General features: G+C 42.2%; 3 protein-coding genes across 3 annotated transcripts; 1 reads left to right on the top strand and 2 right to left on the bottom strand.

Annotated features, from left to right (window-relative positions):
• Positions 1 to 642: 642 nt before the first annotated feature.
• Positions 643 to 5,136, top strand: ucmab (upper zone of growth plate and cartilage matrix associated b; the record flags this gene model as incomplete). Its single annotated transcript, XM_080737108.1, has 5 exons — positions 643 to 691; positions 993 to 1,061; positions 1,160 to 1,255; positions 4,097 to 4,195; positions 5,063 to 5,136. The coding sequence occupies 5 exons, from the start codon at positions 643 to 645 to the stop codon at positions 5,134 to 5,136; spliced, it is 387 nt and encodes a 128-aa protein (XP_080593234.1).
• Positions 5,137 to 9,386: 4,250 nt separating this feature from the next.
• On the bottom strand, positions 9,387 to 28,608 carry camk1db (calcium/calmodulin-dependent protein kinase 1Db; the record flags this gene model as incomplete). The annotated part of the gene is made up of 11 exons (XM_080737107.1): positions 9,387 to 9,505; positions 10,418 to 10,568; positions 10,865 to 10,952; positions 12,185 to 12,263; positions 12,526 to 12,638; positions 13,757 to 13,832; positions 14,364 to 14,490; positions 14,741 to 14,879; positions 15,168 to 15,242; positions 16,839 to 16,970; positions 28,511 to 28,608. The coding sequence occupies 11 exons, from the start codon at positions 28,606 to 28,608 to the stop codon at positions 9,387 to 9,389; spliced, it is 1,197 nt and encodes a 398-aa protein (XP_080593233.1).
• Positions 28,609 to 30,132: 1,524 nt separating this feature from the next.
• Positions 30,133 to 50,693, bottom strand: dhtkd1 (dehydrogenase E1 and transketolase domain containing 1). The gene is made up of 17 exons (XM_080737606.1): positions 50,450 to 50,693; positions 48,556 to 48,708; positions 48,046 to 48,257; positions 47,411 to 47,605; positions 46,125 to 46,394; positions 45,655 to 45,826; positions 43,678 to 43,876; positions 42,518 to 42,830; positions 41,195 to 41,279; positions 40,888 to 41,027; positions 39,888 to 40,038; positions 39,317 to 39,423; positions 38,633 to 38,797; positions 38,396 to 38,478; positions 34,936 to 35,102; positions 34,508 to 34,593; positions 30,133 to 32,396 (listed from the first exon to the last, which is right to left on the bottom strand). The coding sequence occupies exons 1-17, from the start codon at positions 50,622 to 50,624 to the stop codon at positions 32,295 to 32,297; spliced, it is 2,775 nt and encodes a 924-aa protein (XP_080593732.1). The 5' UTR covers positions 50,625 to 50,693; the 3' UTR covers positions 30,133 to 32,294.
• Between the last annotated feature and the right edge of the window lie 5,925 nt (positions 50,694 to 56,618).

Below are 56,618 nucleotides of genomic sequence, written 5' to 3'. Positions count from 1 at the left end.
AGAAATGCTGGTCCCTGATTGGGCTACAGGCTTAAACAAAGAAGGACATCGACATACATACGCAGCCGAACGCAGTACTTGCGCGTTCTGCTGGCGCATGTAATGAAACAACCTCTAAATCTGAGTCCTTCCAAATTCACAAATCCAATTCAAACCACAAGTCACAGGTTACTGTGATTGAAGTCATGCTCTGAGTCCAAGTTGAGTGCTTCAAACTTGGTCAATGCAATCTGAAGAGGGGTGAATGCTATATTTCCATATTACCTTATGGAGTTGGAGACCACCTAAGTAGCATCAGGTATTATTCAGCCATATGGAATGCAGCCAGAAACTGACTGAGGAAACACAAGGAAATCCAATAAAACAATCTTCATCATGGAAACAGGCTACAGTCTTTCCCTTTAATGAGGTACAATCCCTTCACTTTCACGCGGTACTCATTTATTCTTGTTTGTGTGGCCAGTCTCCACCTTATCAGGTCTGTAGGCACCTCCCTCTTTTGGCCAATAATCCAGCTGATGCCCTTCCTCCAAGCCCCCCGCCCCCCTGGGACACGTTCTTACAGGCATCTCAGTCACCTTTTGCTCTACCCCCATCTCATTTGCCTCAACAGCTCAACAGAGAACAGAGACAGAACCAAACATGTCCTGGACGCATGCAGCCTTCCTCGCTGTCCTCCTCGCACTGTACTGTAAGTCTAATGCAAGGGACTGTGGGATTTGGGGGCAATTCTCCTTTCAGGAGTGTGGAGGAATATTATGTTTGTTGCGTGTGTGTGTGTGTGTGTGTGTGTGTGTGTGTGTGTGTGTGTGTGTGTGTGTGTGTGTGTGTGTGTGTGTGTGTGTGTGTGTGTGTGAGAGAGAGAGAGAGAGAGAGAGATAGGGAAATGATACAGGCAGATGCTTTGTGTGTTGTGTTGCAAGTTTTAAGTGTGTTTGAGAACAAAGCAATAGAGTGCATTTTATTCCACACTGACTTCTCCTCTGACGCAGTGTCTCAAGAGGCAGATGCTGCAGCTGTCCCTGATGGTAAGGACACAGCCAAGGCTACGGACTCCAGAGGTGAGAATAAAGTTCCATTCCCATCCCTACAACTGTAGTAAAAACATCCAGTCTCTCCATCATCTCTTGAGCTCAACCTCCCTCTGTTTCCATCACAGGCTCGCTGAACGGGATCTTCATGCAGGAGGCTGATGCCTCGGACTTCTTCAGACGACGCACCAGAAGGGGTGCAAAGTCTCAGGATGAGATTGATGGTGAGGTTTTTGTGGTTGTTTGGACTGGGGTTCGGTCAGCTAAGATGTTGAGTGTGTGTGTATGTGGTAATGACTTCATCAGCACTTTGTCAATCTGATGGGTAGTTTATTTAGAGTTTAATCTCTAGTTTTTACTGCTGTGCTATCATTCTGTTTTTATCAGAACTGGAAGTGACTCAAATAGCTAGTGCTTGACTGAATGGACAGTAATAAGGGAGCTTTTTATGGCTGTCTGGAGCTTGTATTGACTGTGATGCCAGGCAGCTGCCAGAAGCTGTTATTTGTGGCCTCGACACCTCCAGGTACTGGTAGTGGTGTTCCTTGCCAGGCCTCCCCCGAGCAAATGGAGTCAATACAGCATACTGGCTAGTTTGCTGGAATTTGGATCAGGAGCCTCAGGCCAGCATGGAGCACACACACATAGCCACATCTACTACATCTCGGTTTAGTTGTGGTGGAAAGAGTTTCTTTGTTTTCCTTTATTTATTTATATATATATATGTATAGGCTACTGGAACATGTTGGGAAAATTCACATATTGCCTGATGTTTGCAGTTCCCATAGAAGTGCAATGCAACGTAACTGACTGTTCTGTTGACAGCAAGGTGAGACAGGATGCCAAGAGAGCTGTTTTGAATTGCAGTTATGTAACACTGTACTGTGGGCCTTTGTGTAAAAGATGCTGAGGGCTGCTAAAGGTACGAGTAAGTAATACAAAATAAAAATAAAAATAATAGAGAATCGAGAACAGACAAAAAGATGGAAGACAGCGATGGAGTAGGCTGGGTGGTTAGGAGCCGAATGTGGAATGTGCCATCACACAGGCATACAGAGCAGGGAGGGGGATCAGAGATAAACAAGGGGAAAGTGGTTTAACAAGTGGCTTACCTTTAAAGGCAACTCCAGTTATATTGGCACACTGCATGAACATCAACCTCAACCTCACAAGTATGATAACTTTGCACAAGAAGTGATGTGTAGGCCTACTCTATTAAAGATAATTCATTTTTGACAGTTTAATGTTTAAAAAATATATATTATATTCTATCTATCTATCTATTCAATTGTATTCTGGGCATACAAAGCTACTAAAACCCACAACAAGAGTTACTGGAACGGCCGTCTCCAAACCTACACAGCCCCAGTTTTTTCGCTCGTCACCAGATTCCTTATTCCATAGGGAATAATGGTTAGGCATAGTTTTACTGAGAATAAGGTTAGGAATAAGGTTAGGTTTAGGCATAGTTTTACTGAGGTTAAGGTTAGGAATAGGAATACTTGGTGCTGACCATTCCAAGGCAGCCGGATTTGACTGGGGCAGGTTTGTGGGTACTGTTCTTGTAGGCCTATTCGTCACGTCACAAGGCATCAGCAAACAAAGCTGTAAATGTCAAATTTCAGCACTTGTTAATTTACAACTGGGCGACTCAAATTCCCCAAAGTTAACTCTGGGGCAGTGTAGCTCATAACATGTGCAGGCCTGTGTTGTCTCTCAGAGTAGCTAGGGGTCAGAGGTCATGACCTGACTTGGGCCATTCCAAACATTGTGAGGCCTTGTGTTATTACTGCTGCATACAGTATACCTCCATGATTGAGATGATTTCATATGATATATAACCAGGGGTGTCACAAGAGGGGGGGGAGTGGGACTGAGTTACAAGGGCCCAAGGTGGAGGGGCCCTAATTATTTTATACTTTAGCTATTTTGAAAAGTCGTGAAAATGTGTGCAAATCTTTGAATATATTTATTTTTTAAGCGAACATTTGTAACTCAAATTTAGCTTCTGGGGTATCCCTGGAACTAAATGCTTTTGGGGTCCTTTACATGAAAACGTTTGAGCACCACTGACATAGAAACATAGGTTTTTCAAAAAACCTTAGAAGAATTTGAAATATTCAAAGACTGTTTGAGCTTGTATGTCTGCTATTTTTCAATAGTTAAGCACAAAATAATGCCTAATAATGCGTTCCCAGTCTAAATGGGTTAAACCCCCTCCCCCTATGAAGAACATTCATGGGGGGCCTGCAGTGAATCCTTGTACACAGGGCCCAGAATTTGGTGCGACACCCCTGTGTATAACTACAGGTCCTTTTGGTTCCATTTATAGTGTACATTCTAAGAGTGGGTGGCCTTGGCTGAGTGGGTAGAGAGGCTGTCTGGGCATGGGAATGTCTGTGGGCCAGTCTATGTCAAAATGTCGATGATTAAGACTCTTTCTGCCTCCTTGCGTTTTCACTTTTTGCTATTACTTCAATAGATGCAGATGTTGTCCAACATGCACGCAAATCAGTACACATTATCTCGGGAGTAATTTGATCATGTAATTGCCAATGATTGTATGCCTGAGGGGCCTGTTTTACAAAAAAGAAAAAAAGAAATGTCACAAATAATCATCAACACAGTGATTTACCACAAATTTCAATCATACATTGAGAAACACCTAAACGCAGGGCCAAAACAAATTTACTTCCACCCAAATGTAGCTGTGCACATTTTTCCGTTTTACAAACACTTTATTTGAGTTTTACGTTTAGCAGAACAAATAATTAAACACATATATACAAATAAGCATGTAATACAAAATAATATTCAAAGAAAATCAAAGTCAGAAAAAGGAGCACACTTTTCTAGTTTTACAGCTTCTTTATCCACTTAAACCCCAGCATTGGTAGCTGCGTCGCATTGTGAGCTTTTCGATCAGCTATTGTCAGTGGAAGCTTTCCTCACAATAACAGAAAACAGAAAAGACACTAGCATTGAGCCCTGAGGGACTCCAGATACCCATATGGGTTCATGTGGTTATGTCACTATATAATTATGTATTTTCCTCTCTCCTCTAGCCGAGCAGAGGCAGGTTCTGCTCGCAGATAAGCGGAAGAGGGAATACCACGAGGAGAAGAGGAACGAGTTTGAGAACTATGCTGAGGAGGAAAATGACGGTAGGTCACTCACAACTAGTTCTCGACGCGGGGTCTGGGGACCCCAGGGGGTCCTCATATTTGTAAATGTGAGTATACAAATGGAACCAAATAGACCCGTAACGGTTCATTTGTTTCCATTTCAATCTCAGAGTTAAAATTAAATTCGGAGGTTTTTACAGTATAGATTGGGTCCCAGAGATAAAAATAAAAATCATATTTAATTGGGGGCCATGACCACGTTTCATTATTTATTTATTTAAAACCGCAAATCAATTCAAATCAAATAGTGATGAAAGAATGCATATAAAATAAATGGCTATATCGATTTGTGAATATACATACAGAGGCTACCAAACGTTCCAATGAAGCAATGCTGCAAGATAGGAGGGGAATCCTTTTTAAATAGCTTTGTAAAGACGTTCATTTAATAATGAAAATGCTGATCCCTCCTCACTGATAGACCAGGCAGGACAGTTTTTTGGTCCAGTAGCTAGGCATTCATTGGTGTGTTTTTCTTACACCCTGTGAATGATGAAGAGTAACTTTCCTCTTCTACCCGGATTTGAACCTGGTTTCCTGCACAAGTGCTGTCTTTTTGTTTTACCATTGATCTACTAGAGCCTCTCTGCTTGCTCAGGGGATGAATTGAATCTTGACCATCAGGTCAAAAGTTGTGTCAGATCCAGTGTCTAGGTGAGCCATGACCATTGACACAATCTAAATGTCTTGATAGAAGATCAGGGAAACAAAATACGACCACTCCAATTGTATAAGTGATATTGTATAAACAGCGGGTAACCAGCCACAACGGGTGCAGAAACCAGAATGAGGTAATTGATATTTTAACCTTGTGTATCGTCACACCACTGAACTCTACCCATACAGAGCAAGACGAGAGGACCAGAGAGAGCTCCGAACAGTGGAGGCAGTGGCATTATGACGGAAGAGACCAGCCCTGAGGTTTGATGCCTCCCCACGAGAGACGTCACGCCATGAACAACAGAGGATGAGAATGACTTGCTTTGCAACTGGTTTCGCACTGGAACCTACACTGTACAATGCCATGTGTTAATTTAACTCAGAGGGTGTACAAATCGAACCAAATGGAACACATTTGTACACTCTAAGAGTTGAATGAGTACTTTAGTGTGTGAATTCTTTGTTGATTGTGAAATCAGAACCACGAGAATATGAGAAAGTCCAACATTTTTGTTACATCTTATAGCTACATTTTCAGCCCAGGTAGTCCAGTAATTAAATGGCAGAGCATGGATAAAATTGTTTTATTTAGTTTTTCAACTGATTCTGACAGGAAATTAGGTCTACTAGCCAGGATAAAAAATCTACCCTAATCTGCTCATGGCAAATACCCACAGCGGCCAAATCAAGTTGGGCTCCCATCGACTTTCTATACAGGAGGAAAATACCCTGAAAAGAATTTGCTTTAAGTAGGATGTGAGGGGTCTAACTATGGGTTTGTCATGATGCTGAATCCATTGCAAACATTTGTTTTGCACAAAAAAACATTCCATGGCCACAGAAAACTGTGAAAAAGTGATGACTCATCACTAAACCATCGTTTTCAGGGGCAATCTTTAGCCCAAGGAATGTTTTTTGTGCAAAATAAATGCTTGCAATGGATTCAGCATCATGACAAACCCCTAGTTAGACCCCTCACATCCTCCTTAAAGCAGATGTTTTTCAGGGTATTTTCCTCCTGTATAGAAAGTCGATGGGAGCCCAACTTGATTTGGCCGCTGTGGGTATTTGCCCATGAGCGGATTAGGGTAGATTCTTTATCCTGGCTAGTAGACCTAATTTCCTGTCAGAATCAGTTGAAAAACAAAATAAAACTATTTTGTCCAACCTGAGTGGATTTTTTTACTTTAATTACCGGACTAAGGCCACCTCTCGTTGTGAAACAGTGCCTTAAACTAAAGGATTTACCTCTACTTGTAATACATATGTAATATTATGTAATGCCTGCATTGCCAAATAGTATTTCGTAGCAGTTTAGCAGTTTGAGCGTGACAATGTATTTTATATACTAACATTTTGTACATTTCATTAATACGTTAGTCACTATAATATCTATTTCACCACTTAAACGCGTTGCGTTGTGAGCTTACGATCGGCTACTTTCAGTGAAAGCTTTCCCCAAAATAACGGAAAACCAAAAATACGCTAAGCCGAGCCCTGAGGGACTCTGCTCAACCATATGGGGTTTAAGTGGTTAAATCTATACGTAGACCTTTCTACACTATATTCTCTATAAACATACTATACAACAAACTGCTTGATATCAACAAATGTTTTGATAATAGCTCAGATCAAGACAATAATATATTTGATTAACAAAAATAATAATAAAATACATTTAACCAATGTAGAGAAGTTTTCACTGGAATTGTGTTGCTATAGGCAACAGCTCGGGCCAATGTTTTGAGTGGTGCAAACCGCTCCCACGTTTCACTGTGTGTGTATTAGCCACTTTGTGTGTATTAGTGCTCATACACATAAAGTAACTGACGTCACAGACAGAATTTTTCCTTCTTGTTTTAATAAGGTTTTTGAAGCTTATGAAAATCCTGGTAGCTTTTGGCACCCTGCCTTTCTCTAAAAAAACTGCCCTCTCTGCAAAAGCCTCTTGCCATAGTGATACAGGTGTGTGAGGGAGATGTGTTGTTTAGGTTTAGATTTGGGTTTGTTGTTGGCATTTTCTTTAGTGAGGGAGGGGTGGAGGGCCGTGGGGGGTTTCTGCATGTTGATTCCAGGGGCGTGGCAAGTTAGCATATTTATGAGGGTTGTTTCTAGTGGCATACTTGCATTATGCAAGGGTCCTGGAATTCTAAATGACAGCAAAAGACAGAGCAAAGTGAGGTGCTATAAAACTCCTTTAATATGGACATTTGTGTGAGAATAATACTTGACATGGACATATTGATCAAACAATTATGTTTCTGATCAAGTTTGGACGGGTGAACTGCAACTTGAAATGTTTTTTAGACATTAAGAACAACTTCAATACTTTGCAAACTTGACCTTTGGCCTGGTACTTTTTCTGCTCTTTTTTTTCCCTGTGCACCAAGCCACCAAAGCTCTTTTCCGAAAGCAGCCCATCTACAAGCTCACAACCCGTCACAGTCGCGTTGAGCTTGTAGATCTATTTTTGGCGAATGTTCCCCCCTGAATAGGGACGCGAGGCCGGCGAGGGTTCAAGTGTTTAATGTAAAACCGCCCATGCAATATCTGAGGACCCACATAATGGTCCCAGACCCACTGTTGAAGACCCCCGGTTTAATGGTTAAGCATAATAATGTCCATTGTTTTGCTGTGTGTTTATGAAGGAGAGAAAAATGTATACACCAATAAAGACTCTGACCTAAGCAAAGGTAATTCATCAGATTTATATGTACAATACACAGAGGTGTCATTCTCCACAAATAAGTCTATATTCAAATCACAAGCTTTACCTTTCAATGTGTCAATGCCCTCCATAGAGAAAGTTCTAGTGTTATACTCTTTTGTTTTCGTCCATGTTGGATAATGGAGCATTACATAGAGGTATCACACTCATATGGTTCAAAGACCGATTCATTCTGCCCTGGTCTCCCATGTGGCCAGTTGAAAGCCTTGGGAGAGACAGAGGAAGGCAGCATCTTGCTGCTAAATTCAAAGAGCTGGTATGAAACCACAGGGACCAAACACTGAGATTGTGTGTGAGCAGTTTTCAAGACAGCCACTTTTATTCTATTCAGTTGTACACAAAATCCTCAGTGTTAATTTAACTCACAAATGGATTCTATTTGATTTGTACAGTGCCGATTTTACTACTTGAGAGGAACAGATATCAAGATACATTATGGTTTGTCAAGGCCAATCAATTTTCATTACACAAAGTCCCACGAGAGTAAAGCGAGATATATTATTTCAATGAAATATAAATACATTAAGGATTTTAAGCAGAAACCTTCCACTCAGTATAAGATAATATCAGCCTCACAATGACAAGCATAATTGAGTAAAAACCTAAACACAAAACAAAAATGGAGCACATTTGACAAATTCTCCCAATGGCACATTAAATAGTCAGTCACCACCCCCAAACATTCTTCTAACAGGGGTTTGGTTCCATTATAGTCTGAAAGCATAATCCCTGAGAACTGGTCACAAAGCTAGGACTCATGGGCGCCCTCCTGTGGCTATGGAGGATTTCACACCAATAATGTAGCCTAAAAAGTATACAGCAAATAAAACAGCTAACAAAGGAACAACTATTACATACAGTATCTTTTGTCAAATAACGTTTTTCCTTGACTGTATTTGTATTTTTTTTTGTATATAATTTACATTTACACATGTGATCATCTTTCAAAAATCACAACCGACTGTAAGAAAATAAATAATTCAATGCATTTCAATTAGGTCATTTAGTACAGTGCAATGACCATCAAAACTGCTCACCGCAATGGTCCCCCACACGCACGCACACACACGCACGTAAAGCACATGGTTCTGCTGACATATTTCAGGTCCAAAAACCACAAAGCAAAAAATTATAATCACACCTGTCATACTGTTGGAAGTTATGACACTGTGAAACACTGTAACAATCACCATGGAATTAAGGAAAGCCATCATTACAACTATAGATAGAGATACAGAGGGCGGATAGCGGTGTCACTATTATTTACTCGTAGCGTGAAGCTCATATTTCAATTGGGCAACATGACTCCACTCACTTGCTCCAGGCGGACACAAGGCATTCAGTGGAGCATCCCGTGTCAAGTCGTGTCACAGCAGCCTCAGTCAAAGACATAGCAACAGAGGCTTCATAAGAGCTTGACACCTCCCAGACTGGCTCCTTCCTTTACTGGAACCACGAATCCAGAGAACATGGCCTCAATGGTGTGGAAACACACTTATGACCTCCCCCAGCCTCTCTGTCTCTCTCTCTCTCTCTCTCTCCACATCCAGATCTGTAATGTGTGTTACAGCAGATGCGGTGCAGCGGTGCTGATCCGTGGTCAAAATGGGAGCTAAGCCAATGCTCCTCAAGTTCCTCCCAGGGGAGCAGCAGTTGGCACCAGGGAAAGGTGGCAGGATGGGCAAACCGGGGCGACAACAGCGTTAAAATTCTGCAAGGCGGAATGGCATTCCCACCTCACAGTTCTGTAGTCTCCCAGCTGACCTCCCGCGGAACCTGGCGTCATTTAGTCCCTGTGTGAATGACGGTGACCGTGGAGGGGGGCCGGGGCCAGTGTGGCTCGGCCACAACAGGGGCTTCGTCAGATGCAGCGGAGGGGAGGGGAGGGTCCTCACTACAGGCTGGAGGAGCAGAGGGCACACTGGCGTTTGGAGGACCTGTTGGAAAACCATGCGGTGAATATGAATCACTGCAGCCAGGCAGGACTACAGCTAACAGTTATTTTCATGAGTCAAGTAATGTGCCCATAATGTATCCATCTACGCCAGTTAGAAACTTGTTTAATTTCAAGGACTCCCGCATGTTTAATTAATTTCTTAAACGACTATGAAACAACAGTAACAACACACTCTCCCAGCCTTTACTAGCACCATACTACTGTGTTGATCGAGAGACGAAGCACCCGCTTTTAGCGCCGTCTATGTCTGTAAGGGTCCATTTAGAACCCTGAGGGTACCTGGACGCCACTGATCTATGCAATTGTCTTAGAAGTCATCTGAAGCCAGGAGTAGTTCACCCCCAAAATGACTTTTTTCTATTGATTACTCACGCCATGGAGACTTTAGTTCAATATCTTTTTTGTTTTTTGTTGCATTCCTACAACAAAAATTTGATTGCAAGAAATGTACCCCCATTGATTCCGCATGGGGACCCAAATCCATTCGGGTCCCCATCCGTAATCAATGGGGGTAAATGTACTGTCACATTTTTGTCTTAGGAATGCAACAAAAAAAAAAGAAAAAAAAAAAACATTATTGAACTCAAGTCTCCATGGCATGAGTAATCAATAGAAGAAAAGTCATTTTGGGGGTGAACTACTCCTTTAATTTTTACCCAGCCGTAAAAAAACTAACATAATAAACAAAGACGTGCATTAAGCAGACTAATCGATCAACATCAAATTAATCAAATAAACAAGCACAACACATTTTCACCAAAGCATACAGTACATTAAGCTTAAAGCACTGAGAGGGGAGACAAAATGAACAGAGCTTAAGGTCTGGTACTGGTCGGCAGACTGAGGAATCACTCACAGTCCTTGCAGGAGACAGGGGTACAGTCCACAGATTGGCTCTTGGTTGGTATCCGGCTCTGGCTATTGGCTAAGGAATGTGCACTTTCCATGCTGGTGCCCAGCTGTAGGCGGCGCATGTGGCGGACCACAGCTGTGGCATTAAAGGCTTGCTGTGACCAGGAAAAGGGGAGAAGGAGAGAGAGAATTATGAGAGTTACGTGATGGGATCCAGTCCAAAAATGGTACAGTGCCTATTTTGGGGGGGTATTTTACACGGTGGTCATTATTCAAGTTAAAAAAAATGCTACCATTTTGTTAGCACATTTGTATTATAATATTTCTTAACAGTCTATAGAAATGTTTACACGACTTGTTTTATCAGGCACTCATTTAACATACAGACTGTACTTGAAAGCAAAGTGTTCACGTAATACTGTCTGCACAAGGCCACAAATGATGTGCTCACCCTCCATTTGCTTTTGGCAAAGTTTTTCCGTATCTGTCGACTAACAGATTCATGGATGTTCTTGCAGAGGGCAGTGTCCCCAGCAATCCTTGGGGAATAAAAAAAAGTCATATTACATTCCACAAGCACAGTTCAAACTCTAGATTTATTTGAATCACAATCCTCAAACAATTTTCAAGCTCGTAATTTCTTATTGGCCCAGATCACGGTATGTTCTGTCTATTAAAACATGTATTTATTTGGTGACATCTGGTTGAGGGTACAGTCACACATGCGTGACTGAATGGGAGTGGCCAATTCATGGCCAGCTGGAGGAGTAGGACAGAGACATTAGGCTATTTAAGCTTTGCAACGGCAACCGGAAATGATCAGCGCTCGATAGATCAACCTGGCGCCGTCACGGCCGTCTCTACTACGGCAGAGTCTACCTTTCCACGTAGCGTCTACAACGCCTGCTGCGTGGTCGCGTCGCCATAGAAACCAAAGCGTTCAGCGAAAGGGGTGGGACCCCGTCGCCGACGGCTGGTTGCTTAACGTTTTTGACCACTACAGCGATTACGTCATAACAGCCGTAGTCCCGCCTCACGTCACCGTAGTAAAAACGCGCGCCTTAAATTTCCTACTACATCCTCCTGGTGAGGACTTCTCACAACAGTAGTGGCAACACAGAAATGTGTGGGGAGGAATCAATTTGCATAACGACTAAATTAGGGAAAATTGTTTGATTAAAAAAATTGGCTTGAAGAAAGAAATAAAGGTTTAATAAAGCACAATGTGACAATGCTACAAGTGACAGGACGCGACCGTTTCAGGTGCGCTGTTACTTTCACAATTAAAGCTGTTTCTGATGATTGTGACACCTGTTACCAGTGTCACCAAACTGTGTACTTTGCATGAAGTAGACCACCTGCCCAGGATACGGGAGTCCCATTACTGGCTAACAGAGCTATTCGTATTAGCCACCTCGGCCGGAGACAGCTGCCCACACGCGCCCCTTCTCGTTATCTGAGACTCAGGCCTGGCAAGACATTCTAATTGTTCATTAGAGACTCGGCATTCTTCAAAGATCCTTCAGGATGTCAGCTACTAATTGGTGGCCATTTATTCAACAGATCTCTCTCTCAGGGCTGACAGTGCCGGGCAGAGCAGGGTTCGGAGCTTGGAGCCATGGAGACGGATGACAGTGGGAGGAAATGCTCTCGGCCAACGACCGCGTCAGCCGCCTGGCATGCGTCACACTACTGTTTAGTTACATTGAGATGTGTGGTGCCCTATGATTGTCTGGTAGGGGCTTCATTGTGTCAGTGGTTAGATTCTCACCAGGGGTGCTCAAGAGCCTGGTCACATGTGAACCTCTTCTCTGGGTCCTTTTCCATCAGGGAGCTGATGAAGTCTTTGGCTGAAGAGGGAATGAAAACGGAAATCTCCAGATTGAGATGATCGTTGAGTTTGATCCAAGATTGGTTCACACAAATTAACAGTATACAGCAGTAGCAGCATTCGAATGCACTCGAGTAAATGTGTACGCAGTCATCTGAAAACATGCACACTCAAACAGGCACACATATCTAAAGCTACATTTATACTCCAAGAACATCAGTTCTTTTCGCCTAGCAACACCACCATGCGATGGAGTATGAATTAATCTTAACACAGCTCACCAGAGTCTGATATGTCATCCCAGTATGGTGCGTCAAACTCGTAGTCAGCCTTGAGAATCTGCTCAAAGAGCTTCGAGTCGTTCTCATCATAGAATGGAGGGTAACCGCACAGCCTGGGGTAACAGACAAAGATGACACAACGGTGTGAGAGCTATCATCCAACACATGTTTGAAACTAGCCAGAATATAAAAAGGATTTGGCAAAGACTAATCTAAAAGGCAGTTTGTCTTTCATATTGCATACCAGCCATCGGCTCAGAGGGATTAAAGTGAAAAATATGTTTTTCACACTTTTGGCTGTCTCTTTCTGCCTGCGGCCTGCAGGCATGTGAGGCTACAAACAATAATCTTGCATTTTAACTGCAGACGACAGTTGGCCGTATTTTCCTGAAGTGCATTATTTGTCAATAGGACCCGGCAATTACTGGCGATAACAGGCGATGAGGTGATAGTGGAAAACGTCGCCCAAAAACATGAAAATTATTTAACTTTTCGCCAGAGTCGCTTGAAGGGCTGGGACCTTCTGAATGGTTCAGAAACACACAGGCTTCCGTTTCAGACTGATACTTCAAAATAAAATGACCATAATAGCCATTTCAGTCGGACTACAGGGATATACAGGAAAAGAAGTACACAATGTCAGTTTTCATCTGATTTGGAGGAACACAGAGCATGTGTGGTGCACCAATGAATCAGTGCATATTTTTAAAGAAGCACACAGCTGTGGATATGTACAGTATTATGATTTTAATTGTATTATTATGTGTTCTCTTCACAGAATTCTCATTTGCGAAGGCATTAGCCAGTCTTCCAACTGATTACCTAGTAGCCAGTCTTCTAACCTAACGAATGGATAACAAGGCAAAATATGTTCTCCTCATAACGAGTAGCAGCACTTTACTTAATTAGTTTGGCAGGCGTAACTCATGGGACCTTGACAGAACCCCTTTGGATAGCTGCAAAATAAGACCCTTTACCATTACGGCTAACCAACCCCCACACTCATATGAAGCGTCAATAGGGCATTCAGCTTAGAATCAACTGAAAACATTAAAGAAGGCTTCATTAATGATTTTGTGCATTCATTTGTAAATATGCCATTTCCTTTTTGTTTTTTTATTCTCTTTTCCCCTTGCTCCCCTTCTTTGTTTCCCTCTCCCTTTTTCTGGAAACAAACTAATATCACCTACTGACTCGCTAACGGAATGTTAGCGATAAATGACACACTCACAGAATGTAAGCGATGACACCAATAGACCAGCAGTCCACAGCTTTGCTGTAGGGCTTCTGTGCTAAAACCTCTGGAGCTATGAAGACAGGAAGACAAACGGTTATTAATTCACAAAGACTGATACATAGGATGACAAAACTGGGCGTGTAAACTTAATATGAAAGGATATCGGATAGGGAAGACACATAAAGGCTCCATTTTCATCTGAAAGGAGCTTCCCTAATTACGTAAGTGCTGCAGCCATATGATCAAGAGTCAGCGGACACCTTTTCTAATTACTGCTTCAAATTAGTGCCTTTACTCAGTGTCTGACCTCATTAGTGGTCTTGTGGCTAGCATCCAATCAGGTGAGACTCCTAAAGGCCTGTTCACACTTTGACAGGCCAAAAGGTCTGTTTCGACTACAAAATGATGTCACTCACGACTTCTGAAAAGCATTAGACCGAATTAGAGTTCGGAAATTTGCACGTCGGAGATTTGCACATCCAACTCACCGAACATTTCGGAGAAAGCATGGACAGGGCTTAAGGTTAGCCAATGTCTAATAGCAGATTAGATATGGTGCAACTTGTGTGAGCCATTTTCAGTCAAACTCAGAGAGACTCACCCACATATCCCGGAGTGCCACAGGCAGTGGCCATCACGTCACCTGTACCCTCCATCTTGGACAAGCCAAAGTCACTAATCATGATCTTCGACTCATCATGAGGGTTGAAGTACAGCAGGTTCTCTGGCTGGACAAGACAGAAAACAGTATGGGTGTCCAAGCTGGTGTGTGTGTGTGTGTGTGTGTGTGTGGGGGGGGGGGGGGGGGGGGGGGGGGTGTTATTACTATTGTGCTGACATGATTTTATCCACTGATTTTACTTTGCTGCTGCTGTTTTACCTTGTTCTGCAAAGCACTTTGTAACCTTGTTTGATAAGCGCTATTAAAAAGTACATGGGTTATTATCTGTAGTCTGTGTGAATGCAGGACTGCAGTACCTTGAGGTCTCTGTGGACTATACCCATGGCATGGAGATAGTTGACCGCATCCAAGACCTGCTTGATGAGTCTGCTGGCATCCATCTCTGTGTAGAAACCCTTCTCTACAATGCGGTCGAAAAGTTCACCTCCAGACACCCTATAAAGCACATACAGAAAATACAATGAAAGGTTAATAGTGTTCCATTTGTACACTTTAAGTTAACAATACACCAGTAATTTTACTCAGTACAGTGAGGTGCTATAGCTCTAGTCTAAAACATGTCATCTTGACCTTTCATGGATGCCGGTACAGTAGCATGGACAGTTCCAATGTTTCTCTTTCCGTGGATAATGGGAACTCAAAACATTATCCATGCTCATTCAAGAAAAAACACACAATACATTATGAGCATGACGAGTGGTGTGGTTGGGTTGTTGTACTCACAGCTGCATAATGAGGTACAGGTGATTTGAGCTCTCATAGATGTCCTCCAGAGCCACTATATTCTCATGTTGTATTCTGGGAGAGGGACAACAGGAAACTCTGTTCACTTTTCGTCAATCTATGATTCAGCACAGTCCAAAATCACAGTTAAATTACCCCGATTCTGTCATTGAAATGAAGCCCTGCCATGTAAAATTGGCTGTGGTGTGTGCGTGTACACGTGTGTGTGTTTGTTTGTTCCACACAAGCACACACAATGGCAGCAGTACATGGTAAAGAAACTTTTTGTGCTCAACAGAGACAGAGGATTCTTATAGCGTGCCACTGAGTCACGAAGTGGCTGGCTGCCCCCATCAGCAGGAGCACCTATAGAATAGAATATAGAATCAATACTGTGCTAGAAGACAGTGTCCAGGCAACCATGCAACAGGGTGTGGGTGCAAAAGAAGAAAAAAAAAAAAAACATATCTCTCCAAGGAGACATGTTAGTGACACAGCTTATTCAGAGGGACAGGTGGGTGAGGTCGTGGGGTTTCCCCCACAACTTCCTCCCTCGGTAACTATCGTTTGGGCAGCTCCAACTAAAACAGGGTTCCGATTTCAGGGTCGCTAAATACAGAAATGAGGTAGCGCGAGTGTGGGGAGGAGGGGGAGAGAGGAGATGAGAGATTGAGAGAAACCGGAGTCAAAGCATAGCAACCGTAACCAGGCAACCACGCCCCAACAACTGGCACGCTCTCGTCAAGAGTGAATGATAACTAACCCTCTCAGGAGAATGACCCATCAGGCTTGGAGGTAAATAGTGTCACCTGGCGTCAACACAATCCTGAATGGCCCTTGTGTGTTTGCAAGTGAACTCAACTCTTCTGTTGAGAGTGGATTGGTCACTTCGGCTGATAATGACCATTAAATAAATGGTGCTGCGTTGGCATCCTAACTCCAAGGCAGCAGTCTCTGTAGATTCTGTAGAGTACAGAGTACCAGACCCAGAAGAGAGATACAGGTCTCTCTTTTTGGGCATGCCGTAATAGGTGAATATTTGGCAAAAGATTGCCGACTACAAATCACGTGTCACAATGAAGCGCATTGTGAGCGTCTAGATTGGCTACTTTCACGTGAAGATTTGGCATGTAGGGAAAAAGAAGGGGGCCAAGTATAGACCTGGGATACAACGGTCAATGAACTATATAGGGTTAAAAAATAAATGGTTAACCAACACACCCTAAAAACCTTTTGTTTTAATAAGTGGTGTGCTTTGTCAGCAAAATCCTTGCTGGTTGGACTGCCTGGACTGGTCATGTGTTAGTAGGGCTGTTACGATTACAAATTTAAGTTGATGATTAATTGTCACACAAATAATTGTGATTAACGATTTAATTGGGTTTTTGGCATTGAACATTGGAACATATGAACACAAATTACATGTCTTTGTTTTCTTCATAATCACAAATTGCAGATATAACAAATGACTCAAATTTAAAGAAATTATTGACAATAATAAACTTTCAAGAAAATGTTTTTTTGAAAATCTTCGAAAATGTATCGTTCATCTTTCATTCAACATGGAAACGATTATGATGATTATGCAAAAATGATTGTTGATTATGCAAAAACAAAAAAAAGTGATAAACCGATTATGTAACAATTGTGACAGGCCTACGTGTTACCTACTTCCTAAGCACAGCAATTTCATTTTCGATGCTCGTCTCCTTCCCCTTCAGTGCCTTTTTAGGAATGCACTTTATTGCAACCATCTTCCCCGAGACCTTCTCCCGAGCCATCACCACTTCAGAAAACGCACCACTGTGGAAGGGAGACACAGCAGGAGAGAGAAAAGGAGCTCACTATTGGTCAGCTTTACATAAGCACAGAGATTATTGACACAGAAAACGTATGCTCGGTGAACAGAGGGCACTCAGTGGCAGACACGGCAGAGTACACAAACAGCATATTGTGAATATTTACAGAGAACCAACTAAGCCCCTCAATGTGAGGAGCAGCCTCCTGTGTTGGCTCACGGCACGGTGTGTGCACTTCTGTGCTGGCAATAGCACGGGCAAACACTTTTAAAACCTTTAAAAAAAAAGCATTTAGGTCTGTGGATGGCGTGTCTTCCATGGCCATCTGGCTCTATGAACGCCTTAAAAAGCAAATATGGAATTAAGGGAATATTTGCCCAAGCAATCTGTATCTGTTGCTATGCTACCACATTCACTCCAACTTAATACATCTGACCCCCCCACCCCCACACACTCATCTCATTTGTCCTCCACACCTCTCTGGGCAGTTTTTCTCCTGATCCATCCCTGTCAGTGGCTCCTACAGTATACTGTATGTACCGTATCAGAAATCTCATAGACAGTTCATATACATCGTTGTTTTCTTTACCATCTCCAGTTTGAGATTCCCCCCCATTCTTACTCTGAATTTTAAATCTCAGAGTCAGTGGGATTAAGTGACCTGTTGAATTTCACCGGCATTGTCACTTATTAGACAACAGATACACATATTAAAATTGAGATGCACCTCTTTGCCACCTAAAAAAAAGAAAAGAAAGTATGAGGGCTCATGAGGGGTCCATTATATACTCTGCATGTAATCAGTTCCTCCCAGCGGGGTCTAAAGTCAGCGCTGCATGGTCCACTAAGCCCTCCTGTGGACATCAAATCCACGCTAATCCCTCTCCCTGCACTCCAAAGGAGGGGTGGGGGTAGTAGGGACAGGGCAGGGCTACAGGATGAATACATGATGCTGAGGATAATAAATAAAACAACACTGGCCAACCAGCCAGGTGGTCCCAGTTATGATGTTAAGAGGTGGAACCCATTTTCACTGCTGACGCGTGCGTGCGTACGTGCTTGCGTGCGTGCGTGAGACAACATTCCCAGACATAATGTGGGCAATATGGAAATTCAAGGGTCTCTGTGGCTGAGAGAGTTGAGTCATCATGATTAGCTCCTATCACAACAGCCTGTTGCGACACTTCTCTTTTGATTGCAGTTGATGCTGTGAGCATCATTTCAATTCAGTGCGTGTCACCACTGCTATGGCTGCTGCATTCCTGTAAGAAGCACAATATTTCTCCACCAAAAAAACCCTGTGGCTCTGAAAAGATAAAGGCTAAATCTTGCAAGTTATTTTTAACCAAGCATGCTTTCTGCTAAGGAAAACTGACTGCTAAAAAGAAAAGAACATCACAAGAAACACAGGAAGCCTCTAAAGTTGGTTAATGTTGTACACCCCGACTCACAAGATGCATGAGACATACTGTAGCAATATCACTTCCTCTCCTCCCTTTGACAAAGTAAATCAAAACCATTCGAGATTTGAAGGTGCTGTTAAGAAACTATAGGAAGAAGGGAAGTCCACACACTGTTCAGCAGCTCCAGCGACAATTTTATTTAAAGAGAAACAACGTTTCGAACCATACGGGTCCTCTTCAGACCTGGAGATGTGCGTGCTTCCCTCTCCTTGCTGTTAAGAAACTAATCAGAAACACCCACACTTTTGAGGGCATCAACTTAGCCAACAGCCTTGTGTATTTATGACAATTACTAAGTGATATTATCGTTTATCGTGATAAAAAACACTCACGATAATCGTATCGTGGATATTTACTTTATCGTGAAATTGTCCTCCGTCATGCACTGGGATCAATTCACCTTTTATTTGCTGAGCTACATATCCGGTACCATCCCTCTATTGGTAAAACGTACTTATAACATACGTACTACTTGATAGTCTTTTTTTACTATCTACCAAATCTCTGCCAAAAAATAGACGATCTACAAGCTCACAACGCGTCGCAATATGAGCTTGTAGATCTGCTATTTCTTTGGGCAAATGTTTCGGCCCAGGATAATGGATGTTGGGGATATTTTTATTATCGCGATATCATAAATCGTGATTTCTTTGGTCACAATAATCGTGATATGAAAATGTCATATCGCCCCGTCCCTAATTACAGCACTCTATGCAAAGATGAGCTTTTTCCCTTTCTCTGTGTCTCTTTCTCGAGGTTAGAGGCAGCTTACTGACTACTGTGTGGACAGTGCAGCAGTCGTGCTGAGTAATCACACTGAATCATCTTGTGTAAGATGCATTAGCACAGCCCGTTATGTAATGGACACATAGGGAAAGTTGGAGCTTGATAATCCAGGTGGAGCCTCCATCAATGTAGTACAAGACTCTGCTGATACTGTACATTACCACAGTACAGTCGGAACATTAACCAGAAATGTAAACATGTTGGTTAAGGGTGCAGGGGACGCATTGTAATGTATACATTGTTCACAAGAAACAAGAAATGCAAGAAGACATCTTTTGTATTCAACAACAACACTAACCTCTTGCATAAAACAAACAATTCTCTACAGGCCTTGAAAGCGAGGCCAATGCACAACTTTTCTTATCATTGTAAAACCATATTTTCAGTGAGGGGATCAGTGTATGCACCAAGTCTGCTATATATATTCTTAATAATCCTTAACCCACCAGCATCTCATTATACAAGGCTATTCTGCAGTTTCTCCATCTGTTTCGTTGTTGGGGTATTTGTCCATTAGTACATACTTGAAATTCAACATCTTGAGTGAGTTGGTCTGATGGAGGCCAAGAACAGCAGCTGTGCGATTTTATCAAAACTGGTCACTGTACATGCATTTGACAGTCATTCTAATGCAATGTGTAAACAGCAATTTGTCTTGGTTCTGACTGGATCTCTAAAGACATCTGGAAACAAAGAACCTGGTCTAGATACAACGTGAGCCAATGTTCTGGTAGCCATGTGTTCACACAGACCTGATTAAAAAGAGGGACTAATCACTGGGATCTTTCCTAGAGGGCTGACTGCTAGCTACCTGATAAGAGCTAATGCCATTCATAATCAACTTGGCCAATACACTGCCACACACTTCAGATAGGTCGGTCTGGCTAATACGTGTCTAAAGAATAGGCTAACCAAAAGACGGAGAATGCTGACTGTTTAGATACGGGTCATTATTGACTGCTCAAAAGATATGGCCGTAGACAAGTACCTACTACTAGTACCAGCCATTTCAGACAATTCAATTCAATCTTTATTTCAGACCCAAGGGAGATCCAGATCACAATAAAAACACAATACAATAAAGAACTAGACTGCACTATGTCGAGGTGCCAACTTGTTCCTTGTGCACTCATAGTCACTTTCCAAATACAAAGTGTGACCAGCAAAGCACGCAAGTAGGGTGATGAGTGCTGTCTGTATGTATGTGGGTGGGCAAGTTGGCACTCTGTCGAGGTGCCAACTTGCACTTTGTTATTTATATCGGTCCACACTTGTTAGTGGTGAAGTCACAGAGAACGCTGCTCCCTCATTGGCTAAAGGCCCTGCCTTTGTACTATCGGCCGGAAACAGATGGCACCAAAAGTAGTACTTGTGCACTCTGATGGAGCAAGTAATGAAAATAAGACAAATACAGATACATTTAATGTATCTCTGAGAAGAAACAGAAACAACACTCCTAATACAAGTCTGGATCAAAGAACCCAACTCTCCAGAGAGGTGCAGCAGAGAAGTATTTGTTATGGGTGGTTGTGTTCTTTTTATTTTTGAGCGGTAATACAGTACGTGGCTTTGTGTTTTTCATCATGTGTTTTTCCAAATGTTTTCCCAATGGATGACTGACGTATGTTTGACATAGGTTTTCCAAGGGTTTTCCCATGGGGTTATAACTACACATGACATGATGTCACAGGATATCAGTATAGGCTATAGTGTGAAATATGCACCACTCATTTCACACTTCTTTTTGGAGTGAGGTATTTTGTGCTGAAACAATCTCAGACTAGGATATCATCCCATGAGCAATGTTTCTTCAGCCTCTCCTTTAGGTCACTCTAGGGCCACACTAGGGCTTTCCTAAAAGGGATTTCCCAGAGCGGTTACTTCATTTGCTCCCTCAGAATACCAGTGGCTTAAAGGTTCTGAAATTAGACTTGTCAAGTGACAGTCATGTAGGTACATTGGCTAGATCTCATTATCGGCAACCGCACTGTAACAGGAGGAAGAGAAAAGACCATTACAGACACAGCTGCGGGCTTCCCGACGCACACAATCTTATTGACTGGTGAAACCCAATCAGGCATGATATTCTCACAAAGATCGATCACCAGTGGAAGGCACAATCAAATTTGTCCTTGCACTGTGCTTTTAGTCGTATGTGTAAAATAGACTGACTTAGTGAGGAATCCAAATATAATTTTAGCAATGAGTCAGTGCTGGGCACCGACTGAGGAAAAACGACGGGGGGAATTAGGAAGAGGAAGGAATGAGAAATACAGGAGGGTCCTTCATCTGAACTGTCCAGATTTCAGACCAAGATTATCATCAAACCTATAAGTCAGACTCAGAATAAGGTTTACAGTAAGGCTGGGCAATATATCAAAAATGTATCGATATCGAGGCATCAACATGCAAGGTATATATATCGACGAAGACAGATTGAAATTAGGTATTGGTGTATGTGTCAAATTAATTAACAGACACACTAATACACTATACATGCACGTACGTAGCACATGCAAAAAAAGCAGTCCATCTGTAACCAGGTGTGGTTATTTCAATAAAACCTGCCTGACCCTTCTATGTGTACTGTGCAATGTGCATGCATGGATTCATTATCTGAGTTAGGCAGGCAGTGGACCTAAAGCAGAAAAACATTAAAAACTATAAAATGCAATTGTTTTTACTGATATCTTGAGTAATATCGATATCAAGGTATTCAACAATGTTATCGAATATCGAAGGTTTTCCTAATATCGTCCAGCCTCTGCAGCATCACGAGGTCTTCTGATTTCCCATTTTGAGTAGGTAGTTCAACATGCTCACGGCATGGCATTGGTGGCTGCTGGCCATTATGTACAGGCTGGCCTGATCTAGCTTAAAGTTGAAGTGCACTAATCATTTACCAGCTAGGGTAAGCAAAACTACCACACTTTTTATTAAACTAGAGGTTCGGGCCGCTATGCCCATATATGGAAATCTCTGTATGTGTCAATTCTTACCCTTTTATGCCCATATATGGAGATCTCTGTATCTGTCAATCCTTGTCCCTTTTATGCCCATATATGGAGATCTCTGTATCTGTCAGTCCTTGTCCATTTTATGCCCATACAGTACAGAACGGAGTGCAGTGCCCGGCCTCGACCCGACCTGATACGCAGTTTTCCGGAAACGGCGCGAAAGGTTCAGAATCTCTGTATGCGGAGATGATTGTTGACATCAGGCTGTTCCGGAGGATCCGGCACAAGCGCTGACTCATTGTGACATCACTTCTGCTGACTCAGAGATCTCCATATATGAGCCGACATCAGGGTTTTCCGGAACCGGCATAAAAAGCTCTGACATCACGTACGCCACATGAGTCAACACAGAATTCGGCACACGCGTTCCCTGCCACAGCAGGTAGTGCAGTGCCTGGCCTCGACCCGACCCGATACGTGGTTTTCCGGAACCGGCGTGAAAGGTTCGGAATCTCTGTAAGAAGAGCTGATGTCTGACATCAGGGTTTTCCGGAACCGGCACTGTGTTCACAGAGATCTCCATATATGGGACGCAGACAGACAGATATGTCCATATATGGTCATAAATGTACACAGGTAAACACAGATGGTCAAACAGGTCCTATGACAACAGGTATCTTGGGGTTTGCATTACACAGACTTCGGCACACGCGTTCCCCGCTGCAGTAGGGAGTGCAGTGCCCAGCCTCGACCCGACCCCATGCACGTTTTTCCGGAACCGTGTGAAAGGTTCGGAATCTCCGCATGCGGAGCTGATGTCTGGCTTCAGGGTTTTCCGCAACCGGCACTGTGTTCAGAAATCTCCATATATGGGACGCAGACAGACAGATACAGATATCTCCATACATTCTCCATATATGGGCATAAATGGACACAGGCAAACAAATGGTCAAAATGGGTCCTATGACAACAGGCATCATGGGGTTTGAATTACACAGACTTCGGCACGTGCGTTGCCCGCCTATGCAGGGAGTGCAGTGCCCAGCCTCGACCCGACCCAATACGCGGTTTCCGGAACCGGCGCTAAAGGTTCGGAATCTCCATATGCGGAGCTGATGTCTGACATCAGAGTTTTCCGGAACCGGCACTGTGTCTGCAGAGATCTCCATATATGGGCATAAATGGACACAGGCAAACAGATGGTCAAAACGGGTCCTATGACAACAGGTATAATGGGGTTTGCATTAAAGGGCGGGGCATTCATTCCCTATTTACATCGCTCCCGAGCTGGCCGGCCACCGACTAAGTATATATAAATACAGAGCGGCAGGTATTATATCAAACCGGCCGAATCGGTGACCGGCAGGTCACTGACATAAAACCGGTTTTATGCCAATTGTGTCTATGGCACTGCACAGCATGATGCTCTGGTCCTGTGACTAAAGTAAACATTAGCAAGTAGCAGCCAGTCTACTTAGTGGCAGCCTACAGAATACAGATGGTGCTGATTACTGCAATGTAAGGATATATTCCATAATCCTGTGTCAATATCGTCTCCAAAAAGAAGGAGAAAAAAAAACCAGACGGTCATATTAGAGTGGATATTGTCTGTCATTTTGAATATTGTACTATTGTGATTGATTTGGCATTAGTGTTCTTCTAGCTTATTGGTACTCAAATTGAAGTATGTCTTGTAGGCCTACTTGGCCTGAAAAAAGGGTATTTGAGCAACCCTATTTTCTAGTTCTTAGCTAAAGAAATCGGTATCGGAAAAATCGGTTTTGGCAGGTCAGACCTTCATAAAACCGGAGGATCGGTATCGGCCAAGAATTTTGCAATCGGTCCATCTCTATAGCCTACTTTAATATACTTCATCAGTGAGTCAAAAGTGCTACCACTGGAAACCTTCTGTTTTTCAATACCCGGATACGCTTGTCTCTCATACATCTCGTATATTAGGCTATTTATTTTGGGAGATTATCACATCTGGCTTCTTCATAGTTGAAAATGTCGGGATCTTCAAAGTCGGTGCTCGTAAATACATACAGTAGAAGAAAAGACAGTGATGTCACTGAAAAGCGACAGGTTCTCTGTCTGCCCTCTGCTCTGCATTACATAACATTATGGGTAACGCATTCACGTGTCAAGAAAAGAAATAGAAAACAAGATGATATGTTGACAAAGACAGTCCATACATTTGGAGACATATTTTTTTTAAATCAATATAGTCTTCAGTTCATGTAGGATTGTTTTAAAGGTAGGCTAGCTACAGCTGAATAGCAGTGACTTATGGGCTGGCTTGCAGTATATCATTCACCTTACCCAAAGTGGTGTCGCTGTCTCAATTAGCCAGTAGCTATGCCCCTCCCCTAAAAGCTTTTGTCCAATGCTAGCTTAGCAACCGGCAGCTTGCCAAGGCTGTTGCCAAGGCAAACCTTGGCAAGCAGGAAGTTATTCTAATCTAGCATTGGACAAAAGCTTTTTGGGAGGGGCATAGCTACTGGCTAATTGTGGGCGTGAATTAGATGGTTGCTGTAGCACCACTATCAGGTCTATCCCACAATGCCAGTTCAGGAAGTTTGGCATAGGACAGAACCTACAGTAAGTGCTAAGTGATGGAAAGCAGATTTCCTCATAGTAAGGTGGTAAATATTGGCCTCCAACCATGACAACCATGGCCATTGGTTTGCGAATGCCTCCCACAATAAGTGCATCACAGTCAAAAGTCCTGCCAGTCTCATGGACATATAATGGAGAAGTGCTTGTTTGCATGGTTATTACTTTTCTAATAAGATAAAAATAAATATAACTATGAAATTACGGTGAGCTGGTGATGGAATGGTTGGATTGGTTTGGTTGTCAAGGGATGATTGGATGAACCCATCTGAACACCGTCAGGAGGAAACCTAAGCACGTGCGTGGGGGGAAGGGGGGGGGGGGGTTACTGGTGTACTGGTTAGAGGTAGGGATAATCCTCGTCTCTTCCTCTGGCCGAGACTCAGTCTATTCTTAATCCCCAGGCAAAGCTGTGGTGAGGACAGGACTACAGCGCTGGTAGATTTTTGGCCTGAGTGACCCACTGTGATCCCCCTTCCCCTCCCCAATCTGAGCAGCACTCACTGCCCACGCAACAAGGCACTCCCTTGATTTAAACCGGCTATAGGAGCCTCAGCCATGGACTCTGACGTTCAAAATAGTTTATCATGTTGCAGTCCTTAAACTTAATAAGGAGGAGCGTACACACAGCAAGTCATAAAAGATGGAGGTGGGTGGTTAGATAACTGGTCTGTGAGCACTCTTGGTACTAGTGGATGAGATCATCATCTCCTCCTACCTACCTGGACACTGTGTAGACAGAAAGTCGTGATCATTCACTGACAGTATTCACTATTCAGAGGCTCTGCGCAGGACAAAGAAAACCCAGGGGAAACCATTGCTGCCTATACAGTTAGTAATCGTCTGATTGCTGAGTGCAACAGCAAACATGCCAAGAGTGTGTCTGTTATGCACTACAAATCCATTAAACCATTATGATGTGTGGTTGCTCCTGGGCTCACGTTCACAATATATAAGCTTTGTCCTGCTTAAGAGCTTCACAGGAACAAGGAGATCTGTCAGGACAGACTCCCAGGGAACAGACATTGTGCCCTGGGGGCAGAATCAAGGAGGTAATGACGCACAAAATTGATGTAGCTAGATTTAAATCTACATGTTCCATCAACAGAGAGATTATACAGCACTTTGAAAGAATAATGTCAATCTCACCTTATGTTTAGGACTGTAAATATAACACTATGCTATTGTTTTGACTATTACCGTACATTTGATGACGAAGTGCTCCTCAGCCGAGGTAATGTTTCATGAGGCACACACTAACACGCTCCTTCAATGTCTCATTAGTCTGCTCATAATAACAATGTGTAAAGAGGGAGGGTGTCATTGAAAGGCAAAGCACACATCTAAGAAGTACAGCCAGCCATCTCATCTAACCTGTGTTTACACTTATGAATGGGGACTGACCAGAATCACAGCTGAAGAACACCATGGCCCCTGGCCAAATCATTTCCCCACCAAGCTTGACACCATTTTCCCAGGCCAGAAAAAAACAAACATATTTCCCCAGGGAGACCCAGTCCTCAACACAGACCCCTCCCCACATCTGCACATCAAATTCCAGTCAGCTTTGGAGAAGGGGGAGCTGGGGTATAGGTCTTGTTTCTGGGAAAACACGTCCGAAAATGTAATATATTCTTACAAATGTTTTGACACATTTCTACCCATAAACGGAAATCAAATTTATCACTGGTTAAATATGTCCCAAGTTGTATACCATCATCCAAACATTAAGAGCCCTTGACTAAAACCCCCTCTAGTGCTTGCTTAGTCTTCCATTTGGGGATATATTTTTTTTGCCCTTCAAAGTGCATCACTTTACATTCCCTCTCTACAACGTAACTCATCCTGCAAAAAAGACATTAAGTCAAGCAGCACTAACCATGGACTAAAATAAACTGTGGAATTTGCCTGCTCTGTGGTCCAAACACCAGAGAGTAAGTTGTGAAACCAAAGAGCTGAGCCATTTCCCTCTGCTATATGGACAAGCAGAGTTAATTAGTTTACTACCATTTACTACCAAAACCTCCACCGGCTGTCTGTCTGTCAGTCAGTCAGTCAGTCAGTCCGTCGTGTCACACTTTTCCCCAACTCATATCTCCGCCACCGTTGCCCCAATCCATGCCAAACTTTGCATACACACTCCTTGCCTGCCAATCCACAACCTCCACCCCACCAGGGACCCCCGGAGCTCCAGGGACCCCCAGGGACCCCCTTCTGCCACCACCAAAAAGTGCAAAAATGACCAAATGACCACCCAAACGGGGCTGTTCACGGGGAATTCCCAGGGACCACCGACTCCTGGTGCTCCAGCATGGATGCCCCTAGTGGAGGACCCCCGCCACTGCAGGGCACATAAAATGCTGTAACTTGGACTAGGAGCGACCGGGAGAGCCGGGGCCGGTACCCACGCGTCCGCCTCGGCGGCGCCAAGAGAGCCGTCAACATGAATCTGTCCCATATAGCGCCACCATCAGGCCCATTTTTTCAAACACATTTTTGGACACTGCTCCTACAAATTTTGCCCTAAAATCACGCAAATCGGTACACAGTATGTCTACACTCATGTCATCAACATGGATCTGTCCCATATAGCGCCACCATCTGGCCAATTTTTTCAAAGACATTTTTGGACACTGATCCTACACATTTTGCCCTAAAATCACGCTGCGACCTGACGGTCGCTTATCTCCCGATTAGGGAGTCTTACTGGTGCTATATGTTTACTGCATGTGTGAACTTATAGTAGGCCTACCGAACCTACTATATGAATAGCCTACAAATAAACGGTAGTCAGCTGAAAATAAGATCACTTGTTTGATGAGTGGCTGTTTATAATGAGTTTATTTTGATGCTGTGTGTACTGTGTAGTATAGCCCACTGTGCTGCTTATGTAGGGTCAGGATGTACTGACTGTCTGTAGGCAGGCAGGGAATCTCTTGGGTTTTATCATGACGTGGGTACACCGTACACGTCATGGATTGATTCATACACTTTGCATGTTAGTTTAAAAGGCCCAGAGGTGCACCTTATAATATGTATGTGTTGATGGACCCTTAAAAAAATACTCATGGTTTGTCTAGCCTAACATAGCCTACACTAATCTACAGATAGGCTAACAGTAATTTCTGGAATGAAATAGGTGGCATTATACAATCACACTTGTTTCTGAATTTGATAATTATTATGTCAAGCACGAATCGATGCACGCACGTAACGTTATCTCATAATGCGGATTGCGGACGTTCTTCAATTCGGTCACGATCACTTGCTTCGTTCACTAATTGTGTAACAAATGATAGGCGGCTTAATTACAGCTCACTCACAACTAATTAGGCCGAATGTATCTTTTGCCAAGCGATTGAAGCGAAACACGACTTTGCGGTCGCAGCTGTCGACAGATTCTTTGAGTTGATTTGTCTGAGACATATTCAACAGATGTCATCGTGTCAAAATTAGAGGCTATATAAAGTGTGCTTTGATTTCCGTGTTATCCACACAATGTGGCATTGTCGTCTGCACGCTCAATGCACCCTGCCTCATCGCACGACGGGATTGCCCACAACAACAGATCTTCTGTTGTTGTGGGCAATATATGACATTATGTCGTGGGACGAGCAGTAGGCTGTTAAATGAATGAGGCAAGACGCTGCCATGCGGGCTGATGCAGCCATACAGTAGCAAACTGGACACAAAAGTTTCCACCCAGAGCTGCTGCTACTCACGTCCCGAGGACTTCTTTGAACTCAAAGATCTTCTTGATGTCATCGACGTGTTTCTTCCAAGAAGAGCCGTCGCTGGTCTCTCCGTTCTCTCTCGCCATGTCGCACCGGGGCGCGTCGCGTGCGTGTGGGGGCGACAAAAGTAATGGTCCACTTCAGCAGATAGTTCCTATGTTAATTTAGGCAACAATTTGCTTTCTTCTCGGTCCATCCGTGCAGTCAGTCACAGCCCCAGACAAGGTGCGCCTTTCCTTCCCGACCAGAGGGTTTACTTTAATCTGTCCGACGTTACGTAGCGGATTCGGGGCTTCCTCCTCACTGTTGTCTCCTTGGACAATGGATCGCAATTTCGTCACAGAACGGTGCACGGTGAGGTCAGACTGTCATAGGTTGAAGGATGACGTTGACACTCCTCAGTCAAGTCAGTCGCATCCGAACTGATGTGCCATCATTGAGTCACAGAGACCGACCGCCCTGTGGTTGTTATAGCAATAGAAGCAGTGGGAGGTCGCTCCTCCTGAACGCTGAACAGTGAACGGTTTAGAGATGAGTGTTCGCATTGCACCAAATCACCACCGACCCACTGGAAACTCTTGTGGATTTACAATGCTGCCTCGTGTCCTCGATTGAGAATAACATTTTACAGTAGGCCTATGCACTATGCACATTCACATTTATACATAGGTATATTATTTATTTCAGAATTAGATTAGACTGTGAACTGGAAACCAAAGAGGCTACAATTACTGAAGTTATAAGTAGCCTGTACAATTTTGAGGGACTTTTGCTTGAATTTCAATGTTGATAGGCTATACTTATTCTATTCTACATTTATTTAATGTATTCGTTTTTGTAATAGGGATTATACACTCATCTCAACTTCAAGCATATTTGTACCAGGGGCTCTGTCCACAGAAAGCATTGGTGTCACTCTCTGAGCATTAATTAAAAAAATAAAATCCTAATGTGATTTGAGAGTTTTTAGGGTGCTCTGTAACTAGTAGACCTACAGATTGAAAACATGTTACACACCTCTATTCAGAAACACCTCTATTCAGAAGATTGACTTCCATTATTCTAAATAGAGGTGTCACCTAACCCTAACCTAAAACCCTAACCTCAGTGGGGGGATTTCTGAATAGGGGTGTTTCTAAGTAGGGATGTTTCTGAATAGAGGGCTGCCCCCGGCAGGGTGGAGGTTCTCTATTGAGTTTGAATGGGATCTCACATCGCATGTAGGATACCTTAAAAATAACAGTCTTTTGTCAAAGATATTCTTTGTGACCCCAACTGACTCCTTGATGAACACTACTCTCCATGACTAGGTTAATGTTATGGAGGAAAGCGTTACACGTTGACACACCCAGAACGAGCTCTTGACTTAATCTAATTCCAGTGGTACAAGAAGTAGAGATGCTCTGTAACGAGTAAAAGTCCCAAGTACAATAGCATTTGCATCAAAATATAGGACGTACAGTATCAAACATAAAAGTAGTCATTATGTAGAATGACCCACACAACTATTAGACTAGCAATTAATTATATTGTGCAAACAAATCTGACTGGTGATTTGCATGAAAAGTAGGCCTATGTGTAATACGGAAGGCAAACATCACACAAAAGGGTTAAAATTGTAGATTTATTCAAAAATATTATTTCCATGTGACAATCCATCTTTGACATGTGCCAGTAGCCCTTTATTGTCACTATTTTGACCTACAGTTTCCTGATGAAGTAATTAACATGAAAGATCAAATACTGCTCACTAGCAAATTTGTACTTATGTTTGTATACATAACATAGCCAAATCACAACTGTATATATCCCAATTAAAAGGCAGGTATGATTTGAAATGTTTAATAGCTATGGTGTAGATTCATTAAAAAATGAAGTTCAGAAACATTGTTCATTTTTCTCAATCTATGACATTGATGCTGCCAGTCTCTCACAACACTTTAAAGCTAAACCTTTAGGGCAGGGACATGCTGGGACCCTGATTCAGCGCAGGAAAAAGAGTTGGAGAGGCCCTCATTGCACGCAATAGAGAGAGATCTCTCTCTATAGCGCTGCTGCTACTCAAAGATTTGCCATTTCAGATCATGACAAGTGACAAGCCAGTGGGCCAATTACTGTATATGAGTTATATTTCGTCATGTCCAAAACTGTTTGTTTTGTATTTATCATTTTAAAAATGATTTACACTAGTGAAAACAGCCGATCTACAAGCACACAACAACTCGCACCGCGAGGCGTTGTGTGCTTGTAGATCTGCTGCTTTCACTACTTCTGTGCGACGGCCTTGTATGATGAAGCAGGGCTTTGCTTTGCCAAGAAATGTATAAATTTGAAACTTGGAGATACGAGGTTTGTGACGCCCAGCCCCCAAAATGGAACGAAGGCCGACATTTTATTTGAATTTTTTTCCTAATGGCCGGCCTGGACCGGCCGGGAATGAACTGGCCGTTCGGGAGTTGTCCTGCTTTTCCCAATGGCCAGCACGTCCCTGCTTTAGGGGTTACAAATATATCAAACTGGTGATTGATGCTTATACAGCAGTACAAAAATGAATGCAATGAAGAAAGCTTGAGACGGCCATGTCCTTCTGGAACAACAAACCGAGAAATATTGCCTATGATACATAAGCAAGTTGTAGACATTATTACTTGTCATGTGTTCACCCTGTGTTCACAATCATGATGTGATGATCAGCTCAAAGTGCTTTTGTTCAGTCTTATTGTAAACTTGACCTCAGAGGTCTTGATTAAAACCAACTGTATTGTTGCTTTTCCAATGCATGATACTACTGGCTCAACTTGACACAAGCGAATTAGAATTTTTGAATCCAGTTATTAAAATGTTGTTGCTATTAAATTAACCTTTATTTGTTTTAGTTTTTTATGTACATGATTGTAATCAATTATAATATTTTAAATTATACATTCTTAGATTTAAGAAGTTCAGAATAGCTATTACAACACAAACGCATCACTATGTGACTCAAGTCATGTAGACATCCCAGTCTAGTCTTTGTTCATTTGTCCAAATTAACAAAGACTAAAAAGGTCAGTTTCTGTGTATTTTAATGTTTGTACACAAATTGTTTCAGTTTTTTTCTTCTCAAGTCTAATTTTAATTACAGTTAACTAGTCACTTCTTCGTCTTCACTTAATTGTATTAATGCATCTAACCTTCCTCAGGCATCATGACTACTTTCATTCAGTAACGGCTTCTCTCCAACACACCTGCCCACATTGCCCAGAGAAAGTAGAAAAAGACAATGGCTTCAGTTAACTATGTATTTTCTCCACGCCTAATTATAGTTAACTTATAACAAGTCAAGTCAAGTTGAGCCGTTACTGTAGAATGCAGTGGGGAAAGCGCCATTACACTGCTGTTCAGTATTTAGCTCGCAGTACCTTACTGAATACAATCATGCTGAATGAGAAGACCTTTTCAGAAAATAAACCATTGTCAATGAGCCGACTGGAGTCTTGACCACTCTTTGAAACACAGCTACCACAATAACAAAAACAATCAAAGCAAACATTTGACCGCTTTAGAGTAAAAATAAACTATAAACATTATCCACTTTCACAGTATATATCTTACACAGTGAAATTACAGATTCAGTATGACGTATTCCAAGCAAACCAAACACCAGATAGATCCTTCATACAGCAGCTCTCCATTTCAGCACTGATATAGTAGTAGAGTAAGAACACTACCGATATGCCATGTAGTATTGATCCGTATGGACCCACTGGGCAAGCACCACCAGACGGTGTTCCTAGGAGAAGGTAGCAGAGAGGATGGCCTCTTGTTGCTGCTGATGGATGATTCCAATACCCACAGCAGGGGCAGGTAGAGCAGGTCGACTCACTAAACGCAACTGAGGAGGAAGATAGTGAAGAAGGTGTTGGGGTGCATTGTGAAAATAACATAATGTAATGTAACATAACATAAAATAACATTACCTCACCCAAGTCAATAGTCGCACTGTATAAATGTACATTAGGTTTACACATAATGAAGTGCCTGCTCCGAATCAAAACTGCTTAAAGGTTTTACAAATTATCAAAGTGATTTTGTCCACAAACACTGCTGTTTTGACTAATCACACCAATCTGTTTGTAAACCAGATAACAACTTTGTAGGGCTGCCCCCAAATAATCATAGCACAGCAATTGGCTGCTTGTGGGCATTTTGGTTAGTGTTGTGAGGGAGTGACTGTCTGGGTATGTTGTCCCCTTTGGATAAATTACCATAGAGATCTTTATAAATGTTTCACCTCTAAACAAAACTGTTTTATACTGTAGATCATCAACAATACAAGCATAATTGTTGCTGTCCAGCTGACTCAATTTTTTTCTCCATATATCAGTGCTATTGAACACCCTTTATGTCTGTGTGTTGGTTAAAAAAATATTGAAAAGTAGTAAAAAGCGCTTTGCCAAAACCTCCTAACTCTACTTGATTTGATTTTGAGTTGGCTGGTTTTGGCCAAACTGCAGAGATATGTAAGTTTCACATTCTCAAAGACTTTCATTTTCACTTCCTTGTAGAGACAAGAACTCATTGCAGTCTAGTTGATAATAAAGTATGTTTGTAAAAAAAAATGCAATCTATCACAACAACATTGTTTGTCTGAAGCCTTTTTTATAGATTAATTTAGGTAATGCAATGCCGTGGTCAGTTTACATTAGGCTTGTCTCTAAACAGATATATCGATCTTAGGAATCTTCCCCAATAAGAACAAAACTATTTCACAAGGACAATGTTGAGATTTGCAGTATAGATTAACTCATATGCTGCCATTTAACAATACCTTCGTACTCTTTAACTGCCATTCGTCTCCATAGACTTCCATGTAATTCATAGTGCACGGATCATGCACACCCATGCCTAGATAATGCACCACGTGTGTCCACATTGCTCACAGCTTTCAAACAAAAAAATCCGAATGGAAATCCGTTCAGGCATTCATGAGATAGCAGCCATTATGTTTTACACTGTTGTGAGCTTGGAGGTCTGCTACCTGAGTTGTATGGGGGTTGTATGGGGGTTAAACAAGCAATTTCGCGATCGCTATCATGCCTACTAACGTTTTTGGGGTCCCAAAACATTTTTTGAAAAAAAAAATTTTTTTTCCCCCAAAATGGCGGAAATTCTCGGGTTCCTCGGGCGTGGCAGGGAGGGACATCGCGAAATTCTCGGGTTCCTCGGGTTTGGCAGGGTATGAGTTAACAACAACTATTTCAAGAGTTGGCATTTACTGGTTTTACAAGGCTTAGGCAGCGGCATTCATTGCCGTTGTGGGAATGGGAAGGTGTAGCAGGTTAGTAGTACCAGTTTGGTACCTTGCCTGGTTGCCTGGTTGCCATCAGTGTCAATGGGTGAATGTAAACAGTTAAGTGCTTTGGATAAAGGCGCTATAGAAATGTCCATTTACACAATAAATACACAGAAAAGATGCCAGTGCAGCTTTGTGTATTATTAATGCTAGTGGCTCTCGAGACACAACTTACCTTATATACCCTCTGTGGAGCCAACAATCTCACTGCCAAAAGGCAACATTTCATTTATTGCCTAATTCATTTCAAATTTGTATTTGGTTAATCGCTTGGAACATGTGCAGAATACCCGAACCTTGAATAAAGATATTCACAACAACCCTAGTAGTTTGCAGGGAGGCTGTTGTTTCCGAGATACTGAAACTAACATGTCCGTTGTCCGTCACCGACGATCACATTCTATCCAATTCTAATGTTTCTCAGAACAAAATCTTCACCCTCTTTGCTTGCTTTGTATACAGAGCTGCAGCTACACTATGAGCAGCTTGAAGGAGCAGGCTGTTAAGGGTTGGTGTGCAGGTGCACCTATAAATTGCATTTTATATTTTAGACTAAGCTGAGCTGAGAGGGAAATAGTGGAAGGGCCCAAGAAAGTGATAGACAATTGCATAGATGTAAAGTTAACATCAACAACTCCATGATGGCTCACCTTGCAGGCCAGCTGCTTCTCAAACCTGGGAGCTACAAAGGACCAGGGACCCATGTTCTGTGGTTCTTCCTGACTCCAGATGAACTCTGCAGAAAAGTCAGTTCATCACAATCAAACATTGACCTTGCTCACCCTCTTCAGGGCTGCAATATTCTGTGCTGACAGTACTGGAAGGTGCTCTGTGAAGTGAAGAGCAGTAGGGCTACAACATGTTAATCAAACTAATCGATTTAATCAATTATTTAAGGAAAACCAATCAATCAATCAACAAGTGGTTAATCAATTTGTTGTAGTACATACATTTATTTTGTAATATTTATTATGTGCATCTCCATAATTCAATGAATGGAAAAGGTAATCAATAGAATAATCGCTAAAAGATTAATCAATAGTTGCAGCCCAAAAGAGCAGCCAGGTCACGTTAGTACCTTTGGCATTGGTGTATTTCTGCAGCTCTTGCTGTAGAGCCTCCAGAGGGAAGGGGCACAGTTCCTCCAAGCGGATGAGTGCAGTATTCTGGTTGGCTGCTGCTGTCTCCCTCTGCTTCAGCAAGGCATAGTAGTGCTTACCAGAGCATAGCACCACCCTCTGGACGCTGTTAGGAATTGCAATAAATGTGAGTGAGTGAAAGCCAATTTGTAACTCTTCTCCCTTATTTGTTGTCCTGGCATTTCTCTCTTGATTACCACGATTCCTTTTTTGGAGCTGTGTGAAACACAGGCTCCCTATACGTGGCCGTGTGGGTCTGTGTGTGTGTGTGTGTGTGTGTCTGTCTGTCTGTCTGTCTGTCTGTGTGTATGTAGCCTGAACTTCCTAAACTTCGGCACGCCACTAGTCCCACAGTTTTGCCACCACACACTCGCGCCATATGTCAAATCGACCGGCTTACTCAGGAAACGTGGGCTATTACTTTTCTAAGAGAAAGGTTCTATAGTTTAATTGATATTAATTTATTAGTGAATTAATTTTCCCCATTGACTTATAATGGGAATTGCAAAAACTCACATTCAATTATTTGTCTCTCGCAAACCATAGGGGCTAGAGTTTCAAGACTTGGAGAGGAGGTTCATAATGATTTCAAGGATTAAATAAAAAATAATTGTGTCATTTGGCCGCATGGTGGCGCCATAACACCCCACTTTACGTTTTGGCCTGTAACTCTTGAACCGTAGGTCGGAAAATTAAAAATATTTTTTCCCTGGATTCCTTGGGTCATGACGCATCTCCCCATATAGGCCACGCCCATTTGCGCCATGATAGATTCTCCGCCATCTTGAATTTTCTCCAAAACACACTTTTTGCTCCTTTTCCTACATATTTTCTTCAAATGTCACAAAAATCGGTACACATGATCCACACACACACACACACACACACACACACACACACACACACACACACACACACACACACACACACACACACACACACACACACACACACACACACACACACACACACAGCTCCACTTCACACGGGTGTGATTTTTTGTCTTTTGGGGCCAAGCATGCAGTGCATAGGCACCCTGTATGTGTTGGTTTTCTTCTGTTTCTGCTGCTCCTGGTGTGCAGTCGCTTTTTAGGAAACTAGGTATGTGTTTGACCTACAGCCATGAAACTTAATTACACATATGGCTCTCCTCATGAGGAACAATCTTGCCACTGTGACCTATGACCACTGACCCTTAGATCTTCCACCATTTTGAATTTATTGAAAAATCAAACCAATTTTGAAGTGAGCGGTGGATGTGAGCAGTTCATTTCATCAAGCTATACCCTGTGTGTGTGCTGTGTGTGTGTGTAGCTCATGCTACAGACAAAGTTACAAATATACACACGCAGTCATGCATAGGAGACGGTGTAACCACCGCTCAAAAACGGTTCAATCCTAACTCCTCCAGGGATTTTATAGAAATCTTTACAAAACTTTCTACACACCATGCATTTATGGTTTCAATGGCTTATTGCGCTTATTGGTTTTGGTTAATTGTCTTCACCAGGCCGAAGGCATGGGGGGAGGCATGGGGAGTTTTCGCCCCTGTCTGTCCCTCTGTGTGTGCGTGCGTCCGTCCGTCTTTTACCAGCTAATCTCCGGCGATGTTGGCCTGGTCGCTGCCAAACTGTGCACAAGCTCTCCCTGGATGCCAATTCAGAACCTCTGCCCCACATTTTTCACATGGGCCTGTTCTAGCGCCACCAGGAGGCCGATTTTTGCTAACCTAACTTTTGGCCAGTAATCCAACAGATTTAGTCCAAAAATCACACAAATCGGTAGACAGTATCTCTACAGTCATGTGATCAACATGGATCTGTCCATTTTCCATATTCCATCCTGACTGGCTAAGATTGGCTTCCAAAGTTTGCATGATTGTCAATATTAAAGCAAGGTTTGAGTAAAATGCCTCAAATCATGAATGCAGCGGGCGATTTTGGTTAAATTGTGCATGCACATTTCCAATAGGCCGAGGAAGAAATGCCACTTTAAGCCTCATGGTGGTGCTATAACAGGCCGTGTTTTAACCTATAACTCTACTGATCAGTGTAAAACTTGTATGCACACTCCTTAGAAGCCAAGGAAAAACTTTTGCCCTGCATTTTTCATATCTGCGTTTTATAGTGCCACCAGGAGGCCAACTTATGTAAAACTATTTTTTTCCAGTTATTCCTTCAGATTTGATCCAAAAATCACGCAAATCAGTACACAGTAACTATAGTCATGTGATCAAGACAGATCTGTCTGATATTTCATATTCCATCCTAATTGGCAAATATTGCTTCCAAAGTTTGCAGGATTGGTCCATTTTGAACAAAATGACTTAAATCATGAACACAGCTTGTGATTACAGAGAAATTATGCACGCTCATTCCCACAAGGTCAAGGAACAAATGCCACTCTTTTCACATTGGCCTGTTATAGCGCCACCAGGAGGCCGCAATAACATACCTGACCTGGTGGAGACCTGTCTTTTTTTTTTTTAGGAGATTAAAAAATAATAATTCCAATGTGACTATAGCAGCCCCTTTTCCACTACGAGGTGAAACCAGAACTTTCCAGAACCTGAACCAAATTTTTTGGTTCTGGTTTTGTTTCCATAGCGCACGGCCCAGTTTCAGACAAGGTTTTGGGAACTTTTTTAAGTCCTGCTCTTGATGTAGTACTAAACTTGAGTTCTGGGAACCTATGGACGAGGCAAGCAGCGCTGCTGCTCTTTTTTGGGACCTTCCCGGCTAGGTCTGGTTATATGGAAACTTAACTCATTTTGTGCTCCAGACATGAACGGGTTAAAATGTCCAGCGTGCCTCTCGCAGGCTCCGTCCGCGGCCATTCTCTTATTTTGAAGGCCAGAAATCGATTGCGCAAACATTTCCTGTTTGACGTCATGACATCATTCACCGGAAGTGGTCATCTCCCCATGCGGTTGGATTAATGGCGATCGTTCCCTTTGTTATTATGTTATTGTAGCGAGAATCTAATGCCATCCTTGGCTTCAAAAGTGTTTTTTGGGATGTTAAGGGATTACTATTTTGTGCACGTGGATCCGCGATGATGATGAATCGGCGAGGCCGATCGTGCCAGGACTTTCCAACGGACCGTAGGGTAAGATTGCCAGCGTTACTCTATATACAGTATATTACGCGAGTATACTCGGGATCGGCACTCCGAGTACTCGAGTATTTTTCACGAGTATTCTCGGGATCGGCTACAAATGGGTTAAGCAGAACTTAGTCCCGGAACTTTACAGGTTCTTCAAAGTTCTTGGTTCTGGAAAGTTCTGGTTCGGCCCTGTAGTGGAAAAGGGGCTAAGGACTGGACCAGGTCCAATATAACCCCCCCCCCACCCACCCACCCACCATTATGAACACTATGAGTAGAATCTGCATTCCATACCTTTCTGCTGATACTGTAGTATCACCTAACACCGGTCTGAAAGATGTTCCTGGTGCCAACTCAGCTAGACTGGATGCAGCCCCCTGGGTAAAGAAAAGTTAATACAGTATTATCAATTCCTTGTGTATCCTTGAAAATGTCACAAACATCTCAGTGAAAGTACCAACATTTCCAAGTTATAATACATATAATAATAACAACCAACTAGCTAGTTTCTTTACCCGTACGACTACGTACAGAGAATCTCAGCAGCGTCTTGGGTCCAGCCACAATGAGGGGCTTGCGGAAGTTGCGGATCATCTGTCTCCTCAGCAGGTGGAAGTACTGAGCTGATGTTGTGGGGTTGACCACACCCATGTTGACGTTATCACCGTCCACCCCCTCTTCTTTACTGTCACACATCTGAACACAGCACAGATCAGTGACGTGCAGAGGATGTTAGAGAGGCAGGGGCTGAAATTTCTGAAAGGGCCTTTTGGTGAAAATGTCAAAAATAGCAGACCTCCAAGTTCACACGAGGTCGACTATTTTCGGTGTGTTATACCACACTGAACTAAGCATAATCTAGATACTGGATATGTGGCGTACGGCATGGATTTCCACACAGAAAGGGCAATTCTTTCAACATAAGATGCTGCATTCAAGTTCAGGAGAGTTTGGACAAGGCAATTCTCTTGAATGCTGCCTTCAGCTATGGCATGGAAAGAGAGCATTTGCATTTCTTTCACTACTTTAAACTTCGATTTAAACATCAGTAAGGGATTCATTTTAAACCTGCAGTAGAGGTGGATTAAATGCAAACATGCCACTGACATGAATGAGGGTCGCCCTCCTGTGAGAAGTCTCCCTCCTTTCCCCAGCTGGCAGGGTACAGCTAATTCTAGTACTATATTTGTAAATTGTAATTAATGTCTAGCACACCTGTAGAAAGCGCTCCATACGGCAGGAGGAGTGTTCAGGCCCTGCTCCATCGTAGCCATGGGGCAACAGGATCACTATTCCACTCTGCAGCAGCCACTTGGCTTCACCTGGGAAAACGGGAATTGTAGGTTTGTGTGTGTAAATATGTGTAAAAACCAGCCTGCTACGCGGCGTTCTGTGGATTGGTTTTGTCACTTCCTTCCTCAGTCTGGCCAGGCTCCTATCTCCAAGGGAGGCGGGACATAGAAAAAACTAGTGAAAACCACTCACGGCTTCTGATTGGTCTGTGGTGCGGGGCAGGACAAATACACCAGTGTATATTGGTTGGCTGATTGATGTAGCTACCCTACTCTGATTCGTTAGAACAACATCCAATCAGCAATGACGTGGCCTACTTAACAGGTGCTGTTCGGAAATACGAATGGAGGCTTGCCAGACTGAGAAGCGAAGTGACAAAACCAATCCACTGAACGTAGCGTAGAAGGCTGGTACCTAGGCTAGTACAAATGCATCATTTATAAACATTCCCAGTGTTTTGACATTAGAACAGGGAGATTGACCATTTCATTACCTCCAGATATGAAGGTGTCAAAGATGATCTGTGCTCCATTGAAGAAATCCCCAAACTGAGCCTCCCAGATGGGCAGGAGCTTGGGCTGAGCGATGCTCATGCCATATTCAAACGCCAGCACCGCCTCTTCAGACAGCGGACTGTTACACACCTGTTGGAATGCACACAGATTAGAGTTCTCAAGTTCTGCCCGAGCCCGACCCTACCCGATGTTATCAGGCAGAGCTGGGCCCCAAAATTATGATAATTAGTCGGGCCGGGCCAAGCCTCGGGCTCTGTCACTCAAGCAACAGAGAACAGGCTCATATTCTGTCTGCCTGTCTGCACCGCAGCACTGAAGCCTGCCTAAGTTCCTAACCAATGTACCAAGGATAATCGGTGAAGCATACGGAAGTATAGTCTACTAGCGGTCTGGTTGTTGAGATGACCTCACAAACAAAACCTTTGGATATTCTGCCTCAGCGTTAACTCCGTGTGGAGCGGCTACGATGAAGGTTTTGAGCTGCATGTTAATTTGAAAGGCAGCAGGCAGTTTCACAAGTTTGTAATAAGTTATACATCCAAGAAAAGTACATTCAAAGCGGACCAACCTGGATATTTTGGACTTAAGGAGGATTGTATTACAACAACATCAACCTAAAAGTACCATACGTTGACAACCTTACCTTATAGAGACAATCATCTCGTCTGGTAAGATATTATTAATTCCATATGCTTTCTGGTTAATGAAGTGTCCCTTGAGGTGAACATTTTCAGACATTTTGAGATGCATTGTGAGCTTGTAGACTGTCTATTTTTGAAAATGTCTGAATATGGCTTAGGTGGTTAAATACAATAAAGTTCAGTTTCTGTTCATTTTTCATCTGTCAAAAAGGTATTTGTGTTTAACGTTATTTATTTGCTCATGTTAAATGTTAGTTTTTCAAATTGATTAGAAAAACCATCACTTTTTTTCATTCCCTTGTTACAAAATACTCTACCCAAAAACTCTAAATGTTACCTCCAGGAAACCTTTCTGTTGAGGGTCAATGTGGTTGAGAGGGATGTACATGTCGTTGGTGTCCTGACATACCACCATGGCATGGCGCTGACTGAAAGTGCCTCTGCCAACATCTTGACCACTGATACGGATGTTGAAACCTGGAGGGAAATTCCGGGAAATAGTAAAACACACACGGACAGAGTCATATAAAAAGTGCATTTGGTAAAGCTCATTAACATTCATGTTTAAGTATTTTCTCTTCTGTTCAATGGCAAGATACTCCTATTAATAATATACTGTATATTGGTCATAACTGCACACAAACCCTGGCAGAGAAGAGAGCCAAACGCCACGGCTTCTGCTGTGGACCAGTCCAGTTTGGTGCCCTCCTCCAGCTTCTGAAGCCGAGCCTGTCAATCACACCAAATGTCCATCATGTCCCCTAGACACGTCTACATACAGACACATGAACAGCTCTAGGGGTATTTGGGTTAGTGTTTATTTTGTCGACTAAAACTATGACAAAAAAAAATTTGTCAACTACCTTTTTTCACTGACGAAAACTAAATAAAAACGAAGCTATGATGACTAAAACTAAGAGTAAATATATTGACAATTTCATAGACAAATAAAAACTAGACTAAAATGTTAGGAAGGGGAATAGTGGAGAATAGATCCAGTAGAACTAAAAGACAAGTCATATTATGAGTGGTTGCGTTCCAATGTTGCGGTCTGAAAATAGCAGATCTAAAAACTCACAACGTGTCGCAAAACAATTTAGGAACGTGGCAGTGAGGAACTTGGGGGCCATTTTGAAAAGGCAATGAATGAGTTAAGATATTTAGTCAACTAAAACTAGACAAAAACTAAAAGAATTCAGACGACTAAACATGACTAAACTAAATGGAATTTTATTAAAAAGACTATGACTAAAACTAAATAAAAGATTCGTCGTCAAAATCAACACTAGTTCGGGTGTCCTCCACTGTGGAGACTGGGGTTCGATTCCGGCGCAGTGCCTCCAGCATGGCCGGGCGCTCCAACGAACTGTTGCTGCCCTAGTAGTCTTGCATAGCCAGACAACTATTCCACAATCTCCGAATGCTAAATAGAGTCTGGAAGGACAGCTCCTGAACGGCGAGTAATGGAAGCTGGCATTTACGTTCATGAAAATATATTTTAAAATGTCATTTCTGCTAAGCAGCAAGCTAAATATCCTTAGATGATTTTTATTTATATTAGGATAAATGTGCGCGATGTTAAAAACGAAACGGAAGTGGGGAGGAGGCTCCACTTCCGCTTTATCCCATACTCATCAGAAGACTTCCATAGCCCCGGACTGTATGACGGGAGCATTAGCAAATTGCGGGAGTCAACAGTCTGGCCACGCGAGACTACTGCTCTAGGGACTCATACAGGATCGTCGGGACACCTGTACAGGAACTGGGAGGGATAGCGTATTCCTCCACAGACAGTATGTAAGACATTCTAGTGAAACGCCTCACTGTCAGGCGAAAAGAAGTGGCCGAACCATTCCAAAGACCTAGTAGGAGTTGGTGGTGACATGGGCAAGGGGGGAAATTTGCAATGACTATCGGGAGACATTTTAAATAAAAACAAAGAGTTGATCATACATAAACTGCTCTACCTGTACATGGGTCTTCATGAGGTGGCTGTGCAGTTGGACCTCCTCGGAGATGTCTACAGACTTTGCCCCCACAAACTGCAACAGGTCGATGGGGACTCCCGTGTCCCACCTGGTGACCTGGGCCTGGGGCTCAGATAGGTCACCCCAGCGACCCTGCAGGTTTGTAGGAGGTGGGATGTACAGGGTCATGTTGGCCAGCTTGTCGTTGAGCATGGCATAGTGCTGAGTCTTAATGTCGCCGCATTCTGCGTCCGTCATGAGGCCTTCTGAGATCAGCTGGTCGGCGTAGGAGTCAGGTATGCTCTTCCTGGAACTGTGATGGTGGCTGTGTCAATACTGTGCAACAGTTTTTTCACAATGTTTGTTAATAGTACTGTTTAGGGAATCACAGGACAGATAGGAGACAGAAGGGACATGGTTGTGCAGCATACACATGGATGCATACACAATTACACATCAGTCTGCATTTCTCCATACAATACCATCAGATGTATATATTCGAATTTCGAATCTACAAGCTCACAATGCGTCACATTGTGAGCTTGTAGATCAGCAGTGGCATTGTTACACATTGATGCATATTAATTGTTTTGTTTTCCTTTCTTTTTTTAGAAATGTATGAAATGTATTTTTTATAATGATTTGCATCAGCAGGGGGGAAACTGCATTGCACCAGAGAGATTTATTTATTTTATGCAAATATAATGGGCAATAAATGAGAAACCTCATATCTGATCTTGAGCAGAATACACCAATTTTAAATGGACAAAGGTTAATGAAATTCTACAGCGCTCATAACAGAGTATTAAAATTGGTCCTGCATAATCTCTCCTTGCATCTCTTCCCCTAAAACACACTGCATGAAAATCTGCATTCACCACCTGTAAACTATGTGGAGAGGTAAGCACCTTCTCTGGTTAACTTTATTTTTCATTCGGTTGCATGGATTTTTGTTCAGCATAATTTGTATACATACACACTCTTGATACATATGGCCCCAGAACTGGATTAAAAATAATTGTATATGTGCCAATTGTGATACCAAGACACAAAGAGTAAAGGTATGCAAAGTATTTCCAAACTTACGGTAAAAATGCTCACTTTTGATGTGTTAGTAATGGTAGAGGAGTGCTGCAAAAGGAATGTAAACGCATACTAACCGGATAACCTTGTACATGGCAGGGTTTGTGAAGAAAGGCTCATCCAACTCATTGTGGCCCCACTGACGGTAGCACAGCAGGTCAAGGATAACATCTTTCCTGAAACGTCTCTGGTACTCTACTGCCAGCTGTGTGGCCCTCAGCACTTCTTCTGCATTATCCCCATTCACGTGGATCACAGCACAGTCCACCATCTTGCCTGGTATACAAGTTAAGTATACACATTATCCTGACTATTGCATGAGCTAGGCTTGTACTGCAACAAGGCAAGCATCACATTGTGCTTTTCTGCAATTGCTGGAAACGGTATCAAATTCCAATATGTTTGAATCTAGCAGTTGCAGGTGTGAAAATAACAACGACAACATGTTCTATTTCATGACTAAAATATATAAATCGTTTACGGTCAAGCTGTCAAAGATGCACACTGAAAGTGTGTTTCCCTCCTCCTAGGGATGACAGAGGAGGACTTCCCGCTCGGTAAAACGGGACTAATTAGAATGTGGTGTGTAGACTCAGGGCTTTGTATAATTTCAGATTATTATATATATTATAATATAATAAATAATTGTATTATTTGCATAGAAAATGATGCACATACTGTACATACCAGTAAGACTCCCTAATCGGGAGATAAGCGACCGTTGGTCGCTTATCTCCATAAATAGAGCAAAAATGTGTTTTTCCAAAATCTTCCTGATCCATGTTGTTGACATGAGTGTAGACATACTGTGTAGTGATTTTCGTGATTTTAGGGCAAAATCTGAATCGGCCTCATGGTGGCGCTAGAGGGCCATGTGAGAAATGAGGGGTGGGGTCTCCTCGCCGCCAAGGCGGACGAATAGGTACCGGCCCCGGCTCTCCCGGTCGCTCCTAGCCCGAGTTACGGCATTTTATGTGAGCTGCAGTGGCAGGGGGTCCTCCACTGGGGGCGCCACCACTTTTGCATCCGTTCTGGAGCACCAGGAGTGGGTGGTCCCCGGGAATGCCCCGTGAGCAGCCCCGTTGGGGTGGTCATTTGGTCATTTTTGCACATTTGGTAATTTTTTACACCTGGGGGTCCCCCAGGGACCTGGGGGTCCCCGAAACTCCGGGGGTCCTTGGAGGTTGTAGTTTGGCAGGCAAGGAGTGTGTGTGCAAAATCTGGCATGGATCGGGGCAACGGTTGCAGAGATATGAGCAGGGCAAAAGTGTGACGTGTGACGTGTGACAGAGGGAGTGACGGAGGGAGTGACGGAGGGAGTGACGGAGGGACAGCCGGTGGAGGTTTGGATAGTGTGCAAGTAACTGCGACCTACGGTCGCAACTACTACATTAGTGGTCAATATTGTTATAGCCACCAGAGGGTGCTAATTGATTATCAAGAGCAAGCTTACAAAAGGTAAGGTAAATATATATGGCTGCCTATCTGTCCAAAGTTAATCGTTGCAATAGTCTATTTGTCCACCAAAATCCCTTAAGCTGGATTGGACGGATACAAATAATTACTTTACTTGAATTGCAGGGAACGTGTCTTGGTCATGTTATGAACGTGCAATGTGTCTTGGCTTGTTTAGAAGGACAAAAGGCTGACTATGTCATAGGTTACAGTGGAATGTCTAGACCAACCAACGCAGTGTGCACTGACAAAGTGATATTATAAAACACTGAATGGCAGCCACGCGCCTATTAATCGAATATAATATATTTGTACAATCAATTGCTCATTTTTCCCCCAATGTTCGATTATTTCTTTTACAGACCTATCGTGTGTGTGTATGTTATGTTGGTGTACTACTGTCTGCATGTGTGTGTACTGTGTAGCAACAAGCATTATCTGTTTCAAATAAAACAACAAAGGGTGTTCCACAAGCGACAGCCGGTTCAGCTGGCTACTTTTTTGGTTTGCCAGACGCATCTCCTTTGATTAGATTAGTTCAAATAACCTGGAGCAGGTAGAACCTGGAGAAGGAAGAAAATAAATAAATAGTGACTCACCAACATCACTACAGTACAAGGAGGATCTGGCTCTCTCAGATGGAGTAGTGTAACCCACTTGGTTGTTCACTATAAGGTGAATACTACCACCAATTCTGTAATGGGGGAGGGTTGAAATGGTAAAGGTCTCTGGAACAATCCCCTGGCCAGGGAATGAGCCATCGCCATGAATCTGTGAAAATATTAAAAAGTCCAATTATGACTGGCCTTCCTTTTTATAGCAGCAATATCTTAGATCCACTGCAAATGTTTCTCTTGTATTTGCTATTTTCGGTTCTATTTATGATATTTTCTACATTTCTGTACACTTTCAAATGATGCAATGTCCAATAGAATAAACTGCTGATCATAAAACATGAAGCAGCAGTTTTAAAAGCAATATTTTCCCTATTAGCTGAGGATTCATCGTGCTCTTTCTCAGCAACACCCCACTCCACTGCAGCGCCCAGGTGGTGATTCTGGGCTGGTACCTGTAGGCAGATGACTTTGTCGCCTGGCTGGGCACTGTCATCACGGGAGTAGTCTCCTACTTGCTTGAGCTGCTCTCTGGCCCGGGCCTTGCCCTGGGTGACAGGGTTAATAGCCTCCAGGTGAGAGGGGTTGGGCAGCATGGTCACATGAAGAGGGTGTTCGGCTCCAAAGTCCAGTTCCACAGAAGATGTGAGGTGGGAGAGGACGTCTCCGATGGCTGGAGAGTTCTCAGGGAACTCACTGAGGCCTCGCATCTTACGGAACATCAGCTAGAGTATGTAAGACGATTGATAGTCAATTAAAACAAGTTTCGAATTCATTGTCGTTGTTGTCGAATTATGTATCCGCCAGTAAGCTGTTTTAATTTGAAGACTAGAACTGTTCATTTCTATTCTATCTACAATTCTATTTCACCATTTCAAAGCTCTGAAAAGCTGGAAATTATTTGTTAATAATGACTGTTGTTCTGGATAGAACTGACAGGGGAGGTGGCAGTTTGCTGAGGAATAATCACAAATTATGTTGTGATTAAATGTATATTTAATTATATTTAGTTCCCCGTACTAATCCTATAGGGCCTTTGCCAGAGCAAACAGAGAACAATACATAATGTCTGTAGGCCTTTCACAATTATTACATAATCGCAATTATTTGAGATAATCACAATTATTTTGCATAATCGTTTACATGTTGACAAATGTGAAAAATAGCAGAAACTTACAACATGTCACTTCGTGACGCGTTGTCAGCTATTTCCGCCATTTTCAAAAATACATTTAAAATATAAAATGATTAAATAGGTTAGTAATCTGCCCTGTGCTGTGTGATTATGAAGCCTAAATGGCAAACAGAAATTAAGTATGTATTCATACGTATGTTCCAGTCTTCAATGCCAAAAACACAATTAAATCGTTAATCGCAATTATTTGTGTGACAATTAATCATCAATTTAAATTTGTAATCGTGACAGCTCTAAATGATTGCTATAGAATTAAATCACTACACCTAAATTCAAGTTTTACTAATTGAGGAAACCTTCTTTCCTATGCCTTTCCTGTATCTAATCTGTAGTTCCCTCAGCCTTCCTATCAAGAGACCATCCTGATTCCACATTTATTCCCCTTTATCCCCAGTGCTGAAATGTCCTTGAGCAACATGCCAAATCCCCACCAGCTTCAACGACAGGCCAGCGCAGTCGACCCTGCCCTCATACAAATGTAACACAATACCTCTATCACAAAGAGTGGACTTGCCACTCTCATGTAAGACAGTCTTGTACTCTGACCTCTGGTGGCAACTTCAGGAGCCCTGTCAGGAGGTTGAGTCGACCTCTGTGGGGCATGCCGATGACCACGTCGGTCACCCCGCTGTGGGCTGCCTTGTGGAACAGCTGGTAGAAACATCCCATCATGCTCTCTGCCCCCTCACCTCCATAACGCTTCACAGTAGCAAACTTGGTGGCTAGAAAGTGGTCAAATTCCTTAGGGCAGGAAAATAACATTAATGATTGGTCTTGGTATGAGACAATGGAAGATGGAATAAAATCGGACAAGTACGGTACTATAGTCTGGTTGCCAGATTGCCTGTTGTGAAAAAACAAACATCTGGAGAACTATTTTTGGGAGAGAAGGACGCAAACTAAAGGTAAAATAACCTTCTAGGCCGAAATTCTCCTTTAACAGCTAGTTCAAAGTGGCAGTGCAGGATAATACACTTGACTAGACAGACTACACATATCAGTCCACATATATTCATTTAGCATTTGATCACTATGGAAATGAGCTCAAAAGCTTTATTGTGTCTTATCCTTTTGACATACCGGTATGTACATAATACAGTATATGGTTATATTTATGCATTTCTGTCAATAAAGACATCAATCAATCAATCTTTCCTTTACACAACCTACATTGTACTCACCTGTGACTCAAGCATGAGTTTGGCCAGATTCCTCCTCTCCTCGGTGGAGAAGGTCTCCTTCTTGATCTCCTCAAAGCGGTCAGCGAGCCACTCCCTCTCCTCCAGGCTGCAGAGCTGGCTGGTCTCCACTGAGAGGTGACCGCAGTAGGCATTCTCTAGGTAGGCCCGCACCTCCTCCGCCGAAGCCTCCGCCTTGCCAAAATGCCGTAGTCCTGGCAGCATTTAGAGGCGGCAGCGTATATTTATGTGAGACCAATTTGTGAGTCTGTCTTTATTGTACTTTGGGTGTCAATCAGGAGTGACATAAAATGTGCATATTGTAACTTGTATTTTAGGAGGATAATGTCTGTTAAAATTGGTTTCAGAAGCTGTGCCATGTTATTAATGTATGAATATCAAGAAGCCTTCTACTTAGTAAAAAAAAAATCTAATTTACATCCTGCAGTGCAAAGTTAAAGTCATACAAACTCTCACTTCTATCCATGCCTTGTAGAACAGCCAGCCATTTACCTAAGGTGTTGAGTTGTCCTTGTACAGAGCCAATCAATAGGTCTATCTCTGGTATCACGTCAACCACAGGCTTGTGAGGCAATAAAGGGTTGATTTTGGCAGCTTTATGTCCATGTGACCGGTATGCATCCACCAGACGGGCAAGTCCATGATCTGAGTATGGAGTAAACAAGAAGCCCATCGGTTGTCCCAAAAATACATTCTCCTATATTTCACCATGAGCAGAACATGGAGTTTACAATGCTCATTTTTTTTTGCTTTTAACTATTTCAGGCAGTATTACATTAGTACACAGTAGTACATTCAGAGATGGGCAGTATTTGAAATACATGTATTTGAAATACTTTTTTGTATTTTGTAATTTGTTATTTGGCTGGATGGGAAAATGTTGATGTAATTTGTATCCAAATACTTTCAGGTCTAGTATTTTCTGTATTTGAAATACAAAATACTTTTTTTATGTAATTTTATTCTCAAATGGACACATTTTAAACATTCACAAAGGTTAAACTTTAAACTGTAGGGGGAAAAACTGTAGGGGGACAGACACATTTTATTTCAATCTAATTTGCTGGTGGTTCGTGTGTGTGTGTGTGTGTGTGTGTGTGTGTGTGTGTGTGTGTGTGTGTGTGTGTGTGATACAATCATAGCACTTGACTTTGATTTGCTTCAAATGTAACATGCGTTATGATTACAATTTCTAATTACTTGCGCCAGCAGAGCGCACAAGTACTGCATTTGGCTGCGTATGTATGTAGGTAGGTAGGTAGGTAGGTAGGTAGGTAGCTGTGTGTGTTTAAGCCCGTAGCCCAATCAGGGACCAGCATTTCTGGCAACATCATCATTAACAGCCAATGAGGGACCAGCATCGACAGTGGTGATGCCAGTGGTGAGCGCACCTCATGGCACGCTCTGCTGGCGCACAAGTAGGCCATGTATGGCCTACTTGTGCACAAGACCCAAGTTGGCACCTCGACAGAGTGTAGTTTTAGTTATTATTACAAGGCTGGCAGAACGGTTTTGCAGTATATAAAGTAGACTACTGGCAGCTGTGCATTCATGCCATAGTTCCTGTCTAGCTTTCGAAGATAACGGTAACTCTGGCCTGCGCTCTCACACACTGACACACAGTGGTAAACATTTAGGTTGCCTGCTCCAAAGACAAACACCATAGTATGGTCAATTCGTAGAAATTCTGACAGGCAATTCATTTAATAAATGGTAATCAATCTATAAAATTACTAATCATTGCATCAATTTTTATAAAATGTATTTTCAAAAATACAAAATACGTATTTGAATCTCAAATACATTTCTCTGGCCCTTCTATATTATGATACCTCTTTTGCCCCAGTATTTGTATTTTGTATCAAAATACTTTTCAATGTATTTTCGCCCATCTCTGAGCACATTATTAGCAAAACGTATTCAATAACAATGTACACAAACATAATACTGATTTAAGCATGAGCGTCAAATCATTTTCTATTTAATAACACTTATTTCTTTTTCTTTTCTCATTTATAGTGTGTATCTATGTTGTTAATTACTTTTGTATTTGTATTGCATTTTTGTTTGAATTAAGGTGAGATTAACGTTTATAAACCCATATGGGTAGGCTATATTCACTAGCTCTAACGCTATGGACCAGTCACCAGAGCTAGGTATTCACCTGCACAATCTGTTTTTATTATGTTGTTGCTGATTGTGTTGCTTTGTTAGGTGTGCACAATAATAATAATAGCCTAACAATAATAATAATCTATGAAACATAATAATTAAAGTGGATAAAGAATGTCCAAGGAATTATAGTCACATTGTAGTTGGACAGAGAAGTTTACAAGCACGTGTCTATATAATCAATAACCAAAGAATTATCAGAAAACCTACTGACCTTGATTCAGTAAAGCGAAAGAGATGTTGTCGCTCTGCAACTTGTCGGTTTGTTTGGGTCTGTAACCGTAAACGCCCTTTTCTGTGTGATAAAAGCAACTGACGGCCGGCCGGGTGACATTCAACGGCAGTCTGCCAATGAACTGCAGGTTCTTGATGAAAAGTATAGCTGACATGATTACAGAAAACAAACTGTAAATGTTAATTCATAAACGAAAGCACACTGTACAGGACGGCAGCCATACTGCTTGTGAAGGGATGGGAGGTAACGCTAGACTGTAAAGGTATTGGTTGACCGCAACACCAGACTGCAACGCAATTGGCTGGTAGCACACCATACGTCTGTTACAGTCGAATAGCGTTGAAGTCTGGTCCCAGGATAGCTTAAAAAATCTTCAACTTGGTGTAAGCCTACTGTAAGACTGTTGATTGTGGTTGAATGAAATTATTGTTTTACATAATACATTATGTCTTCGTACTACTGATGGGTATGATTCAGTAGGCCTATATCGCATCATTCCATTCCAAATAGAATATAATAACTAACTACTAATGACTTACTCCTTTCGCAACAAGTGTCAAGCACACGTGTCGTATGTAATCCCTCCTCTCGACGCAGCTCCTCCTACCAATGAGGATCGTGGCCGGTCATGATGTCATTAGAGAACCTGGGGCCCCTGACTGTTCCCCTCTTTTATATATAACTCTTCACAAACATGCATATCAGTGAACATGCTTGTGTCAATAACCACTCAAGACATGCACAAAACACGACAAAACTAAAAGGCAATGCAAGGAAGGGCAAGAAAGAAGAACTGACTTCTGGCTATTAACTTTTCGTGGCCTAGGGGTGTAGCAGGCAACCAGGGGGTGGACTGTGATCTGGACTGGAGACCGGCCCCTGGCGAAAACCTAAAATGAGGCCCACGGCTCACACACAAAGCATGAGGGGGCATATTTTAGAGTAGGCTATGGCTGCTACTAGCATAACTCCAGAGCATATCTCCACTCCACCAGGCTGAGTTGCCTATAGGTGGGAATTTATACACCTGTATACAGGGGTTTTAAAACAACAAATAGCTCACGTTTAAATAGTATACAAAAAAGCCTCAGATTTAAAATGTGTTCAAAGGTAGCAGCTCTCTTTATATGTGCAGTCTGGAGATCTATTTGGTACAGATAGAGCGGGAAACTCATAGTTAGGCCTTAGGGTGGTTAACCTTTTATCGCAACGGCTCACAAATCTTGCTGCTGTGTTCACACATTATTGGATTTCTCCCAGGAAATATGGGATTTTTTTGTCGTTGATGTTTTCAAACTTTGGGTGTTAAGGGGATTTGGGTTTATGTAATCTGTAAGAGGTATGTGCCTCCTCCCTCCGGTGTCTTGGTATAGTGGGTACTGGGCAGACAGGTGGTCAGAAAGTATGCCTATACTGTTTCCACCACATTTTGTGTGCAGTGGCTGCAGTCTGTCTTCCCATGGGAGCATGGGGTCTGTCAGTGGCGGCCTTTTCTCTATTGCAAGGTTGTGGTCACTGACTCTGTACCTAATCAAGGCTTTCCTTAGTTCTGGGTCATTCACCAGGCTCAGGTATTCCGTCAATGTATATTCTCTATTAAGAGATAGCATTCCATTTGCTTCGGTTTTGGGTTCTCTTTCCAGCTTGTCAGGTAGCTTTCTTTTTGTTTTCTTATAATCTATCCAATGGGTTCTCAGTCCGGTAGCTGTGCTTGCGAGTCCCTGAATCAGCTGACTAAGGGGGCATCCCTGTAGGTTTTCTCTGTGGTTGAGTCATTTGTTACAGCCTTTAGGCGTGCAAAAGCTCATTATTACAACATAGAGTGCAACTTTATGCATTTGTGGCATCCCTGGGCATAAGTAAAAGTGCTTTTGGAGATGCACTATCAACAGGCGATTCCAATTTGTGGTTGGTTATAGGCTAATGCTGTGTTGATGATATATTGTGTTTTTTGTAAATAATGTGGACCTCCGTGAGGGAAATTCAGTTTTCAGTTGAGCAATTAGGGGTTAAGAGTCTTGCTCAGGGACACACATCGGCATTGCTGGTCTGGCCTGGAATCGTACCTGGGACAACCAGGGGATCTGGCTCCCCAGGCAGCCAATTACAGGCAAACAGCAATGTATATGAAATCCCTGTTTGATGCTTATTGCGACTTGAGATCATAATACCTCATTTGGTAGACTCTACCCAATATATGTTTTTCTTCTAACCAGGTAGAGGGGGAAAAAATCATGTGTCTTAGCCTGGATCCAGACCATAGACTCGGCCCAGTCCTCTGAGTGGCCCAGTCCACACCCGAAGTGAGTTTGAAAACATGACCAATGATGGAAAAACTCCCATACCTACTGGGAGAAATACAACAATGTGCGAACACAGCAGCAAGATTTGTGAACTGTTGCGACAAAACAAGGCTAGAGACTGGAACACAACCACCCTAAAGACTACAAACCATGGATTGACATCTAGACCGACTGCACATACAGTATGAAACAGAGCTGCTACCTTTAAATGCATTTTTGAGAAACAATAATGCCATTTGTTCCAAAAGCTTTATACCCTGTATATATATATAAAATGTCACAATTATGCGACATAGCTGTTTACATAATGCTGTACCCCTCATATGTTCCCCGTTTTCAACTGTTTTTATTTTTATTTGTGACAATTGCTTTGGCAATGTAAACGTATGTTTTCTAATGGCAATAAAGCTCCTTTGAATTGAATTGAGTGGACTGAACTTGCCATTTTTACAGGTAAAAAAAGTGATTATCCAATGAGCGTGCAGAATCTAATGGTTAGCCAAAAGCATAATCTCTGCCTCCCAAACTGTCGGCCTTGCAATTTTCTTTAAACTTTTAACACAGGGGGCCATATAGAGAGCCACCCTTAGAGCCAAGTTTAAATTGGTTCGTCATCATTAGCCAATTAGCCAATTATTACTCTTAATTCCAACCATAATATCGCACCTCCTCCACACGCATCCAACTGATTGGCCCTCGCCACACATGGCCCCTTGTCTTTTTTAAATGTCTGTGAATGGACTTTAAGGGGTGTCAATGGACACAGCTCCAAGCCATCAACTTACTGGACCTCAAGCTTTTACTCTTCTTAAGAAATATCTCCAAGAACTGATACAAGATAACACTATTCTGTTTTGTGAATAACCAACATTTTCTCAATTGCTAAATTAACAATGTAACAGCCGTTTTGCAAACGGTTATCTGTTTTCCCACTCACTTCTATTTTGAAACATTATAAAGTCAACTTTGTTTATACATTTGACTATGTTAGACATAAGGGCATGATAAAGCATAATTCAATCATGTGAGAGAAATTAGAATCTGAATTTCTATTTTGCCAATCAGATTGGAAAGAGATTCTGATTCTGTGCGTCTACAGATTGTGCTGTCCAAATTTATATTAACAACAATTTAGTTAGTGTACATATAGTTGTTCGGCTGTACAGGACTCGATCCATGATACAGACAGTACAACTAGATGTACCTGACAAATGGTTTGGATCATTCAGGCAAACACCCTCCCTTCACAACTGGACCCCACATCAAATCCCCTTAACACCTGGGTGCATGTAGTATACTGTATATTCGAATAATATACCTACAGCTCCCCATGTCTGCAATTGTTTGAAAATAATAAGCAAAGAGAAGCACAATGGAAAGAAACAGGTTAGGGAGACATGACACACTAGGGTGGGGTGGGGTTTGTAAACGTCTTTACAACACTGGACAGGCACCAGGACCACACAACACACAAAGACACATTTAATATTAGGGGAAATGGTTTAATTTGGAGACAGAGGCAAAGAAACACACCACACATGAACAAACATTGACCAAATAAACATTGAGTCTTTCTCTTCTACACACTCCGCTATGGGAAAACAGAAAACTCTACACAGGTAAAAGCAAAGCCCAAAGAAAAAAGTTAACTTTTATCAAACTAAGACAATTATCCACACAAGTTGTCTAAATCCTGATGACCACAGAACCATGTGGACAGCACAATACTAACATGAAACTTACCACGATTTAGAGGATCCCAATCCCCACCCCCAAAAAGGAAACTGAGTAAGTGATCGAGAGATACTTAAGAGACCCAAGTAAAGTAAATTAAATCAAATCAAGCATATTTTAGACAAAACTTAATGACCAAAATTGCTTGACACCACCAAGAGGCCAAACTCGAGACCCAGTCAAGGCCAGGCCACATTGAGAGGCCAGACAATTTTTTTCCAATATAGATTTCTTTCTTTAATTTCCAATATAAAAAGCTCCACTGGTACAAAATACATATGAACAACCAGTTGTAGAAATTGGAAAGCCTGTGTTTTTGTATTTTTTTAAATCCCACCCAGTTCAAAAAGTTGAACAGAAAACTAGCGTATGTATAGAGATCACATCAAGATGTACCCACTTTGGCTTTTCTCAAGACAACACAAACATCAATCAAATTAATTGTGGAACATGAATTAATTCATAGCCATTATCAGACAAGGAAATCATACAGGGCAAGATTTTTTTTCTTTTCTTTTTGACCAAGACAATATCTATAGATGCAAAGCTACCACAGTCAAAATAGCACTTTAAGAAGTAGGAAATAACACAAGAAAGTGATCAGAAAGTGTCTAAGATTGAAGTGTTTGTGATGGAAGCCCCTGAAGGGAATCTCAACCGCCTGTACTTTACATTGTGCTTTTACATTTACTATAACACTTTACTATACACCGGACACAGCTACAATACAGCTGTAGTCAGTGGAGTGTAAAATAAATGTTTTATGAATGGTCAACACACAAATATATATATATATATATATATATATATATATATATATATATATTTGTATCGTAAAGTGTTATGGTACATCCAATATTTCCCACTAACCAACAAGAGGATTAACCATTAAAACAGTTTCAGGGAGTTTAATGTAGCTCTATATAAACTTGACGATTTGTTCGAATCCAGTACATTACAACACATACTTAGCAATAACTGAACACTCGAGTGGCAGGGACAAAAACAAACTGGTGACAAGAGGATTGACACTGGCATAAATATACAAAAAGGCCAACTGCAGCAATCTCTAACCAAGGCCTAATAATATGTGTAGGCAGTTTCTAGACGTATATGGCACTTTGAATATTGTATTGCGTTTGGATATAAAAACACTGAAAAAAAGCACATGCCCATATTAAAAGTGAATTAGTGGTACCATGATCATTTGGGATATACAATCACCTATACAACAGTACACGAAAGTGACCACTCCCCATAATTGTGCTTAACTCTGGCATTGCTGCTCTAACCAAGGAAAACTATACAACACCCTTGAGTGCCATTTGAAATTTGGTACCATTTTGGAATTTTATCAAGTGGAGAAAAAAGAAAAATCGGATGAGAACTGTGCATCTTGTGTCTTAATCCCTTGTGTGACAGAACACACAAAAATACCCTGAGTAGACAACTTTTTAGCGCCATCAGGTACGCAGTTTTTGGGAATCCTTTTTTTGGTGGGGGAGTGGGATATGTTGGGGGGGGGGGGGGAGGGGTAATGTAATATAGTTATCAGGGTTATATCTGAACAGCAAACAGCGAGTTCCACCCCCATAAAGACAGTGTAAACCTTGTGTTGAAAAATGGAATGCATTTGTAAACCAACACTGTTTTGGTGGATTTGCTAGTACAAGCGTAACATGTACTGTGCAAGGTGTATGCCCAAAACATACCATTACGAAGTCAAACTATAAACTTATCCAGCAAAGAAAAGTCAGAGTATGTGTGCATGTCTATGTACTTGTGTACGTGGATGTATACATAATGCAATGTGCAGAGACCCACAGATTGTGTCTTGTGTCCCAAGTGATCTTGTCTTCAGGGGCTCCCACATTTGGTGTGACAAAAAAATAAAAAATAAAAGGTTAGTCTCTGTGCGAGGAAAATTGGGTACTATCACAAGGGGAAAAATATGTTTTGAACTTAACCGAGTTTGACACATGGGCACTCACAACAGAAAAACATTGTCTGGCATCTATGTAATAAACATTGTAAATAATCATCTTCCAATATGTGGCATCCATACTAAACCAAAGTGAAACATCCATTAATCAAGTTAACAAGAAATCCAC

This window comes from Nannobrachium achirus (assembly GCF_963921795.1).
Source record: "Nannobrachium achirus genome assembly, chromosome: 11".
Classification (NCBI taxonomy): Eukaryota; Metazoa; Chordata; class Actinopteri; order Myctophiformes; family Myctophidae; genus Nannobrachium; species Nannobrachium achirus.
Note: the sequence above shows the minus strand (reverse complement) of the source record. Positions and strands in the feature narration are given on the sequence as shown.

Coding starts and splice junctions, on each gene's coding strand:
- dhtkd1 (XM_080737606.1), bottom strand. CDS start 50,624: ATGTCAGCTATACTTTTCATCAAGAACCTGCAGTTCATTGGCAGACTG. Junction 39,424..39,887: donor TGACACCTTCATATCTGGAG/GTAATGAAATGG, acceptor CCGTTTTCCCAG/GTGAAGCCAAGTGGCTGCTG. Junction 38,798..39,316: donor GTATGGAGCGCTTTCTACAG/GTGTGCTAGACA, acceptor TGCTGTGTTCAG/ATGTGTGACAGTAAAGAAGA.